The sequence below is a fragment of the Aristolochia californica genome, unplaced genomic scaffold (assembly GCF_029961685.1).
Source record: "Aristolochia californica isolate CCGP_79_NKW_82.1479 unplaced genomic scaffold, dmAriCali1.0.hap1 SCAF_5, whole genome shotgun sequence".
NCBI lineage: Eukaryota > Viridiplantae > Streptophyta > Magnoliopsida > Piperales > Aristolochiaceae > Aristolochia > Aristolochia californica.
Window position 1 is genome coordinate 37,898,412 of NW_027182214.1, and position 72,089 is coordinate 37,970,500.

The following is a 72,089-nucleotide window of genomic DNA, read 5'->3' on the forward strand; positions in this document are numbered from 1 at the left end:
GATCAATAACTCCTCATAAAAAATCATAACTAAAATTGATTCAATATTTCAGAAAATAGACGTACATACCTTTCTCTTTATATATAATTATCCATATAAAGCCTCTTTCTTGATAGCTTAAAATACCTCGGAAGTTGAGGCTTTCTCTTGTCACTCGAACCTCTTTTTCAATCTGATATTTGTTGCTTCAAATATTGATTTCTCTTTATACATAACTCAGATAAACAATTGGTTGAATAAGTAAAAGAATAGACTTACATATATTTCGTTTGATATATAGTTATCCATATAAATTCTAGTTCTTGATAGCAAAAAATACCTCGGAATCTGAAGATTGTTGTTGCTGCTCAAACCTTTTCATAATTTGACCTTTGCTCATTCAAATATCGATATCTCTCTGTAGATAACTCCGATTGGAACAAATCATTCTTCTTTGGAAACTAAACTCAAATATATTTACTTAAATATATAAATTTCAATGTGAAAAACTACGTATAGAGGTAAAAATCACAAAGAAATCTACGGGTGTAGGGACTAAAAAAAATAACTACGAACCTAGACCTTGGGTTTAGGGTTTAGAGAAAAGGATCACATTACCTCCGTGAGTTGACCAAGTGAACTCAAAGAACTTGATCTGATACCATGTTGAATTTATGAAAAAGTAAAATACTTCATTGATATCAATAACTTACTTTAATCAGAGTACATGAACCTCTATTTATAATAGAGGAAGGTAGTAGTATCCAATTACAATAAAACTACCCTTGTCCCATTTACACCGAAACTCTAACACTTAAGTAAGTGCTAACATAATTAGGTAACTCAATATTGATAAAAGACAAATATAACTTAAACTTTAACTCTTCTTGGTCGTGACCCTTAGATAAAGATACTTTTGTGAGTCTTTCTTGATCTTCCAACTAATGTGATAAGTATGCCAGCTCTTGGTAATCATTGTGGGTCCTACTTCTTATGGGCTTGGGCCTATCTTGTGGGCCTTCCTTGGTCATGTGGCCTATCTTATAATAATCTTACGTATGTGGGCCTTCCTTGGTCATTTGGGCTTGATCTTATCTTCCAACAATGCTCTAATACCATGTTGAATTTAAGACCCCATGCTTGAAACCTCGAGCAAGATGAGAGAGGGAGAAGAGTAGATAAAAAGAGCAAAGAGAAATAGAGAGAGAGCTCGGGTAGAGAGGAGAGAAAAGAAAAAAAATAAAAAAGACTTTAGGCTAGAGAGAGATTCTTCCACGAGTTGAGAAGAGGAGAGATTGATTGAATCCTTCAACCAAGACCCATATTTATACTATTTCCATTACATATTTATGGAAACTTCTCTATAAATTAGGATCCCTAATATCACTAATATCTATAATATCTCTAATTACATAAATCATGATTAACCAAATTACATCAATCAAGGGAAGATAAATCAATTACATTAATCAAAGAAGATTGCCAAATCTTCCAATTCATGTGATGAGGATTCCAGCTCATGTGATGACTCATCTTTCCACCTCATGTGGTGACTCATCATGCCAACTCGTGTGGTCATGGTGGGTTTGGTCCCACCTTGTAACAAATATCTCCATCCAGAAAACTCAGAATGAGAATTGATTTGATAGGTAAGAAAATAGAATTACAAATATTTATTTTGACATAGAAATTTCCATATAAATTCTCATTCTTAATGACATAAAATGGCTAAAACATTGAAGTTTTCTACCGTTTCTCGAACTACTCTTGCTACTTGACCTCTACTGCTTTAAATATCGATTTCTCTTTGTAGAAAACTTTGGTCTCAAAAATTCTTTTTGAGTTAGAAAGTAGACTCAAGTATATTTCCTTTAATATATAATTTGAAATATGTAACTTCATTATGAAGGTTCAAATACAAAGGAAACAACAAGTACTAGGAAAGAAAAGGAAAAAAAAAAGAGAATATGAATTTGAACTACTAGAGATGATAAACAAGAAAGAATCACATTATCTCTATGGATTAACCGAGTCAACTCACAAAACCCACTCTGATACCATATTGAATTTATGGAAAAGAGAAATACTTCGCTAACTTGTTATAATTTGAGTACACAAATAAATTACCCTCGTCCCAGTTATGCCCAAAGTTAAACACTAAAAAATATGTCCCAGAACAATTGAGCCAGTGAACATAAATAGAAGACTAACATAAGTAAAACACCTTTAATTAAGACTCTTTTATGAGATCTCCATCCATGATACTTCTCTAAGACTCCACCATAATGATTTTGGTTCTATGAGACTTCTTGCTTCGAGAGTCATGTAAGAGTGTTTCATACCTACTCTTCAACACCTACTTAAGGGTTTCAAGCTATAGGAGATACTTATTTCAAAACAACTCCAAGCAATACTTTAAAGGGGAATTTTTTAAATAAAAAACCAACTTTTGAATCAGCAATTTCAACCTTCAAAAACTTGATTTTGCATGATATGAGGCTTTCACACTATGAATTGAACATCCAACAATTCATACATAGACCTAAGATTTTTTTAAAGTAAAAGAACACTAGGAGGCAAAAAAAAAAAAAAAAAACAAAACTAATGGACCTATTAGATTTAGAGACTTTGCTGAATTGTTTGGAACTTTTCCTTCGATTTTCTTCTTTCCAATGGCTGTCTTGGATGTCCACCTTAATAAGCCACTCTTGTTTTTATTTTTATTTTTTTGAGCAGCTTACATGAAACCCTAGAACCCCTTCTCTCATACCATATTAGATTCTAGTTTTCATACTTGAAAAAGTTTTAGATATGAAAAGAAGGAAAAAAAAAAAAGAGAAAGAAGAGAAGAAAAAAAATTAGGAGTGTGACCTCATGCGGAGAGAAGAAGAAAATTAGGGCACAAAGAGAGGCTTGAATTGATGAGATGAGTCCTCTCTACTCCTTTTATTTATAAAAAAAAAAGATAGAAAAGGAGACTAAATTACCCTTTTATATGACATAAAATAAAGAACTAAAGAAAACTTAGGAGTTATAAGTTATGCCATCACATAAATTTAATTCATCTTCTTCAATAGGACCCAACAAAAATTCACATTCCTTCACAAAAATCTTTTTCCAAATTGCATATTCTACTTTAATTGTTTGGATAATTCTTATGGAAAGATATTTATTTTAAAAGGAGCCACCCATGATTAGGAGTGGCATGGATGGTCAATACGGCACAAGGTCACATGGTTAATGAATAAGGAAAACTTCTATAAATATGAGATAAAGTTGTAATAATACAAGCTAGTGTATGTACTCTTATGTCTTTTTTGCTTTTGATGGATGTAGCTCTAAGAGCATGGTAGTCTCTGTAAACACTCTCTCATAACTATAAATAGAACCTCAAGGCATGGGGAAGAGCAATAAGCTCAATCCTCTTAAGCACAAATTTGTGTTCCCTCTTGTCTCCCCCTTTTCTCTCTTATTTCTCTCCCTTGCTTTCTCCTCCTAGCCTCTCCATGAGCTAGAGCTCTTCTCCTCTCCTCCTCTCTTCTTCATTTTCTCTCGTCTCTTAATCCCTTGTTATTATTATGTGAAGAAGGCCCTAGAAATCAAAATGGTATCAGAATCAATGATCTAGGGCCTTAATTGAAGGTTGCTCAAAATTCTTCCCTAGGTGGAGATTCAACTCGTTGAAGAAGAGAAACCATGGATGATCAAGAATTGGTATCTTCATCCAAAAGATAAGTTTATTATTCTTTTTAAGATTTATTTGATTGAGTTGTTTTTTATTAAGGATGGTCAGCAATTTTTTTCCAAAGGACCTCTTTTTTTCAAGCAACTTCAAGCATGTATTCCTCTTCTTAAAATCTTGTTTTTTTGTTTGCTCCATCCTATGCAAGGAGGATGATTATAGTTGATGGAAAAATCTCCCTTTTTTACCTCTTTTGTCTTCGCCACTTTTCTCAATTAAGATTTTTTTTGCAGCCCTAAAATATCTCTCAAAATTGTTGGCAACTTCCTTTTTTTGTCATTGGAAACTTGTCTTTTCTTTATGGCTGAATTCCTTCTTGAGTTAAGATGTTTCCCTTTGATTTTCTTGTACTTCTTAACAAAAATTTCCTAAATTAAAACCCAATTTTTTTGGGATACTATTTGAAGCATAATCATATTATTTTCGGAAATAACAAAAAAAAGAAAACTTTCCATAACTCAATTTCCTTTTATAGCATGTAAATCTTCCTTTTTTAGAACTTCCCATATTTAGTCTCTTATAATATTTTCTTTCCTTTCTCTATGAGATCATTGTTTGAGTAACCATTAGTCAATTTTCCTTGTTTTATTTTGCTAATATTGCAAGTAAACCTTCCTTTTTAAGAACTTTTCATATTTGGTCTCTTAGAATTTTTCCCCTTAAGAGATCATTGATTGAGTCTTCAATAGCCCAATTATGCTGAAAATAGTCACTTTTCCTCTTTAGATTATGGGAAAATTGACTTTCTTAAAATAATGATAATTCCCCTCAAAGGGGTTTCAAATTACCTTTCTTGGGCTCAATTGATCAAAATATTCCTTATTACAAAAGTTCTTGCTAACCACCTTGTCAAATCTCCTCCACCACTTGATGAAGATGATACAGACTATAAAAGGTGGATCTGGAAGATACATTAGTCATAAATTGACTCATTAATAACATGGAAGAAAGTGTAGCTAATAATGTTGTGCAACTTGACATGGCCAAAATTATTTGGGATCATGTGCTAAGATATATTCTAGCACCGGTAGTCTTCAAAGGCTTTATACCATTTTTTAAGCCATACACACCACCAAACAAGAATGCAATATCAGTGAATTTTTTTGCCAATTTATGAGGTTACTTGAAAGATTGGTACAACCATATTCTTTTGATGTGGATATTCAAGAAAAACAACACGAAGAGTTGGTTGGAGCAATTTTATTTGTAAATATGAAGTCATATTTAGATGTGGCAAAGTCTCAAATCCTCAGTTCAACAACCAAACCTTCCTTTGATGATATTTGTGCCGCCATGTATAGAGTTCCAATAAAAAATGGGATGTCTCGATATCACAATCCCTCAAAGACTTTTGCCATGTTCTCTCAAGGTAGAGAGTCTCCTAATGCTTCAAGAGGATGAGGAATGGATTGAAGAGGTCGTGGTCATTACAGCTAAGGCCGAGGTAAGCTTGATTCCACACAATCCCATTCTTGCACCTATTGTGGTCTTTCTAATCATGATGAGACAAGTATTAGAAACTTCACGATCGATCGATCAATATGAATCAAGTAAGATAATCAAATGAGGTCAACACTCAAAAAAAAAAAAAAAACACTCACAAAAGAGGATTATGAAGTCTTCCAAAAATTGAATTTTTTTCTCATCATGACTCCTAGCACCTCTTTAGCCACCATAACCATCCAAGATTTCTCTATACCTTTATTTTTATATGTCATATTTTTTTTAAGATTAACCATTCTATTCTGGACAAAACTCACTTTTTATAGGTTTAAATCCCTTTGAAGCACCAAGACCATTTGCACCGTTGGACGATCAACTACTTCATCTAGATGTTGAAGGAACTTCTCCTCCCATGGCTCCTCCATCAATTGGGTCGGCTGGCAGTTCTAAGGTAAGACGTTCTAGTCCTTTAATTCCTTCTCCTTCTATTCCATTTGGCCCTCAATATGACACTCAGCCTATTGTACTTAGAAAAGAACCTCATTTAGGTATCCCTACACGGCCTTCTACTGCCCACCCTATACCTAACTTTGTCTCTTATCACCATTTGTCTGCAAGTTGTCAATCCTTCATTGTAGCTCTTTCTTCCATCACTCTTCCTAAATATTTTCAAGAAGCCCTACAACATCCAGGATGAAAAGTAGTCATGGAGGAAGAAATGATAGCCATGCATTGCAACCACACTTGGGATCTCATGACATTACCATTTGGAAAGAAACCCATTGGGTGTAAGTGGGTCTTTTTGAAACTTAATGTGGATAGTAATGTTGCTTGTTTCAAAGCTTGATTAGTTGCCAAGGGATACACTCAATCCTATGGGATTGATTAACAAGAAACCTTCTCTCTCGCTGCTAAAATGAATTAGGTATGCATTCTCATCTCCCTTGCTGCAAATTTTCAATGGGATCTTCACCAACTTGATATAAAAATTTGATTTTCTTAAGGGTGATTCTAAGAAGAAGTTTACATGGTACAACCACTTTGTTTTTGGTTGAGGGGGAGAAAATAAGAAAACTTCGCAATCCATATATAGATTAAAACAATCTCCTCGGGCATGGTTTGACAAGTTTAGTAAGGTAATTCTTGGGCTCAAATTCAAAAGGTGTGAAACTGACTTCTATATTTGTCAAACACACTAGTATCAACACAATACTCATGGTTGTTTATGTAGATAATATTATCTTGACCAATAATGTAACAGTGGAATTGAAAAACAAAGGAGGAACTAAGCAAATAGCAGGATGAAGAGGATGAAGTGGCATAAATCATACCTGAAGCAGTGGTGACAGTAGCAATGGTTGAAGATGCAGGCGAAGATGGAGAGGATATCATCAGAGTGTTCGTCCTTTACAAGAATTCATAATCATCATCGCTGATAGTCTACTTGCCTCTTTGTGACTCAGATTTGTCTGCATTTTTCTCATTATTAACTGAGGCTTGATTGGCAATGACCCAGTCTCGTTTACCATGAAGCTTCCAATAGGTATCCACAAGATGGATTAATCCACCACAGTGAGTGCAAACCCTGTTATTTGATCGTGAAGAACCAAAGCAAATTCTACCACCTCTTGCTTGACCTCCTCTATAATTTCTACCGCATCCTCGGGTGGTAGAAGATATACCCCAATTTCCTAAGTACATAGCAGATGATACTTCAATATGAGAGGTGGAGGAAGGAATTAGTATCCGAAGTAAAATTACACTTATGTCATCGAATGATGGAAGTGCGGAGGAGTCAAGAAGTTGAGTTTTGGCCTCTTTGATGTTTGACAAACAAATAGCAGTTGCTAAGGCTTCTCACTGCTTTTTTTGAACTGAGATGTCAGTGGAGTAAGGCTGAGCAATCTTCCACTCTTGAATCAGTCCTCTAAATTGAGCCAAGTATTCACGTAGATTGTCCACTTGCTTTGTATTGAACATGGGTCATCTTACAACTTCTATAAGTTTTTCATTCTAGAGTACAATTTAACAAGTATCCCAAATTTGTTTTGTAGTTTCAAGGTGAACAATATTGTTGACCACATGCTCCTCCATTCTATTAATAAGCCAATTAATGACTAAGGGGTTTTTCTTGAGTCATTTCACATAAAAACTATCTTCTTCATCAATCAGTGGAGTCGGTTTGGTTAAGTGACCTAAGATGTCTCGAGTAATGAGAAGCCTCCTAATTGATTGTGACCACCTTAGATAATTAGGCAACCCTCTCAAGGGTATGATGGTAATTTTAAGAAGATCACTCTTGCTTCCCATATAGTCTTCAACCATTATAATAAAAAAGTAAACAACTTCTTATGTGAAAAATTAGCAATCCAACAAGTAGCTTGAGAAGCAAATCGGGGCAAATATATAAATCAATTTGAGAAGAGAGGATAAAGTTGAAGTCAAATAATATGCATCATGAATCTTCTATAAAAGAGATGTCCACGTATTGTCTATAGAAGGTAGATCTCATACTTTTATGACACATGAACTCAAAATCAGATTGGAGAGGATCTTCAACCGAGAGAGAATAGGTAAGTTACTATCCCGTTTTAAACAAGCACTTAAACATGAATGGAATAGTAATCATGTGTTGCTCATGCCAATTAGAGAAGATTACAATTATCTGCAATTAGGAGATTATCTCAAATCAAATCAAATCTGGAAGTAAACTTGAATCAAATTAGAAGAGAAATCTCAAATATCACAATCTCTGCTTCTTCTCCACAGCACCCTCTCTAACAGTCCTTTTCCAACCTCATTGGAAAGAAACAAGAGGACCAACAACTAACCGATATAATAACTCAAAAAAAGATAGAACAACAAATTAAAATCATAGTAAACTTGGATGCCAATAACAGATATAGTGAACCTTGATTCAAATGCAAATTTCAGTCACAAACATCAGTATAATATGCAAGAGAGCAATAACATAATCGGTCTTGCATTGGGAATAAAAAACTAAGAATAATCTATATGGGTGCGCCACTTTCAAAGCCAAGAATATAATCACCAACTTCTCATTCAGATTAGACGAGAGAGTCATCCATAAACCATCTTTTGGAGATAAAGAACTATCAACAATAATCTCATAAGAAAACAAACTTATCTTGGCACAACTTCAAGAAAAAAACCGCTTCGTTAATAAGAAGAAGTCCACTTGAAGCTTGATCAATGGAGGCTTTCAAATTTTCATCTTGACATGTGGATCCTAAATCCACTGCTCCTATACCTTGTTAAATTTAGGATCTCATGACAAGGTCATCACTAAGGTAGAGAAAGAGGAGAGGAAAAAGAGGAGGAGAAGAAATGAGAATAGAGAACTTGGCTAGAGAGAGTTTGGGAGAGGAGACAATTGTAAGGACAAATTGAGAGAGAAGAGGGAAAACTTAATGATCTACCCCATGACTTGATCCTTAATTTATAATTGTGGAAGAAAGTTTATAATGACTACAATACCCTTAGAGCTACAAGCTTTGAAAAAGAAAAGACATAAGTAGACACATCATCGTAGATAATTATACCATTGTGCTTTCCTTATGAGAAGACCTTTAAATTACCTCATTAGGCACCTCCTCGACACGGGTAATGTAATTACTTTAATGCCACTTCAAGATGTCTTCTAACAAAAACATTTTACCGGCTTTTATAAAAGTGAGTGTCCAAAAAATTCACATTAACTCTATGAAAAGAAACACAAAATATTTGTTGGTTTTTAGTTTTATGAATTACCGAAAATAATTTACAAAATAGTTGTAGCTAATGCAAATACTCATTTTGTTATGGCCCTCAAGCCTTTTGACATATAGTGAGAAATTTAGATTTTAGACCTCTGTTATTAAACCCGGATTGGAGGGACCGCCCTCCCTCTCTCCAAATTGAGATTTGTAAAAATCCTCCGGAAGGGCCAGCCGCCCTCCCCAATTTCATCCATCAACGGCAGATCCTTGCCCCATTGTTGAAAATATGGAAGGGAAGTAAGTTGAAAGTTGGGAGAAGAAATTGTTGGACCTACGGAACAATACTAAGAATTTAAAATTGTAAATAAAATTCAAAGAAATACTCAAGTGAAATTTGGCAAGGGATCTTCTTCCTGGTGAGATCATCCTCGTGACTGCACGTTTCACCAAACATCTTTGACTACTGGTTTGAGAAAGCAGTACGGTGGAAAGGGTACATTCTACGAACCCAGATGACCTGCATTATACCTTGATGAAACCGAGCATTTGCTCAGGTAAAGATACTAGCTCTGTTAACATGAATAATGAATAAGAATACTTTTGAGAGAGGAGAAAGCCGACGATCATATTTCTTTGTAATCAGTAACAAATCGACGCGCCCAAAAAGTGCTCATTCTATTATGGTTATTGCTTAACAGCACATTTCAATATCAATAACTTTAATCTAGAAAAGAACATACGAAATGATGATCATATCATCAAACAGCGTTCCATCTCCTCCAAAAATCCTTCACTGGCTCTCCGCGCTGTGGAATGTGGCTGCTGAAGTAATTTATACACCGAACTTGTACTAAACTCATCAGACCGTAATGGCACTAGAAAAATCTGAGCTCTCCCATACCTCAATCCCCTCAACGTGTTCTCTACTTACGAACAATCTCTCTCCACCCCCTTCCATTCTACTTACAATCCCTTCAGTTGAAATCTCTTCCCTGTCAACATAATTTCTCCGATAAGAATTTTCACAAATAGTTTGGCTGCTTTCTCCTTTTACTCGAGACCATACCTCCAGTGCCCCTTCCCTGCTGACAAACACCTGTTTTCGGTAACAATGTATCCGGCTAATCCCGCCATCACCAGAATTTTTCAAACATGGATTTTTCTCTTCCAGATAGACCCATGGATCCTCCCCCAACTGACGCATGTCCGCGAAAGCCACATCGCCGGATTTCGAGCATACCTTGAAGATGCTTGACTCGTTCGGGTCGACGTCCACATCTGCGAACGTGTCACCAAACCTGCTGCTTCGGCCAGAACCTGGCTCGCTCGTCTCCCAAACCACGCCGCCAGAGCGGACGTCCCACAGTCGAATGTAACCGGAACATCCAAATGCGCCCGAGGTGATCGCGGAACCAAATAGAAGATTGTTTTCAGGTATATAGGTCAATTTCGTAGGAACCATCGACTTCGCAGAATTACCGGAGTGCCGGCCTATCTCTGAGACGGGTTTTAGCGTCAATTTGTCTATAACGAGAACGCAATTCTCTTTGTGCCGGCACTCGAACGAAGCGAAGAAGCAATTGTTGGAATCGGCCATTGAAGCGACTCGTGCCTTGTAGATGCGAGGGTCAGAAGGATCAGACCAGTGGACGGATCCCACGTGTCTCCCCGCGGCGGAGTCATAGAAGTGTACTCCCGGAGCACCTTCGGATCCAATCGCAGCGACTTCCGGCCAGACACGGCGGAGGGATGTTATCACATCAAGATGCGTGCGAATAGTGCCGATGTGAGCGAGGCTCCAATCGTAGAAGGAAATCTGGCCCCCGTGAGCAATCCAGACAGATCCGTCATCGGTGCCTGCAGAGAACGCGGTAGGGACTCCGTCGGATGCGGGACGAATCGTGGCAATAACAGAGGCGTCGATGCCGGATAGAGGGGCCGGTAACATGGCTGAACGAAGCTGGGATTCGACACCGTAGTAGAGGGCTTCGTCGGCAAGCTCTTGGGATGAGAATCGACGGGCAGCAGAAGGAAGACGGCCGGAACGGAGCAGGGAGAGGAAGACGGAAAAAATTTCTGGATCGCGATCGATGAAAACCGGATCATGATCGTCGTGATGACTTGAACCAGTAGCAAGAGCTGCAAGAAGTGAATCAGATCCTGCAGTTTGGATAGTGGAGATGGTTGTCTCGAAGAGCTTGCCGCCGACGTTGAGCTTCACGCGTTCCCCGGAGCGGTGAAACGAATTTCCGTTTTCCATTTTCTGGTTTTTTTTTTTTTGCCTTCGCGGGCATCGGCGGTAGAGCAGCTAAGTCAATAAGGGTGTGCCTAGGTTTGGGTTTTATATCGTGACGCGCTTTTGACGGCTTTTAACCGTTGAATGATGATTCTGTGGTCGGACCAGCTACGAATACCGTAGTGTCAGAGCCATCGGACCATCAACACTAGCCAAATTCATTGTTGGGCGTAGCAGTTGAGATTCGCTGCAAATGTGCGCAGCAGAGTAACGGAGACTCAGGTTAGGTGCTGCTTTCCTCTTTGAAGTCTTCTCTTTCCACCACCATATTGTTTTGATCAGTCATGGACCTCCGAATGAGCCACAAAAAAATAAAAAATAAAAAATAAAGCAAGCAAAAAACACATTGTTTGACTAGGCAAGAGAGATCAACACAACAAACAATGCCATAAAAAGCAAAGTCGTCTGACTGAATAGGCATTGCCTGATTGGACTAGAGAGAGAAAATGCTTTGTTGCAGACCGTTTGCCCAGACATTTGAACGACCAGCTTGATGAAGGCTTAAAGAGAACGGAGTAAAATAAGGCCAAGACAAGCCGTTCAATTGGAAATTCTCCGTTCGATCAGACATGAGAGAGAAAATATACTAAAAGTACTAGTTCAGCCCCCCAATTGAGTGTACTAAAGAAAAGAGTAGCTATCTATGAAGGTTGATCGACTAGACATAGACCATCTGAATGGAAGCATCTGTTTGGTGAACTACACCTAGAAGAAGACGAAGAGTACCGTTACATCGGTCATTAAAAATGCTTGTTTGATGAAAGTTTCAAAACAAGAGTGAAAGCCTCATTTTAGCCAAGATAGATCTCCACAACTTTTAAATGACATATTTGTGTGATTAATAGCTCATTATAAAATTTTGAGTATTTTCTTGAGATTTGTTGTGATTTGAAAAAAAAAAAAGACAAAGTTTCCCTTTTTTAGCTCCATGACTCTATTATTGAATGCTGAAAACCCATCTAACGTGGGCTTCTAGCCTCGAGTTTTTGGGTTTGAGTTCATCTTCTAACACTCCCCCTCAAACTTGGGGAGAAAATACATCATAAATACCCAGCTTGCCACCTATATAAGATAGAATTTTGGATGTAACTGGTTTGGTGAGGATATTAACTAATTGTTCTTGAGATGAAAGATACTTAAGAGAAATTATTCCTGCTTGAAACTTTTCCCGTATAAAATGACAATCCAATTCAATATAATTAGTTATTTCATGGAAGACTGGATTTGATATAATGTGAATAGTTGCTCGATTATCATAATGTAGGCCCATATAGCCTCCTTCATAAAATCCCAATTCGGTAAGAAGAGTCTTTATCCATAAATGTTCACTTACCGTGTGGGCCATCGCTCGGTATTCAACTTCAGTACTAGATCTTTTAACCACGTTTTGTTTTTTGTTTTTCCATGTCACCAAGTTCTCCCCAACAAGGGTACAATACCCAGATGTAGATTTTCTATCATCGGGTGATTCAGCCAAATCTGCATCTGAGAAGCCTTCTATATTGAAGTGACCATGTTGTTTATATAGCAATCCTCTTCCTGGAACACCTTTTAAGTATCGTAGTATTCTCTCCAATGCTTGTCAGTGAGTAATTTGTGGTTTGTGCATGAATTGACTTACCACACTCACAACATATGATATATCTAGCCTAGTTACCCTGAGATAGATCAATTTTCCCACAAGTCTTTGATATTTGCCAGTGTCAACATCTTCTCCAGTTGTGGCACACAATTTTTCATTCGCATCCATAAGTGTATCAACTAGTCTACATCCCTTCATTCATATTTCTTTATGAAGATCCAAGATGTATTTTCTTTGAGATAATACTATTCCATGGTTTGACTGAAGGACTTCTATACCCAAAAAATATTTGAGCTTACCCAAATCTTTAGTCTTGAACTCTTTACATATCATATTTTTCACTTCTTGTATACTATGAGCATCATTCCGAGTCAAGATTATATCATCAACATACACGGCCAATAATATCTTCCCTTTGATAGTATCTTTAACATATAGTGAGTGATCAACCGAGCATCTACGAAAACCAAATTGTAGAAGTGTTTGACTGAATTTATTAAACCAAGCCTGAGGGAACTGTTTAAGCCCATATAAAGATATCTTTAACCGGCATTCAGACTTCCCCTCAACCACATATCCCGGTGGTTGGACCATATAAATTTCTTCGCATATATCACCATTTAAAAATATATTTTTTACATCGAGCTAATGTACTAGTCCGGATGAGTTAGTAGCAATAGAGAGGATGATACATACCGAGTTCAATTTTGCAACTAGAGAGAGTCTCTTCATAATCTATCCCATAGCACTGAATATAACCTTTTGCAACCAAGCGTGCTTTAAGGCGAGCAACCGGCCCATCTAAGTTGTGTTTCACCAAAAAAAGTTGTATGCAACGAACCGGTCTTTTCCCTTTTGGCATCGATGTCAATGTCCATGTTTGATTTTCATATAATGCATGCATTTCTTCATCCATAGCCGCCTTCCATCCTGGATGCTTCAGGGCCTCCTGATAGGATTGTGGTATGGAAATAGACAAAAGAGAAGCAAGAAACTAAACATAGTCAGAAGATAAACGATGAGAAGAAATAAAATTGGCAATTGGATAAGACATAGTACAAGAACGGGTTTCCTTTCGTAACACAATAGGCCGAGTATCAAATTCAGGCCCAAACATAGGAGGAGAAGAAAGACTTACCTCAGGTGGATTAGACAACTCCATAGATGAAGGGACGATCGGTGCTTTAGGGGTTGACTAATATCTTCATTAAACGACACAAGTGGGTATGGAGTGGTAGGAGGAAATGTAAACCCTGGAGGAGCCTCATGTGAGGAGTAGAAAGAAGTGTTTTCAAAGAAAGTCACATCCCGAGATACCATCAACCTCCGAAGTGTAGGATTATAACAAATATAACCTTTTTGAGTTCGAGAATACCCCAAAAAAATACACCTCAAAGATCGAGGATCAAGTTTACTTTTATGTTGTGAAGTATCATGAACAAAACATATGCAACCAAATACTTTAAGAGGAAGAGAAAATGGATCTTCTCCATGAAAAACAATAGAATACGGAGTTTGATTCTAAGTACTGATGAATAACCTATTGATGAGAAAACATGTTGTAAGAATAACATGAGGCCAATAAAAGTAGGGTACCTTCATGAAGTAGAAGAGGCACCAAGCAACTTCAAGGAGGTGACGATTCTTTCTTTCAGCAACACCATTGTGTTGAGGGGTAGAGGCTTATGATGTTTGAAGAAGAAGCCCATTACCCTCCAAAAAAGATTTAAAAAATAGAAAGATTTTTTTATCGTTCTTTAAACAAAAAAAATCAAGTCACTCAGATAAAATTGTCCACAAAAGTAACAAAATATTGAACCTGAGAAATGTTAGAGACCTTTAAATGAATGTATTAAGGCAAAAGGAGCAGTACTAGTAGTTGTAAAATGAGGAGAATATGTACTCCTAACATGTTTACTTAATTGACATGCCTCACAATTGAAATTAGACAAAGACTTAAGAGATGGAACTAAAGAACGAAGTGACAAGGTAGATGGATGACCAAGCCGGTTGTGCCATAGTTGAGCCTCGAATGTAGTGGATGAAATAGCAGCTACTGGTGGAAGAGTAAAATAGTACAAACCACCTTTTTCATGGTCGCCACCAATCACCTGTTTCGTAGTTAGATCCTAAAATATACACGAAGATGGTGAGAAGGTGACAGAACAATTCAACTGTTTGGTTAATTGACTAACGAAGAACAAATTTAACGGATATTGAAGAACAAATAACACATCTTGGAGAGGAATAGATGCAGTAAGAAAGGAGAAACCCTTGCCAAGCACCTTGGTTTGGGAACCATTAGCAATAGTGACAAATTTATGAGGAAGACATTGAGACATTGAATGAAGCATGCGTTTGTTACCTGACAAGTGTTCGGAAGCCTCGGAGTCAATGATCCAAGAGGAAGGAGTTGAAGCAGAAGAAAGCATACTTGAGGCAATGGTAGTGGCAGTAGTAGGGCCTAGTGGAGTAGAGGACTGATCCAATAAGGATTTCAACTTCTGAATTGCAGCATAGTCTTTCGCATAAATAGTCACATTCTCGGAATGAGAATTAGTCCTATCCTCCTTTTTCTCAACATTTACTTGGGCTAGATTAGTTGTCACGCAATCAGGTTTCCCATGGAGTTTCCAGCATGAATCCACAAGGAGGTTCAGACCACAACAGTAAGTGCACAATCGAGGTTCAGTGCTGGAATGGGTCGAACCGGTTCGACCACCTCTATTGCAGCCTCCTCTTGCATTTCTGTCGTGTCCTCAAAATGGGGTTGATGTAACCTGATTACCAGATAACATAGCAGATGGAGTATCAATTGGAGGAGGAGACGGATCAAGAATCGGTAACAACGTAGCACTGATGTCATTAAAAGAGGGAAGGGCAGAGGAACTAAAAAGCTGAGTCTTAGCCACCTCTAGATACGGCTAATCTTGGTAAGGCAAATAGCTGCTGCCAGGTCCTCACGCTATTTTTCTTGAACAAAAATGTCAGTAGAGTATGGTTGAGCAATTTTCCATTCTTGGAGAAGGACATGAAATCGGGCTAGAAAATCATGAATATTATCTCCTTGTTTGGTAGTCAGCATACTTTGGAAAACATCATATACTCTTTACAAGGAGGTGGTACTGGAATAGAGCTTAGCACATGTCCTTGGAAGTTTCCAAGTGGACCACATTGTTAGCGACATGCCCTTCCATGCTGTTACTAAGCCAACTGATAACCATGTTATCGTTTTTGACCCATTTACAGTAGACTTCATTTTCTTCATCAATCGGAGGACGGATTTTGATAACATGACTGAGAAGGTCATTAGCAATGAGAACCCTCCGTACAGATTGTGACCAACTAAGGTAATTGGAAAGACCTCTTAGTGGAATTGTATTAATTTGGAGTATGTCACTCTTATTACTCATATGTCCACTCCCCATGTTGACGCAAATCAACTAGTGAGGTCAATTGTCAAAGGGGCTCAAAGAACAATTAAACAATGTAATTTGAAGCACAAGTAAACCAAATAGCCACAAAAAATAAGTAGAGAATATTTTCACAAGAATAAGCACCAAATCATGGAAAAATTGGTGTTTTTGTCAAGTGATAACAATATCCAACCACTACTCAACTTCTCTTATATTTATCAAAAAAATAGAGAGAAGAGAATAGATTCAACTCTTATCCTTAATCCAAACTCAACCACAAAACCGAGAGTAACTTTAGACAAAGCCTATCTTGGCAAACCGAGAGCAATTTCTTGGCAAAATAACTTCCAACTCATGGGAATACTTTAAATAAAAAAAAATATTCAATTGTTGAAGTTCAAACTCAAAAATAATATGGATAAGTGAGTGCTAGAATTTCATCAAACATATAACGGTCATCCAACAACGTAACACACTCCCATGAGTAACATTAAATTATAGAATTGATAGCAACATATGCTGGAATCCCATATCAACAAAGTTTGATTCCCATAACATAAAGGTAACTAAATCCAAATAACAAACCAAAAAAAATAACCTTTGATCAATCATGTAATTTTTCTATAAGATGATCAAGACTACAATATCCTTTTAGTCATACAAGATAGATCTTCACAATGTTTATGAAGATTATTGGTGTGTTGTCGCAGGCCACCAAAAATAAAACTTATACTCCTAAAAATATATGTAGTAGTGTAAGTAAGGATCGATCCCATGAAGAGTGATTAGTCTACTTTTATGCTCCGAGAACAAGGATGGGGGGTTTGAGTATAACTAAAAACATTTTTAAGAAAAACAACTTAGAACAATTCAAATTAAAAGAATCAAAATCAATCAAAAGAACAAACATTGGCCTAAGTCAACATCCACCATTGGAATTTCACAACTGATCATCGATGCAAGCATATATAAATTCACACTTGAATATTCACCATTGGAACTATCTTCGTATCTCTCCTTTCGTAGTTAATTAGAAAACAAGAGATCCAATTAACCTTAACTACTAAATTGTAGGATGATAAGATCAAGCCTAAACGACCAAGGAAGGCCCACATATGTAAGATTATTATAAGATGGGCCACATGACCAAGGAACGCCCACAAGATGGGCCCAAGCCCATAAGAAGTAGGACCCACAATGCTTACCAAGAGCTGACATCCTTATCACATCAGTTGAAAGATCAAGAAGGACTCACAAAAGTATCTTTATCTTAGGGTCACGACCAAGAGGAGTTTTAGTTTAAGTTATATTTGTCTTTTATCAATATTGAGTTACCTAATTATGTTAGAACTTACCTTAAGTGTTAGAGTTTGGTGTAATTGGGACAAGGGTAGTTTTATTGTAATTGGACTCTACTACCTTCCACTATTATAAATAGATATTCATGTACTCTGATTACAACAGGTTATTGAAGTCAATGAAGTAATTCTCTTTTCCATAAATTCAACATAAACAACCCAAGACAAGCGCTAAAGGTTTAATCTAGCAGTAGCCTTAAAAATTAGAGAGATCGATGAAACTAAAGAACACAAGCACAAGCAGCTGTATTTAAGTTAGTCTAGCGTTTTTCTCAAGATCTAATAATTCCTGATACAACAAATCATCAAATCTCGATTGCTTCAAAGGTTGGAGAGATCAAACAATTACGGATTTGACATCTAACCTAGCAGTAGATTGTAATGAGTAATAAAATAATAGGCCTCCTAGTGATTAAATGAGACAGTCATGAAAGAAATTTATAGAAGAACATCGGATACTCAAAATATAAATTGAACGATGAAAATAAATCAGATCTCACAAATGTATTGATACCGAGGCTTCAATTTCCTTTGACCAAGTCTGAAAGTTTAGCCACGTAGGGCCATGAAGAAATCTGAAGAAAAAAACTAGAGAAAAGAAAGAGAAAAAGCTGGAAAATAGAAAATGAGGTTAGGGGCGCCGACCTCCTTTTCTCCTTTTTATTCCCCTTCTTTCTCCTAGTTTAGGGTTTTTCTTTTCGTGCCTCCGGTCTGGGTCAAAGTGCACGTGCCGCAACTTCAAGCTCGGTTTCGACCTGGATACAACCCGTATTACTCAAAATTCAAAACATAAACATTGTAGAACGTTTTCTTGGAATTCCATAGCATCTTGAATCATCTCCATCAAAGCTTGGATGAGAGAGTTATGCCCAGATTACGAAGCAATGTTGAAACTATCCAGAATCGCCCAATTAACTTCGCTTTGCACTTAACACTTCCATTTGCATCCTAAATCAAAATATAAGAATAATAAGTATATTTAGGCACCAAATAATTATAAAAGCCTAAGCATTAAGGGATAACAATATGACATTTTGCATTCTCATCAATTATCTTGCCTTGACGTGAATCAAGAATTCAAGAAGAGGGGAAAAATTGAAACCGTAAAGAGAGAATATGAAAAAATAACTTCTTGAATGGATGAGATAACTACTTGAATAGGGATCCAAACCTCCAAGCCCTGATACCATGTAGAAGTTAGGACCCCATGAGAATGACTCTAGGTTAACGTGGAAGAAGAAGGAGAGAAGAAAGAGAAGAGGGAGAAAGGAGAAGGACATTAGAGACGAGAGTTTGGATTAAGGGAAGGAGAAAATGAGTCAAGGGAGAAGAGAGGGTAGCTGGACGTTTTCTCAAAGAGAAGAGAAGGCTTGAATGCCTTACCTTTTAGCCAATGTTCTTATTTCTAGTGTTACAAAGCCCTTAGGGTTACAACTCAATAGATTAAAAGACATTAAGATAATGTATTTACATCTTCATGCCATCCTTATGGAACATACCATAAATAACCACTTTGCCACTCCTTTGACATGTGGGCTTCTAGCCTTGAGCCCATCTTCCAATAAAAGGTAAGTCTAGAATTAGGGTAAACAAAGTTTGGAGTTTTCCTTGATGAGCTTTAGGGTTTGGAGGTCCCTTTGACGATCTCCAGGTCCAGGTTCCCTCTTGAATATGAGTTTTCTTCCTTCTCTCTTTGATTTTTGTTTTACCTTGCTCTTCACCAAAAACAAGGGGAGAATTTCTTTCCCTTTTCCGAGCTCAACCAGAGGCTTCAGACTCTCTTCCGTCCACAGCAGCAAGAGAAGGCATCTCTCTCTCTCTTTTAGAGCAAAGATAAAGGCTTTCCAACCTCGATAACGAGAGCAGCCAAAATCAGAGGTTCTTCAGCCTCAAAGCTAGCAAGCAACAAGGTTAGAGTTGAATTTATGAAAAAGAAAAATAATTCATTAACTTATTATAATCAGAGTACATGAACCTCTATTTATAATAGAGGAAAGTAATAGAGTCCAATTACAATAAAACTACTTTTGTCCCTATTACACCCAAACTCTAACTCTTAAAGAGAAGTCCTAGCATAATTAAATAACCCAATATAGATAAACGACAAACATAACTCAAACTAGAACTCTTCTAGGACATGACCATAAGATAAACATGTCATTGTAAGTCCTTAATCTTCCAACTGTTGTGATCAGGATGCCATCTCATGGTGGGTCCTACTTCTTATGGGCTTGGGCCCATCTTGTGGGCCTTCTTTGGTTGTGTAGCCCATCTTATAATACTCTTAGATATGTGGCTCTTCCTTAGTCATGTGGGCTTGGGCATATCTTCCAACACTCCCCCTCAAGCTGGGAGTAAGAGAACAACATGAACTCCCAGCTTGCTGCAAATGATGTATAAAATCTTTTTGTATAAAATGACATATCTTCCAATATAGACAACACTCCCCCTCGTACTGTTGCATCCTTCTATGAGGCCCTGCTGGCATAATATAAGTGAGAGTAACAATCACTCCTAGCCGGTAAGACATTGTTCCATACTCCAATCCTAATGCTGGATGTAGGGCACACTCCGTCTTCTGTAGGTAGTGTATCGATCGGCATTCCTCTGAAGTGTCCACTACCATGTCCCTCCACAGGACAACGACTCTCAAATGATATGAGTAAGAAAAAGCCATTACGGGAGGGGTAGTGGGTTTATTTATATTGGTGTCCCAATATGGACACAGACTCTCATGGTATCCCAACCGTGATATTTTTTAGAGTTAAATTTTTCATGGTGTCCCAATCCGGGCATCGACTCTCATGGTGTCCCAACTATGATATTTTTTAGAGTAAAATAAATTATGGTATGAGAAAAGGTACTGATGCCACCTCTTCTTCAACAATAATGTCTTATCTGAAAAGACATAATTGCAACAGCCGTAATATAACACAACCATCTTCCAACACATATAACACGAACCAAAATAATAAACCTTGTAGAAGGACCCATAAAATAATTATAATCCGATATAAATATTTTTTTCTTAAATGCATAAGCTTCATATTTCGTGCTCCCCCTTTCCTGAATATTTTGGTTACATAAACTTATCCACAACATATGGAATAAAATACCTATTTCTTTACTTCTTCTACTTCTCCCCCTGAAGCTGGGAGGTGATGGCAGTGATCCCAGCTTGAATCAAATATGATAGATGCAACAATAAGCCGAAATAACATAGATCCAGTAATAAGCCTTTAAACCGGGGATAAGTGAGATATTTTCCTGATATAGTAACTCAAACAATGACACAAAACAAATGGCATAAATTCGGATTTTTCAATACAACAGAATACAACATGACCTTTGATTCTTCCGATGCGAATATATCTTTAAATATAGATCAGACTGACATAAAATTTTCTCCTTATGAAATTATACTTAAAAACCATTCATACAAGTATAACATATCTTCATAAAATATAATTATCAGAAGATAAATAATCGGATAGATTTCGGTCTCTATCATCTAGCCTAATTAAATATTGTTTCTCCTTTTTTTTCCAGAATGACCATTGACTCTTCCAAGATCGATATATCCTTATAAAAAAATCATACCGAGAATTGGTTGAATAGGCAAAAAAATAGACTTACAGATTTTTCTTTTGATATATAATTCTCTATATAAAGTCTCTTTCTTGGTAGCATAAATGCCTTAGAAATTGAAGGTTTCTGTTGCTGCTCGAACCTCATTTGCAATCTGACCTTTGTTGTTGCAAATATTGATTTATAACTCATATAAAATATTGGTTGAATAGGTAAAAGAATAGACTTATAGATATTTCTTTTGATATATATTTCTCCATATAAAGTCTAGTTTTTATAGCATAAAATACCTCAGAATTTGAAGCTTTATGTTGTTACTGCAATATGTCCTTCTTTCATTCAAATATTGATATCTCTCTATAGATAACTTTGATTGGAAAAAATAGTTTTTTCCTTGGAAAGGAGACTCAAATATCTTTCTGTCAATATCTTTCCTCTTGTAATGGCTTTTATTACTCCTACCATTTGAGAGTCGTTGTCCTGTGGAGGGACACGATGGTGGACAATTCAAACCAATGCCGATAGACACACTAACTACAGAAGACGGAGTGTGCCCCACATCCAACATTAGGAGTGGAGTATGGATCAATGTCTTACCGGCTAAGAGTGATTTTTACTCTCACTTATATTATGCCAGCAGGAGCCTCATGGAAGGACGCAACAACGTGAGGGGGAGTAATATTGGGGATGAAGGCATATTGGAAGATGTACCATTTTATACAAAAAGATTATATACATCATTTGTAGCAAGTTGGGAGTTCATGAAGTTCTCTCAACCCCAGCTTGAGGGGGAGTGTTGGAAGATTGTTATGGACTCAATAGCACACCGAGTCACTCAGAGGAGGAGACAATGACTCTCCAAGTCACCTACTTTTACTTTTATTATTTATGTTGCTTTTAATTTCGAATTTGATTGATTATGTAATAAGACTTGAAGGTAGGGGTATAGTTGGGATTATAAACCTAACCCTAACCTATCTTGGCATGAATGACCCTATTTAAAGGGTAAGGAATGAGAAATAAAGTTCAAAATTAGCAAAAACTAGGGTAATTTAGGTTCTTGCTAGGCTACCTATTCTAGGGTTTTTGGCGTGAACTATCTCGGTGGTTTGCTGCATCCATTAAAGAGTCCTTGAGGAGATCGTGGGAGGAAGGGGAAGAGGAATCACCCTTCTCTTCCAAGCTGCAAGAGCAATCTACCTCTGCCACAAACCAGGAGCAAGAGGAAGAGGTTTGCTTGACCCTTATCATCAAAGGAGGAGGCTTTTGAGTCACTGGTTGGAGGAGATCTTCAAGAGGTATTTCTGATTACCTTTTCCGTGTTTGGAAAGGTCTTCTCTGGTCTCTTTTATGTATAAGACAGTAGATGCATGGTTTTAGGGATTTATACCTGTTGATGTGAGTTATAAAATAAGGGTTTCATATCTGAGTGGTTAAACATTTCTTTAACTTGTTGGTTGCATCTATAATTGAGAAAAGGAAACTCTTTTTCAATTCTAATGTAAAAGGAGAAGTAGAAGAGAGTTCTTTTCACAAAAACGTGTTAAGAAACCCTCAAACAGTGTTGGATCCTTATTCAACTTGTCGAGTTACTAGATCCATGGCTAGGGACCATAACAACTTGGTATCAAAGCAGGGTAACCCGGCAAATATCAGCAGCCTTGAATTGCTTGAAGCTATCCTCAAAGGCAATGTAGATAATGAGAAACCATAAGGACAAAAAGATTTTTTATTCACAACGTTGTCTTAGTAGTAGTCACTGCTCAATAACCTTTGCCTTGGAAAATTTTCACTATTATGCTCTAATAGCTAGAAAAATACAAAGAGATTTTGGCTCTCTTCAACCATGTGTAGCTCAATACATGAGAGATTGTTGCTAGAATTTAGCTCTAACTAAACCTTTCTATCTAGATTATCGGGTTCTAAATGAACATTTCCCAAATAACATAAAACAAAAGGGAAAATATACACCCTTACTTGGACATATGCTTCTCCTTGAGAGATTTGAAACTTCCTCCTCTTTTATAGCACATTGTAGAATGATCAAGGAGCTTGTACTATCATGCATGTAAGGATGATTGAAAGAGATGAAATTTTTTCAAAGAGAGATAAAGCTTGCTGGCCTGAATATATGCCAATAAATGCTCATGCCTCTCTTTACTTATGGTTTGGTGGGGTACTTATAGTTTCCCCAACTCAAACTAGCCGTTATCTGCCTGTTGGTAAAAATCAAATCGTTGATTGATTGATCAATCACTGGTAAGTGATTGATCGATTAATCGATCATAACGACTACCTTTTCTTCACAACGGCTACTTATTAATTGATTGATTGATTGATCAATCAACATGTTACAGTTGCTCCAAAAAAGTTAAGTTGATTGATCATTGCCAGTGGCTGACCAATCAATCAAGATTCCCTCTGGCTATGTAATACAAGTATGATTGATCAATGTATTTTTTTTTTTTATCGATCATGCTTGAAGTCCCTTACTGGCAAAGTTCTGTCTAATCGATCAATCTGATGGATGATCGATCATTCCATGTTAATTCAGCAATCTTGGACAATTATAATTGATCAATCTCTATTGGATGATCGATCATGCGTTATAGCATAAAATGGCTATGTCATGGATGATCAATCAATCGATTATGGTTGATCGATCATGCTTTTTATTTCTGGCCTGCACAGTTCTTGATGATCGATCATAGAATGCCAGATAAAATTATGTCTTTATAAAGTATGAAAATTTCTCTCTAAGTGCTTTAAGATGTTTCTAAATAATATGTATGATGATTCTCCACATATATATATGCAATTTAATATCCTAGAGCTCCAATCTTCACAATTGTTAAGGAATTTTTTTTTGAATGTGTGTATAGTAGTACTTAAGGAATAGGAGTTAGAAAACTCTCTTACATAATATGACTGAGTTTAACTATTTTTCTATTAAAGCTTGACCTCAAGTCCTCATGTTGACTTCTTCCTTATGGGTGCTTCTTCAAGAGATGTTCTTCATTTGTGCTTGAGGTCTTCATTTTGGCTTTGATGTTTTAGACCTTGAGATGCTCTTGAAGGTTAAGTATCTGAAATACTACATTTGCAAGTAATTAGCTTAATTAAGTTTTGCTATCATCAAAAGCAATGTGAGAGTCAACATATAGTCAACACATTCTACCTTCCATTTTTTATTTCACCATACCCTTTCTGACCTCACTCTAATACCAAAATATTGGAGACAAAAGTATGAGAGGGAGCTTACTGGTGCTGGTGAGACTAAACAGTGCCAAAGTAAAGAGCTACTGGTGGGCGTTACTCTCCTCTCTAGACTTCGAGGGTCCAGAATCCTCCTTGAGCTGATTTTTCCTCCCTGCTCTCTCTACCAACTCCCTCTTTTTATCCCTTATCTTGCAACTAACTGTCCTTTAAGGAATAGTCTTGCTGCTGCCAGGTGGATGTGATCCGTTGGGTCCTTGCTTGCCCCATTCCCCCTTGTCTCTCTGATTTATTGTCTTTTGATTCACCTTCCCTCTATTGTATACACATAGGATCGCGGGTCCACCAATCTCCTTCCACGATTTTTAATGGCAACTCAAGACAAATTGCTTCTTCCCGAGGGGCAATCTTCCAACCATCCTCCAATGTCCAATCAGACAAATTATAAATATTGGAAGGTAAGAATGAAATTTATTCAATCCATGGATTGGGACATTTGGTATGTCACTATAAATGGATCATTTGAAACATTAAAATGGTAAATGGTCATATCATCTCCAAGGAGTATGGGGAATTGACTAGGGAAGACAAAGATCAACTTTGAACAAACTGAAAGGCCATAAATCTTCTCCTACGTGCCTTGGGTCCTAATGTGTTCAATAGAGACTTAAACTTGCAAAACCGCCAAAGAAATTTGGGACAAGTTGGAGGTGACCCATGAAGGAACTACACAAGGCAAGGCATTTAGGATTAGTTTACTCGTCGTCCAATACGACAAATTCAAGATAAAAATGGGTGAGTTTATTGGTGATATGAACTCCAGGTTTACCCACATAATAACTACATTATATATATTTGAAGAAGAAATTTTTACATATAGGAGAAATGACAAGCTCCTTAAGGCACTTCACAAATCATGGGACATGAGGAAGATAGTTATTTGCAAAAACATGAATTTTAGAATCATGAGCTCAGAAGAGCTATTAGTATTCTCCTCACCTATGAGATGGAACTAGAAGAAAAAGAGAAAAAGCAACTTAGAAAGAAAAATATTGCTCTTAGGCAAAGTCCAGTGAAGGTTCTAGTGAAGAAAGCTCTATTGAAGTAACTTTCATTACTAGACATCTTCAAATGATGTGTAGGAGGAAAAATAACTTTAGAAGAGGTTGATTCAAAGGAAATAATGAAAAATCTTTTGAAAGAACTAAGAATTATTTTGAATGAGGTCAAGCATGGCATAGAAGGAACAAACGCCCAAATCTAGAAGGGAGAACCCCATCCTCAAGCAAGGATTCTAGAACGAGAAAAAGAAGGTAAGAAGGTATTGATATCAACTTGGGATACAATAAGGAAGAATTCAGCCACTCCGAATAAGAAGAGAGTAACGTGATGCTCATGGCATTCAAGGATAATGACTCCACTACTTTAGAAGAGGTAAATAATTTAGACAATGAGAATGAATTTGTGATTTTACTTGAAAAATATGTTCTAAGTCTAAATAGATATAAGGAAAAATGCATTGCCCAAAAATATGAGCTAGCCCAGCTTAAGAATGAATTGATTGCATTAAAGGAAGCAAACGAAAGCCAAATGGCTAATGCTTCAAAGCAGCAAGGTGTGATTGAAAAACAATCTAGTGATAGAATAGATTTTGAAAGAAATTGTGTAGAACTAGAACAACTCAAAATCATATATCTCAAGAGAACAAATAGGAAGAACCTTAGGAAAAACAAAAAAGAAACATGGACAAAAGTTTACTCTCATTCCTCATATCTTATGCCACCATATGCCCACATTTTTTAAGTTACGAATGCAAATGGCATCAAACAAAGATGGGTGCCCAAATCAACCTAAAAGGGTTGTTGTAACCCATAAATCCTTAGGAAGACAAACCTTGATGTTCAAAGCAATTAGTGCATCTATTTTTTTTTCCAAAGGGACCAACTTAAATAGGATCTACAAGGGATGATCTTTTCTTTTTGTAGGTTTGTCTCTAAGTCAAAACACCCAATAATGTATATATCTTGGATAGTAGGTTTTCAAGGGATATTACTGGTGATAATAAGGAATTTGTAAAGCTTACATCGAAAGATGGAGGTCATGTTACCTTTGGAGGCAATAGTCAAGGTATCATCAAAGGAAATAGGTACCTCCAATCCTTTCATATCATATGTTTATTACGCATAAAGGTTGATACATGGTTTACTTAGCATTAGTCAATTTTGTGAGAAGCCCCCTCTTGAGAAGCCACCTAGGCCAATATGTTTATCCTCACACGAACATTTCAAATGGTATCAAAGCAACGTTGCTCTAGAAGCTCAATTTACAAGTTGGGTAAAAAAGATCCATATATAGCTACTAGTAGCACTTCTCAAGCTTTTTCGACAAGAATATATGTCATACAACCACTTCTATTTGATGAGATAAATTGCTCCCATAGGAAGTACAAGACGACACATTTCCTCGTATAATTTGAGTTTGACTTATGAAAAATCACAACCCAATGTCCCTGCACTCTCATGAAATGAAAATTAGATAAAGAAGAAAAGATGTCTTTTTAAATCACAAAACATTGATGTTACTATTATGTTCACTAAGTGCCACTGAATACTCTGGAGTAACAGGTGTAATTAGTGCAAAAAAAGTATGGGATTAACTTGAAGTAACCCAGGAAAGGATTTATCAAGTGAAAGAGGCAAAAATAAACATACTATCAAGTCAATGAGTATGAGAATTTTAAAATCAAGTGAGGAGAAACCATAGAGAACATGTGTGAGAGATTAAATGACATCCTGAGTAAACCAAACACCACCTTCACAAATAAACAAAAGTGGCCAAAGTCCTTATGAGTTCTCCCAAGGGAAGTGTTGATTTTCAAAACTCTATGGATTAGCTCATTGAAATAAGGATAGAAAGCATGTTAGGGAGAAAATAAAAAGAATAATGTGGTTATGGAGTTGTGTCCTAACCCTCCCCTTGAAGTTTTATTTATAGACAATTATAATTATGAAAATCCTTAATAAGGACTCATGAAATAATCTGTTGCAAGTCCATCGAAAAGTTGTGCACCAAATAATACGTTGACCGAGTAATAAGCTATCAATTATCCAATATAATAATCTGAGTAAATAAATGAGTCACGCAAAATCAGGGGACCGGGTTGAGATGGCCGAATTAGGCTAACCTAGACCGATTTGACTCAATCCAAGTTGACTTGGTCCAAGTTGAGCTAAAACAAGACTGAGTTGACCTGACTCACTAGGTTAACCCGAGTGGAACAGAGGAAACAACGCTCGGGTTGACGGTTCGTTGGTTCAGGTTGCTCAGCAGATTAAATCAATAAGATACAACTTGGCGGTTTTTTAATTCGGAAGCAGTGTCTTCATCTTCCCCACAACACCAACTTTCAAATAGAGTAGGACAGTAGGTTGATTCGTCGTCCAGAAACAACAACATAGTGGCGATGGGAAATAACCAGTGAGATGACCAACGAAGGATCACCAATGAACCAACTACTTTCGAAGAAAAAAAAACATTAGTAACGGTAACAACCAATGAACTCAGAAGATACGATTCTTTCTTCAGAAGATACAAGTTCTATACTTTTAGCAACAGGTGGAGATCCTTCCGAACATAGCAAGATTAAATATATTCTCAGCAGAATCCAAAGATCAATACACAATCTTTAGATAATTGTTAGACGAGTCTGAGTCTGTAGTAGTAAGCTAGGATAGAACCTTTCCGAACTTGATTGCAACTGTTGGAAGATGGGCTCAAGCCCACGAGCTCAAGACAAGAAGCCCACACGTCAAAGGAGTGGCATATGTGTAAAATATGGTACTTTCCATAAAGATGGCATAGAAGTGTAAATATGTGTTCCTTTTATGTCTTTTGTTTTATCAAGTTGTAGCCCTAAGGGCATTGTAAAACTATAAATAATGGCATTGGCTAAGAGGTAGGGCATTGAAGCACTCTCCTCTCTTTCCACAAATTCGTCCAGCCCTCATTTTTCTTTTTGACGCAACCCTCTTCTCTCTTAATCCAAACTCTCTCCTTCCACGTTCTTCTTCTTCTCTTCTCCTTCTCTCTTCCTCTTCTTCTTCTTTCTTGTTGATCTAAAGTTCCTTTCATGAGATCCTAAATTCTACATGGTATCAGAGCAAGGAGTTTAGGATCTCTCTTCATGGAGTTATTATGAAATTTATTCAAGAAGTTGTAAAAGGAGTTCAGTCATGAAGAGATAAGTTCATGCTCTTCTTATTTACGTTTTTTTTTGTTTTCTTTTCTTATTTACGTACTCCTTTTTACTGTTTTTCTTTACTTCTTGAATTTTGAGTCACATCAAGTCAAGATAAATCTTTATATGTTGTAGAGATTTATTTCTATGACTAAATTGATGTTATAATCTTGACTCTTTGTAAATCAATTACAAGAGTGATCAAGATCATTTTTTGTTTGCATCTTATTAAGATTGATGGGTGAAATTCAATTACCTTTATGTAATTTAGATCCATCTCATTTGCGGTAGAATTCTAGCACATGTTATTGTATCTTCTCCTACTTAAGGTTGCTCATGGGTTTGTGTTATGTTGTTGGATGCCCTTTATATGTTTGATGAAATTCCAGCAGTCATTTACCCTTCGTAGTTCCTTTTTTTTTAACTTCAACAATTGAATTTTTGTTCACGTTGAAGTCTCCCATGAGCTGAAGATAAATCTCTTCCAAGTGTCTTGGTTTGTCGTTAAATCTTCTCTAAAGTTTTGTTTATTGCTCGTTTGTATTGGAGTTTGGATTAAGGCCTAATCGGTTGCATATACTTTCTTCTCTTTGTTCTTATGAATACAAGAGAAGTTGAGTGATGGCTGGATGTTATTATCACTTTCTAAAGGCAAAAATTTGTTTATAATTTAGTGATGTTATTATCCTTCTCCTATTGATGCTCCATCGACGATGTTCTCTGGCAATCGGGGAACATCTTCCTCATCCCGAGGACAGGGCAGAAATATGAGAGGGGGTCGAACTATAAGAGGGGCTGAAAATAGAGGTGGTAGAACGGGTTAGAATTCTTTCTGTATTGAGCCTCAACTTTGCACTTATTGTGGCCGTCAGAACCACCTTGTGGCATCATGCTGAAAAATTCATGGCAAGCCTGATTGGGCCACAGCTAACCCAGTCTCGGTTAACGTTGAGAAAAATCAAGATAAGGATGAATCATCATCCAGAAATGTGACTCTTACGGCTGAGGACTATGCTGCATTTCAGAAAATAATGTCCTTCATGGAATCATCTATTCCCTCATCATCTACTGTTGCCACTACTATTGCCTCTAGTATGCTTTCTTCCTCTTCTTCCTCTTCCTCTTAGATCATCGACTCCGGGGCCTCTAAACATCTATCAGGTAACAAACACTTGTTGCAGTCTTTATCTCCTTATTATCCTCATAAATTCGTTACTATTGCTTATGGTACCCAAACCAAGGTCCTTGGCAAAGGTTTTTCCTCTCTTACTTCATCTATTCCCCTTCAAGATGTTTTGTTTGTTCTTCAATTTCCTTTAAATTTACTCTCGGTTAGTCAATTGATCAAACAATTAAATTGCTCTATCACCTTCTCACCGTCTTCTTGTGTCTTTTAGGATCTCACTACGAAGCGGGTGATTGGTGGCGGCCATGAAAAGGGGGGTTTGTACTACTTTACTCTTCCACCATTAGCTGCATTATCATCCACCACATCTGAGGCCCAACTTTGGCACAACCAACTTGGTCATCTGTCTACCCCTTCACTTCGTTCTTTGGTTCCATCTTTAAAAGGACTTTCTAATTTCAATTATGAGGTTTGTCAATTAAGTAAACATGTCAGGAGTACATATTCTCCTCGTCTTAAAACTAAAAGTACTACTCCGTTTGAGCTAATACATTCTGATGTATAGGGCCTTTATGTGTCTCAAATATTTCCCAAGTTAAATATTTTGTCATTTTTGTTGATGATTTTACTCGAGTGACTTGGTTATATCTATTTAAAAAGCGTTCCAAAATTCTTCTTTTGTTTAAAAATTTTCATACTATGGTCTTGGGAAGAAAATTCAAACCTTTAGATCTGATAATGCTAAGGAATACATGTCTCATGACTTCAAATCATTTTGTGAGAGTAATGGGTTTATTCATCAAACATCATGTGCCTAAACTCCTCAACAAAATGGTGTTGCTGAAAGAAAGAATCGTCATCTTCTTGAAGTTGCTCAGGGCCTCCTCTACTCCATGAAGGTACCCTATTTCTATTGGCCTCATGCTATACTTACAGCATGCTTTCTAATTAATAGGTTACCTTCATCAATCCTTCATCATAAAACTCCTTACTCTGTGTTATTTAATGGTGAAGATCCTTTTTCTCTTCCTTTGAAAGTGTTTGGATGTACGCGTTTTGTTCATTTTACATTCTCACATAAAAATAAACTTGATCCTCGGTCTATGAGGTGCATTTTTTTTGGGGTACTCTCGCACCCAGAAAGGTTAATGTCTATTACAATCCTACCCTTCGGATGATGTTTATCTCTTGGAATGTGACTTTCTTTGAGGACACCCCCTTCTACTTCTCCCATGATGCTCCTCTAGGATGGACTTGTCCTTCTACTACTCCTTGTCCGCTTGTGCCATTCAATCTTGAAGTGGAACAATCCCCTGATGCACCGGTTGTACCTTCACCCGTGGAGTTGTCGGATCCACCCGAGGTAAGTCCTTCTCCTCCTATGTATGGGCCTGATTTTGATACTCGGCCTATTGCTTTAAGAAAAGAACGTCGCTCCTGTACTACTTCACATCCTATCTCAAATTTTATGTCTCACCATCGCTTGTCTGCCGAGTGTTTTCAGTTTCTTGCGTCCCTTTCTTCTACTTCCGTTCTGTAGTCGTATCAAGAGGCCCTGAGACATCCAGGATGGAAGGCGGCTATGGATGAAGAAATGCACGCCTTATACGAAAACCAAACCTGGTACTTAACATCACTCCCAAAAGGTAAAAGATCAGTTGGTTGTCGATGGGTTTTTTTGGTGAAACATAATCCGGATGGATCGGTTGCTCGTCTTAAAGCTCGACTGGTTGCTAAGGGTTGTACGCAATGCTATGGGATAGATTATGAGGAGACCTTCACTTCTGTTGCAAAATTGAATTCGGTACGCATCATCTTATCTATTGCTGCTAACTCCTCATGGCCCATCTATCAGTTGGATGTTAAAAATACTTTTTTAAATGGTGATATCAGTGAGAAAATTTATATGGTTCAACCACCTGGTTATGTGGTTGAGGGGGGAGTCAGTATGCTGGTTAAAAAAGTCTTTATATGGGCTTAAGCAGTCCCCTCGGGCTTGGTTTGATAAATTTAGTCAAACACTCCTACGGTTTGGTTTTCATCGGTGCTCAGTTGATCATTCCGTATATTATAAAGATACAGTCAAAGGGAAAATATTATTGGCCGTATACGTGAATGATATTATCTTAATCGGTGATGATGTTTTGAGCATACAAGAGGTGAAGCAGATGATATGTCAGGAATTCAAGACTAAAGACCTTGGTATGCTTAAATATTTTTTGGATATAGAAGTTCTTCAATCCAAACATGGGATAATATTGTCTCAAAGGAAATATGTCTTAGATCTCCTTGAAGAAACAGGAATGAAGGGTTGTAGACCAGCTGACACACCTATGGATACAAATGTAAAATTATGTGCCACAAATGAAGAAGATATTGATATTAACAAATATCAAAGACTCATGGGAAAACTGATTTATCTCATGGTAACTAGGCCAGACATATCATATGTTGTAAGTATGGTGAGTCAATTTATGCACAAACCACAAATTACCCACTAGCAGGCTTTAGAGAGAATATTACGTTATCTAAAAGGAGCTTCAGGAAGATGATTGCTGTATAAAAAACATGGGCACTTCAACATAAAAGGCTTCTCATATGCAGATTGGGCTGGATCTCCTGATGATAGAAAATCTACATCAGGATATTGTACTCTGGTTGGGGGAAACTTGGTTACATGGAAAAGTAAGAAGCAAAATGTGGTCGCAAGATCTAGCGCCGAAGCAGAATACAGAGAGCTATGGCCCATACCGTTAGTGAACTTTTATGGGTCAGGAACCTTCTTACCGAACTAGGTTTTTATAAAAAGGGGTCCATGAATCTGCTTTGTGATAATCAAGCAGCCATTCATATCACTTCAAATCCAGTTTTTTTATGAAAGAACTAAATATATTGAGGTGGATAGTCATTTTATATGGAGAAGTTTCAGGCAGGAATAATCTCTCTCAAACATGTGTCATCTCAAGAGCAAGTAGCTGATATTCTCACTAAACCCGTTACATATAAAATCCTATCGTTTATATGTGGCAAGCTGGGTATTTATGATGTCTTTTCTCCTCCAGCTTGAGGGGGAGTGTTGGAAGATGGGCTCAAGCCCACGAGCTCAAGACAATAAGCTCACACGTCAAAGGAGTGGCATATGTGTAAAATATGGTACTTTTCATAAAGATGGCTTATAAGTGTAAATATGTGTTCCTTTTATGTCTTTTGTTTTATCAAGTTGTAGCCCTAAGGGCATTGTAAAACTATAAATAATGGCATTGGCTAAGAGGTAGGGCATTGAAGCACTCTCCTCTCTTTCCACAAATTCGTCCAGCCCTCATTTTTCTTTTTGACGCATCCCTCTTCTCCCTTAATCCAAACTGTCTCCTTCCTTCCACGTTCTTCTTCTTCTCTTCTCCTTCTCTCTTCTTCTTCTTGTTCTTTCTTGTTGATCTAAAGTTCCTTTCATGAGATCCTAAATTCTACAGCAACATTCAAATGGAAACCAAGATATGACTCTCAATGGACATGACTTGTTGAATCTCTGGTGAGTTTTTCAAATATCGAAGCAATTTTTGGAATGAAACACCAGATGTCAGTCGGTGAAGCTCCCGAATAACACTGCTAGACAGCTGGTTATGTTTTGATGAAGGTAAAGAATACAAGCTTTCCAGGAATAGTGCTGGAGATGATGATGTTACCAAGCTGGATCAAACCAGCCACGTTTTGCAAGCCAAGCTCCAATCGAGCAGATGGAACCAATCCTCCAGTGATCAAGGGATGTTGATAGAGGGCAATAACAACCTTCAATCAAATGAGATTGGCAAATATATCAGATATTGATGACAAATTGCATAGCAAATAAACGAACAACTATTGGAAGTGATCAACGACAGAACTATCCGGTAATGGCGAAGCAGAGATTAATCCAGCATTGGCAGAGCATAGATACGAGATCAGATGATCAAGAGAAGGAAAAAAAAAACCACCGATGTTGCTGTGAGAGTGACTTTTTCACCTGAGCTTTTAATCAATGGCTTCTTCACCCAAGCTTTTTATCAGCAGCACTGATACACACAATGGTCCGAGAAGCACTGTCATTCGAGAAGGTTGTGAGTGCATCGGACCAATTCGATCCAGCAAGTCTCAACATCAAAGATTGGGGAGCAGTAGATGTCTTTCAAAAAAATTTGTTTGACGAAGGTGGCCTTTCTCAGGTCCCTTTTCTAGACACAGAAAACTAGCGATGGATTCAACCAAATTCTCTAGTGTAGTTAAGGGGAATGGTTCAGGATATGCTCGGTAGTGACTTCTACCTTGGCGCCTTCAAGGATGGGTCGACTTGGGGGACAAGCAAATTTGTTGATGTCTCGTCCATTGATATGGGTCCAAGGCCAAAAATGCAAATTAGGGAATGAAGCCTTTTGTATTGCATTCCAATTCTAGGCCAGCCATGTTGTCTACGATTTTGTTAGTGAGGGTGAGGGTGAAGAGGGTGAACGCAGTGAGCCACAAAATGCAAGCAGACAATATAAACTGGTAGATAAACGAGAACAAGGTCACTCGACAAAGCGATCCAAAAAACCAAAAATGTCATAACTACAAGTCCCGAAAATCAATGATCTGATACCATGTTGATTTTCAAGACTCCATGGATTAGCTCATGGAAAAAAGGAGAGAAGGCATGTTAGGGAGAAAGCAGGAGGAAGAATGTGGCTATAGACTTGTGTCCTTACCCTCAACCCTATAACTCTATTTATAAATGAATAAAATTAAAATATTATAATTATACCCTTCACCCTATAAAAGTGAATAAGAGACAAGAAACTTAAACTAATTACATTAGTGTCATCTTTATGAGGTGACTTCTTATTTACCATCATACAACTTCTTTTGGACATGTGGCCCTTCCTTGGTCATGTAGATTTGAGCCCATCTTCTAACACACCTCTCTTTGACGTGTGGGACGTCATTGGTCGTGTGGGTTGGACATGTGGCCCTTCCTTGGTCATGTGGATTTGAGCCCATCTTCTAACACACCTCTCTTGGACATGTGGGTCATCATTGGTCATGTGGGCTGGACATGTGGCCCTTCCTTGGTCATGTGGATTTGAGCCCATCTTCTAACACACCTCTCTTGGACATGTGGGTCATCATTGGTCATGTGGGCTTGAGCCCATCTTCCGATAGGATAGACGCCAAAGGTCACAATCATCAATGAAACGAAAATAACAAAGCCAACTACAACTGATGAGCTAATGGGTAATCTCCTCACTTATGAAATGAGCCTCTAAAAGTTTAAAAAAGAAGATACAAAACAAAAAAGGATTTCCAATGCTCTCGTAATTGAAGAAATCTGATTACTTTGAACATGAAACTAACCTAGATGATGATATAGCTTTGTTTGTCAAGAAGTTTAAGAGATTGTAGACATTTAAATTTTATGTTAGTCCGTAAGTCTAATTGTATTGAGGGATCTTTTAAATTTTAGGTCAATCCATAAGTCTAGTGTATTGAGGGATCTGGTTTATGCAATAAATAAATTTTTTATATTATAATAGAAGTCTTTGTCAAGTAAAATTTTTGAATTCCTTCCAAATTTTCTCTCACAAATTTAAAAACTGATTCTCTGGTTCAATGGGTTCCGATATCATAAATAAGTACTGTATGACCATATGGATACACAAAACTTCTCTCTTTCTCCTAGTGGTAACATTATTCCAATGATTATGTGACAAACAACATTAAAACAGATATTCGGATACATGCTAGAGGTACTAACATCAACACCCTAGTAAACTTCATGCCCAGAGAAACAAGCGTACAAGATATCAAACTAGCAAAACAAATCCTATAAAAAAACAAAAAAAAAATCAAGAGACATTATGAAATAAATACCTGCAAACTCCAGCAAGCTTCCTCCACAAACATCACAAGCTACCAAAGCCACTAAAATTTGAGGAAAATAAAAAATTTAGCATGCAAAATAGTAGACAAGAGTGGGGAGAGGCCTGGGCCCTCTGTTAAGCTGTTGAGACTTTGATTCGAGAGAGAATCGTACGATTTGGAAGGGAGTAGTACAATTTGGGAGAAGAAACAGAAGGATTAAGCCGAATAGGAATGAAAAAGGAAGAATGCCAGTAAATAGAGAGAAGAGGAAGAAAAAACAAACCTGAAAGAAGCAACCTTTTGTAACCATCTCGAAGCCTTGGAGCAATTTGTCCACTATTGGGAGACTTGAGACTTCCGATTTCAGCCTTGATACTTCGGTTCTCCAAAATATCTCAAAGAGTTAGAAGACGCAGCCGTTGAGCCTGAAATGCAGTACTCTTCCGATTCTCTAAATGGCCAAAATAAAGGCTCTCAAAGAGTTCAAAAGGTCGAAGATGTTAACGAAGCAACTCAAAGTCAAAAGGGCTCACCCTTGGGTGCTTGATACCTTAATAGAACCGGGTTAACGGATAACCAGATGAGAAAAAAACTATTACTCATGTCCGTTTCAATTAAACAATGGGTAACAAAAAATTGCAAATGGGTAAACAGATAATTGAATAATCGGGCAAAATTACCGATTTAATTTCCCGGCTACCGACGAAATGGATAACGCGCAACAGCTTCTAATGAAAATAAAAGAATTTAAGTAGAAAAGGGGAAATGAGATGGTGGCGCCGGATACTTCCAAGATGCATGAATGCGTGCATTTCTTGTTTGGTTAATCTGTTTACAATGCTAAAATAAGTTACCATCGTTCTCATTTAGGTAGAAGAGATACACAGCAACCAGTTCCCGTGAACTCTCAAAACAGATGAGGTTGCCTTGCCTGCCTGCTGGCGTTACTATTTTAGTTATAACCTTTTCAATTAAATGACCAAAGTGATTGTACATCAGGGGTGGAAAATAGGCCCCTCACATGGGGTCTAACTTGGGAAGAATTTCCGACACTCTCCCGTGGACCATGCACAGCCCAATCCCTCCTGCAAAATGCCAAAACCGCTGTTTTATGAGTACTGCATACCATCTACACAAACTTAAGCAACGCTCCAGAGCTAAAAAAATGCACTAACATTACAAAATAAAAACCAACTACCAATGAAATCACAGTTTTCAGGAAAGTTTAGTCACTCAAGAGCAGGCATTTATAATGAAACGTAGCTTTTAAAGACACAAAAAAATTGATCCCAACTTCTGCATTTCAGGAATCAGACACTTGTTGTGTTTCAGGATTCCAACATGGTCTACAGCTGAGAAGTACAACAGAATCCAAAGGCTCGATTTTACAAATGCAACAAAAAGAAACCATGATAAGACTCATAAACCTTCAAGAAAAATTAGTAACAGTAACAGCAAAGAAAAACTAGCTCACTGCTCCATCACATGAAGTTCCTTAAACATGGATTTACATCTATGCATTTTAGAATTCATTTAGGTTGAATAACAAGCTGAGCTGTGTTTTTTCACTTTCTCACTATCTACCATACGAGTTATACAAGTTTCATAAAATTTCTTGCAAAAAATATAACCAGATAAATGTGTGAGAGAAAATCTGCATTTTTATTATCATTTTCCAGAACGCACAAGATTTTATATCAGTCCTTCCTATCTATAACAATTTCTTCTTCATGGCATCAATCTTCCTATTGATTGTCGTATTCTCCAGATAAAGTTTTTAAGTTGTAAACCTAGGACATCCAAGTAACTTTATTACCAAATTGAAAAGGTCACAGACCCCCACCCCCCAAAAAAAGTATCCATCCACACCATGATTACATTTCTGTATAACAACATTCAAACATATATTTCAATAGGCATAAGATTACAAATTCTTGTCAATAGGCTCCATCACTGTTTTCAGAAACCTATTTCTTGGGTCTCTAATACTTCTCAGAACATATAATATTTTTTTAAATAAGAACTCAACAAACCAATATTTTTAATGCAGTTCCCACCTTTTTTTGGAAAAAAAAAAAAAAAGATAAAAATAATCAACATACTGGACAGCAATCACCAAAGACAAGCAACCCTCAAACAGTGAATCCAGACAGCATAAAACACAAATTGGTGCGCAAAATGACTTTACAAGTATCAATAATTCATATTTTTTATACATTGAAACAAATGTATTCACTGATGGAAGCAAATATTAGACAAATGGATTACCAGCTTTTTTGTCTGTTCATCCAGAAAAAAATTCTTCGGTCTGTGGAGAGGTAAGCGTTTTTTAGTGAATGATTTCAAACAAGGGGAGGTTCTAAACTAAATCACTCTGTGGCACATCACAGATATCCCTTGAAGGCTGGAAGGTAGGGCCCGGCCTACCCCAGGTGCATACTCTTCGGGATAACCCAATGGAAACTGCCCCTATGAAGTGGATAATCTAGAACTATAGGCGGCATGAAGGGTCAGAGGAGCAGTAATGATTACAATACTGCCTAGACCCCTCAACTTTGCCTTCCTCTTTTTTTATTGGAGAGAAACCTTACGATGTGAACCACAATTGAAGTCCCTCATGATGCACAATGTAGACTCCTATAGGTAAAGATACCAGAGCCACTTGCTATACATGCCCCTAGCAAGTCAATGACATGATTACCATTGCCTCTGCTGTATTAATCGATTAACAGCTGATCCAAAATGGTGGAAACTCTGCTTCCTTTAACTGGCTCATCAAACCAATCAATGGCTTCCCCCAGCTGAAATACCTGAATCATCCTACCCTAAATCTCAAATTTGGATTACCTAATCCTGTCCTTGACAATGCTTGTTCATATTTTTCAAATATTCTTACCAATGAACTTAAATCTAACTTCCTAAAAGGAAACTTCGTGGGCTGAACCAACCATTAGGTGTTCGTTTGATCCCCTTCTTATACAACTTCAACCCCTGATGGAAGTTTCATTTAAAATTGACATTTTTGCTAATACTAATGTTTCCATTACATAAGTTTCAACCTTGAACTAAAAATAACCAAGTAGACAAGTAAACCATTTATCATCAAATTCACCTTTTTATTATTCAAAACATTTATTGTTAGGTTGTGGAGCCTAATTAACGCCATACACTGAGTCGGTACGCAGATTGACCTTCGTAGTAAGGTTGTCATGGGGGTTGGAATGGGGGAACCCCCCTCCCGGGGGTGTGGGGGCAGAACCCCCACCAGATCTACAATATATTGATTACTATTTCAGTAATGGTAGTTTGGGGGTTTCACACTTGTAATCCAGTTATGCTAATTTTCTCTCTATATTTTGGGCTTCGCTATTAGGGTTTTATCATCCGAGGAGTATCAGTTGCACCCGAGAGAGGATAGAGAAAAACAACACCTACAAGTGTGTGCGATCTCTCTTGTAAACTATTTCATTTTCATAGTAGATTACTGCAACAGCGAAAAGGGACGTAATCTCACCTTGAGGCGAACCTATATAAATCTTGTTTTTTTTTCGTGCTTGTTTTTTCCTTCTTCTGCGTTTATTATTATTGCTCTCGTTAGTTTGGAATTAGAGCGTCTAATTCCTAACATCTATCAATTCTCCAACACCTCAGAAAAAAGCCTACAAACTGAAGGTAAATTTTAATATTTGATTGGTCAAGTATAAGTGACCATGCTGCCCTAATTTGCAGATGCTGTAACGGCTACATAAATGAGTGTTTAGGATTTCAATGCAGCAATTTTCTCACCTTCCTAAGCTGTTTGACAACTTCAAGATCATTAAGCTCAGTAAGTATTCATAGACAATTATGGACTCCACACATTACACTCTTGTTGTAACAACATAAATGATGCTTATAGCATCGACAATATGGCAATAACATGCAGGAGCCCTAAATACAAGTCTCATTTTCACTAAATTTTAGCTTCTATTTTTCCGCTTTTTATTGGATCATAGACTTTCTTTGTATTAGTGCATATGCTGTGAACTGGTTTTGCAGCATCTTTCATCATATCTGCTTTTGGGAATGTAAGGTTCCTGAGTAACAGCATCTGCTTAGTTCACTGATCATCCAAAACTGGAACTGTGGCTACACCAACGTGGATGAATCGAATGAGTAGAAACAACTTAGATAGGGTGGCTTACATTTAATTTAAAAAGGAGCTCAAGGGTTGACCATGAGCCTAAAATGGCGGAGTCACCACCGGTTGGCTCTGGAGTTAGGTTCCTTATAGTCTTATCTGCCCCTTTGAACATGTGAGGTCTGTAAAATCTGAGCTATGGCCTTCTTACATGGTCTACATCTAATGAAGAATTCTTTTTTACAGTCTACTGATGGTTGAGGGTGAATGGACAGCAGTCATTATCTAGGCTTTACCGTCCCCTTGCCCCCCCAGGGCTCCTTCATGGGTTTTTATATGATATAAAATCCAGCTACCCATCCATTGTTACCTGGCCCCAAATTAAACAAAGGCCAACAAGACTTTCTCACTTGTTGTGGGTTTGGCTGGTAACAATTTCTTACTGGGGCCTCTTTCCCTCAGGTTTCAAGATAGCTGTGATCCTTAATTGGATTTTGCTTGATTTCCTCTTCATTCATGCATTTTAAGTTTTTCTTTTGTCTCTTCTAAATCCTCAGGGAGCCCTCTCATGTGCTTTCCTTTTTCAAAAGATGGTCTATTCTCATTGTTTTAAATTAAAATAAAAAAGATAAAAGGTCAAAAGGTTTTAAAAGTAATAATCAACATTACTCACACATACAATGAAGATCCTAGAGCAACAGAGACATTTCCTTTGTAGAAACAGAGAAACTAAATCTTGCCATCCTCAATTTCTAGTGGATCATTCAGGAAGACAGTTTTAGGCAGTCTTGGTACAGGAAAGAAAACAAATTGGCAAAGACAGACCCTGAGAAATGACTATATTTATATTAGGTGATGACAAAGAAGATTGCCTACATCCACCTCCACTTTCAAGGTTTCTGTTTCAGCTTGGTGCTGTTTAACCTAGATCTTAATGTTAAGCCCTTCATTAAAACTCTAAAGGATCATGATTCTTCAATTTTACAGACTTGAAAATTTTCTTCTTTCTTCATGCAATTAGAGTTGAGGTTTTTATAGCAGCTCTATTGTAGTAATTTATCATTTTGTTAGCTGAAGGGAATAAGATGGTAAAATCTATCCAATCACTTCATCTCTCTTTCTTCCCAATTCCAACCCCACTCATGTCACCTATGCCACCGGGGCAAGGGAGATGTTCCCCTTTTAACCGTCCCTGCCAACCTGAATGGATCAAAGGGAGTAGATAGAATACTGAAAATTTTTCGAATTGGTTTAATAAATCTAAATTTCAAATGCCAGTATTTAGTTCAATTATAGGAGGACAGAATCTACAACCCTAGCTTTAAAGGCTAAGAGAAACATATAAAATACAAAGAATTATAAAGCCCTTGAGACAGGTTGCCTCCTTCCTCTAAGAACCATAACAATGGTACCTACAGTGATGAACTAGTGATATGGAGAAAGAATTTGACTAGGCAATTCCAAGTGTCTCCCTTCCACATGGACTCCTAAACTGAGATACAAGCGTAAAGTACTTGTGATATGGACAAAGAATTTGACTAGGCAATTCCAAGTGTCTCCCTTCCACATGGACTCCTACACTGAGATACAAGCGTAAGGCACCCACAGTGATGAACTCGTGATATGGACAAAGAATTTGACTAGGCAATTCCAAGTGTCTCCTTTCCACATGGACTCCTAAACTGCGATACAAGTGTTCATGCACACTCTCACTGTGTTTCAGGTACCAATAAAGCTGACTGACTCACTGCCTTCTCCATTTTAAAGAAATAGTGCTCATCCATGATTAGCCTGATAAAAGGTGTCTGTGGATTAGAGCAATCAAAACATGTTGAGGTGGAAGCAACCATACATAATTTGATAATTTGTTGCACATTCTACTTTGAATCCTCTGTTAAGTAGTTGTTTCCATTGGTGCTTCCCAGCCTCTTTTGGAAGGACCCTTTACAGACTAACCATAGTGGTGAGAGCTTATTCTCCACATGAGGAAAAAGAAAGAAGAACCTTTGAGAGGAAAAAGACATGAAACAAGTTATTTGAAACTTCATCCAACTTGTGACAGTGGCTCCATCTATCCTTTGGACAACTTCATCTGACAGCTGGATCAACCTAAACTCTACAAATCATGGTAAACCTGAACCTCAGTGAGGCAGCACAAGTTTTTATTTGTATTAGAAAGGGAGATTGGTATGGTTCATGCAGGTCAGTCAGGAGTCAGGAACTTGGAGGCAGTTTAACCTACACAGTAGATTGCAATCCCTAAAAGTTGGCCACAAAACAATGCCAACCTCCCACTGTAGTAAGCATACTTATGAAATTCTGAATACTAGCAACACTCGTTTTATTTCAGAAGTTCACTAGCCAGAATCAGCCAATCAGTTGCTCAACACCCTCGCTAGGACTGGAGTTACTTAAACAGAGTGTTTATCCTCTTATTATGTAGCTTTTTCCTGTGTTTAGACACTTAGTCAGAACATTGATGTGTTCTCTTTTCTACCAACGAGCTTACATTTCTCTCTTACAAAAAAGAAGAGGGAGCTCAGGGGTTCCTAAGAGGGGGGGGGGGGGGGGGGGGGTTTGGATGTTAATCAACATGAATCAGATGAAGTTCATCCTGATTACTTAGATCATTCACTTGAAGTCGTTAGTGGTGCACCAGCCCCGACTTCAAGTGAATGACGCATGTCGGGATGAAGCCGCCCAAGGCTTAAGCTGTGCAATCAGGAAACCGCAGTATTTTCCGAGTCATCCACTTGAAGCAGTCGGGACACGTCTCTTCCTCCCAAATTTTTTTTTCCTTCTCCCGCTCTTCTTCCTCTCGGCTTCTTCGTCTCCTTCTCGACCTCCCTCTCGCTTCTCCCTTCTCATCCCTCTTCTCACTCTCGGCCTCCCCCCGCCACCACGCCACTCTCTCCTCCCCTTGCCGCCACACCGAAACCGCAGTATTTTTCGAGTCATCCACTTGAAGCAATCGAGACACGTCTCTTCCTCCCAAAATTTGTTTTTCTTCTCCCGCTCTCTTCTTCCTCTCGGCTTCTTCGTCTCCTTCTCGGCCTCCCTCTCGCTTCTCCCTTCTCGTCCCTATTCTCCTTCTCGGCCTCCCCCCACCACCACGCCACTCTCTCCTCCCCCTACCGCCACGCCACTCTCTCCGCTTTGCTCTTCCGCTACCCCTCCCTCACCTCCCTCACCCTCATCCCTGACTTCCCATCCGCCGACCTCGATCTAGATGCCCTTTTATCATCTATCACCGCCACAACTGTTGTTAGTAGGATTCGGTTCCTCATCGGGCCTGTCTCCCCTGTTTCGCTTTCCTTGTTGAGTAGTTCTTGTAGGAATCTCTGCTCTCTCTCTGTTTCATCTCTTCGATGGTTATTGTTTCGGTTTCTTGTGAGGTTCCCTTTTTTGAAGGAGTTATCAGTTCTGGACTTTAAGGTGCATGTGTCCATGGGAGAGGATTGGGAGGACTTCGGAGTTTCTGGCAACGGTGTTGCTGATTGAGACGCTGTCATTGTCCGAAATTGGGTCAGCGAAGTTGCCAGTTGAGACGCTCTCACTGCTCTCTTGAAATGACTGAAGCCGCAAAAATGAAGAATTTCCGGAAGGGATCGAAGTCGACTCCGAACACAGGCGAAGATATTCACGCAGCTGCAAGGACTGGCGATCTTCTGACCATTCAAGCCATCAGCTTGTCCAATCCGTTATCCGTCAATTTGAGAGATAAACACTCGTGAACCCTGTATCCTCTCTTCCGTTTAATTTGCTTTCGCTGCATCTGTTTTTTTTTTTCAGTGATTAATTGATTTTTTTTAAAGAAGAAGAAGACGAAGATGAATGAATTATTATTATAAGTTCACTTGCTTTTAGACCTAACTTAAAAGTTCATCTATTTATTGTCTGCAGTATTTCTGGTCTTCTACTCAAATAACCCAGTTAGCATCTGCAACATTGATTTTTCTGTGAATTTTTTATGAGGCAGAGGGGAAGGAAGGTGAAACATGTTTAACTAAAACCTAAATTGTTAAAGTTAGCATTCGATGAATTATTTTTGTTTAATTATTCGTTTTTTTTTTTTTTTTTTTTTTTTGAAAAAAATGTATTAATAAAACAAAAGAAAATTACAAAGTTTGAGGGAGCATTTCCCTTACAACCAGTGATTGTAGGGTAGCTCCCTGCCTAGCAAGTACATCTGCCGCCGAATTTGCGGATCTCGGAATGTGGGTCCATCAACAAGAAACAATTGAGGTAATATCTAAAATTTCCTTAAAAGTATCCCAATGTCTCCACGGAGGAGAAGACGCTCTCTCACACCATCCAATCACCACTTTTGAATCCCCTTCAACTTGGAGGGGCCCACTGCATCTTTCTTTGAAAACACGAAGACCGGAGAGGAAAGCCTGTAACTCAGCATTCGTAGAGTCAGAAATACCAAGGGGGCCAGCATACGTGAAGAGCTGATTGCCGGAGTAATCTGAAATTACTCTGCCATAACCAGAAATACCAGGGTTGCCAAGAGATGAACCATCAAAATTTAGCTTGAGATAACCAGGAGCCGGAGGAGTCCATTCTTGCATGACCGGAGGCTTTTTTCTAATGTGTATCAAAGCCAAGTTTCTCCAATTTTCACGAATGGAGGAACCCAGATAGGGAGAAAATACTTTCTTTGTTAAAAGCCAAGTAGATATATGACCCACCACTCTGTCCGCAACCCAGTCTACAGATTCACTTTTTGCATCAAATCGTCTTCTATTCCGCTCATTCCAAAACCCCCACAGGATGAAACTAAAACAGGCAGAGAGCATCATCTTTCCAATACGCGGCATATTCGTTTTTTTATGTTAAAATATATCTTATGCTATTAATAAATTAATTACTATATTAATTATATTCGTTTTTGTTATTTTTTTATTTTTTATAATTAATCAGTGCACAATTAATTGTCACACGTAATTATTATATTAATTTACAATAAACTTCAATCATTAATTAATATAATATCATATTTAATTAATTAGTATATTAATATTTTTTAATTCTACATTAAATTACTTATTAGTGTAGTAATCATGTTTGTTTTGGTTAATTTGGTGTTTAAGTATATATTTTTTATTTAAGTATATTATTACAAGTTACTCATTCTCTTGTCTTGGTTATATTTCTCATTTTGGGGCACTAACACTGGAAACTGTTTTCTAGTGCAGTTGAACTCGTCCATACTAACACCCAACTTGAACTTGAAGTAGATCATTTAATTGAATTTGAAGTTGAAGTTGCACGAAAGGTGCACTAACCCCTCCCCCCCCCCCCCCCAGTAACATCACCTCAACTTGAGAAGTTGAATTCCTACTAGGTATAACCTCAAAGCACAAGAAAAGCTTTCCAGCCAAAGAGCTTACTTGTGACCATTGGACTGTTTCACTCAACCAAGTATTTCAAAAAAAATTGGTTAAATAGTCGTATTTATTTACTCAGGATTTAAGCACCTTACATAACTCGGTTCAATGAACATACAAGATCAAAACAGGTTTTGGAGGTGGGGGATGGGATTTGCTTCAAATACAATAGGTTATAATAGTACTCGAATTGAAAGCATACTCCTTTTTCACTCATCCAAAATGTATATACATTATTTCAATTTGGGAAATTTTTTTCAGAAGGCCAATAACGCCTTATAAAAAAGACTTCAGAAGGCCTCTTTGCAAGTAACAAGAACAGGACATTTCAAATGTTGGATCCATATGACTATTCTGCACACTTCTTAATAGTATCAATCAACCAAAAAGAAACAAACAAAAATACCTATATATTAGAAACTAATCACCATAACTAAAAGCAATAGAGACGCAGAAAGAAGGAAAGCATCGGAATATTTACCAGTTAAATTTTAACAGCAAAGACATAAAAAAGAAATGAATCAAAACATACAAAGACATACAAACCAAAAAAGGGACTCACTTGGACCAACAATTGTCTGAAGATAGGTCACAGCTGGAACCAGGCTGACTGGAACCCTCATACATCACTTCTTCATGAGAAATTTCAACCCCTGGATTAAGATGCAGAAAATGGGTATCCTTCTCACCTGGCAATCGCTGAAAGACTGTCTTTTGACGCCAAATATCGTTATCATTTGAACCAGATCCAAGAGGGCTGAATGTCCCACAGTTATTGCCACTACCAACGAAAACCTTTTGAGGAGAGCCAGTTCTGGGAATAACTTGGTTCACAATGTCTTCATGGTTAGCCTTGCTCTGTCCGAGGGGGAATAGCCAACTTGCAGGCCCACCTACTAGGCCAAGTCCTTCCTGACCAAGTGGAGGTGAGCTCCACATCTGCCACATCCCTTGCTCATGAGTTTTACTAGATTCATCAGTAGATGACATATGTGGATCCTGAGACTTTGGGGTGGATGAAAGTTGACCAGAGCAAATGTGCTTCTCTTCAGCAACTCTCAACCTTGACATGGGAGACTCAATGGGAGGAGGCCTGCTGACCTCTGTCACAGACAAAACATTCTTGAGAATGTGGACCCCTCCACTCGGCACAAATCCTGATCCCAAATCCAAAGAGAAGTTGTCAAGTGACTCAGAGACAGGCCCAAGTAAAGCAACTGGATCAGGAATATAACATGGATCCTCAAAAAGTTCAGCCTCTTCAGGCATAAAATCACACAATGGTTCCCCAAGTAAAGGAAATTGTGGTTCAATATTGACTGGGTTAATAGAGCTTGAAGTCATTGATAAGGGAGATGTAGAGAAAGGAACAGGTAACCCAAAATTAGTTTGGCTATCCAAAAGGCAGTAAGGTGACGCTTGACCAGGCAACTTTGGGCTTTTAACTTCTACTGGTTGATTCTGATTTGATGGTGCTGAATTTGTATCAGAGGACGAAGTATGAGTAAATAATTGCTGCCACGATTTCTTCTGGACTGGTTGTGGTGGCATATCAGGGGCCACCTGGAAAATAGTAGATAGTTCATTGAATAATATTGCTAGAGATTCAAAGCATATAAACAGGAAATCATTTCAAAGGAACTTACAAGATGGTGTAAAGTTGTCTCAGCATTCTTCTCATCTCCATATGCAGAAAATTTTGCTCTCACTAGTTCAGCTGAATGCGCATCTCTCCGGCTGGTAATAGTTTGCATATGATCTCCGAAACCGCTGGATTTGTTAACTTTATTGATTGGAGTTGAAGTATGAATGCTCCTTCCAAAAAAGCTAGCCCCATTAAAAGCCTTAGAGGAAGATAAAAAGGACCCCTTGACTCGATCAAAGTACCTACTACCACCACCTCCTGTCCGAATGACATTATTTGAAGTGCTCTTTACACCATGATTGGTATCTGAACCATGGATGCGGACATTTTCTGATGCAGATTTATGGATATCCCGTCTTTCACTCTCACTTCTCTTGTCAGAATCACACTTTCTATCAAATTCCTTCCCAGCCTTCTTTTCAAGCTCCTCACAATCAGAATTACTCTTGCTAGATCCTTTATCCTTGTCTTTCTTTTTGTCCTGCCTTCTCTTTTCTGTTTCACTTCTGTTGTCTTTTTCCTTGTCTGGAGATGCTAATCCCTTGTTTCGCTCTTTCTCTAACTCCAGTTTTTCATCCCTGATTCTTCTTCGCTCCTCTACCAATCTTGCAACTTCTTCTCTCTGCTTCCTCTCTTCTTCCTCCAATAACTCCCTCTCCAACCTAGCCTGTCTTTTCTCTTCAGCTTTTCTTCGTGCTTTCTCCCATTTACTCTCAGGTAGATGTGCCCCATTTTCAACTTTTTTCTTCAAATGGCGGTTATGCTCATTATCTAAAGAAACATCTTCCCTTGTGGAACCTACCCAGAAAACCTTTCTCCAAAGCCATCTCATACTCATAAAAAAGGATGTCAACATCTTATTCAAAGAAACAAACACAACTGAGTGTTTGTCCGTCAAACACCGGTCATCCTCACTAAAAAATGCAGATGTACTCTTTCCCCAGTAACCAGAAGAACGTTGATTCCAGTTCCCATTCTCTGACCAATCCTGGCTGCAAACCCAACCATTTTCTGACCACACTTTCCCATTCCATAACTTTCCTCCTTTACCAGCCAAATCTCCAAGAAAACCATTATTAGCTAGCAAGGGATGGCCAGGCATGTCCAGCACCGGTCTCTTTGATATATGACCACAGTAGGAGCACATGAAGCGGCCCCCACCAGGATTCTGGTCCCGGTAAGGGGTCAAACAATTTCGGCACCGACGGGTGGCAGTTTTCCTAAGCTTTTGCATCTCAATAGCTTCAAAACGTCGGCGTTCCCTAAGAAGGGCACTGCGGCGTGCCCGCCAAGCCGATAGCCATGGCATCAAAATCTCGTACCAAAAGAGGGTTACTAAGAGGACAGACACACACGCCAACCGTGGGGACGTGACCTCAAAACGGAACCCTGGCGGTAGGAGTTGAGATAAGGCCCATAGTATAATAAGTGGAATCACTAACCACGGAAGCATGGTCGCAACGCGCCGAGACCACTTCTGAACGACGCAGAGTATACACATTATCCTATGCCCAATCTCTTATTTCCAGCAACCCTAGTCTTCAAAGAGAAGAAAAATAAACAAGCCAGGCACGGTAATCTTCAATTCGGACGTGTACGAACCGGAACCCTAACTTCAAACTCCAAAAAATACGGAATTGAAAAGCTCAACCTACGTGTTGCTCCGGATTGTAATCCAACACCATCGTTCACAAGGCTCACGAGAATCTCAAATTGGAGCCACAAAACAATGCTATTAGCCTTCAATCGATGCCCTTTGAAACCCTCTACGAACTCTTCCACAAGCTAGATACCTGTCCTTATAACTACCGGAACCCAAGGACTTACGCCCAAATAAAAGAAAACGAAAATGAGAGAGGAAGGTAAAAGGTATTGACTCGCAGATAACCGCCGTCACCGACGAGAGAGGAGGCCAATAGGTAAACAACCCTACCTCAATTTCCGCGTACAGTGTTCTCCATTCTTCCTAGCGGAGTGAAAAAAAGAGGAACCTCGTTTTGTCGACGAGAAGAAAGACGGACAGAAATCAGGAGTCGAGAACTCGAATAAGATAAGCAAACACAAAATATAAATGCTAGATTCGCAATCTAGAGAGAGAGGGTCTGGGGGGATGCAAGACAACGGTAGAAGACCAAAAACAGCAAAGGAATAACCCAAAATAAAAGCAAGGTCAGGTTTCATGAACTAAACAATGTGGACCCACTCGATTTGTGGACCCACTCGATTTATCATAAATTAATAAACGTAAATGATAGATTTAGATTAAAAAAACCATTAGCACTGGGTTAGTTTACCATTTACTGAACTAAAGTCGGAGTAGAATTTAGTTTTTATTCATGGGAACCCAAGCCGATTTAACGACCTTGTTATTTTGGCAAATCGGAAAATTTTATCTCAGCCGTTCATTAGGTTGGCAAGATTAAGGATTGAGATGAAGAAATTCCCGATGGTGTTCAGGAAAGTCGAAGGTGAAGTTTAGAACATAATCAGAATGGGACACGCTTGCATTCTTTTATCTCCCTCTGTTTTTTTACAATAAGAGAAGCTATGTGATGTCCTTAGGTATTATACCTAAAGTGGAGGTTTGAATAAGCTTATGCACACAATTTCAGTGTTTAAATATTTTTGCCTTAGTTAAGTCATGAAGATTTTTTTCTACCAAGAAAAACATACTCTTAACTTCAATGAGTAAACAAACAAGCAAACATAAATAAGTCACCTTGACAAAACACAAGGGAGTTCTTATAGTGGTTCTTAATCCAATCTCAGGTTATTAATCGACTTCCAAGGCATTTCTACACCTCGGAGTTCAATTCATTATGTAAAAACAAAATGATGATCTGTTTTCACTACCTTTGAAAGTCTTCAGATGTCAATCTTTTGTTCATAATTCATTTCTTAGACACAACAAACTTGATCATAAATCTATCAAGTATACCTTCTTGGGATACTCTCGCACTCAAAAGGGTTATATTTGTTATAGTCCCACTCTTCAACGTTTATTTGTGTCCAGGGATGTAACATTTTTTGAAGACTCCTCATTTTATTCTGACAATACTCCTCATGGCCTATCCTCGATACCAAGTTCCCCTCGATCGGTTGTGCCCCGTGATACAAAGATTATTCACCCCCCAGAGCAAGTGGTCGACACCACACCTGCCTAGTTAACAAATCCCACAAAGGTAAGTCATTCATCCCCAGTTATTTTTGGCCCTCAATATGATACCCATTTTATTGTTGTAAAGAAATAACCTAGATCATGCACTAGACCTTCTACTCTTCATCCCATTTCAAATTTTGTGTCTCATCGTTGCCTCTCACCTTTATGTTGTCAGTTTCTTTCTTCTATTTCCTCCATATTTGTTCCACAGTCCTATCAGGAGGCTCTACAACATCTACGGTGGAAGACAACAATGGATGAAGAAATGAAGGCACTTAATGACAATCAGACATGGTCACTGGTTCCTCTTCCATCAGATAAAAAACTTGTTGGTTGCAAGTGGGTTTATACTGTCAAACATAATCTGGATGGGTCAATAGCACGATTGAAGGCTCGACTAGTTGCCAAAGGTTATACTCAATGTTATGAAATTGATTATGAAGAAACTTTCTCTCCAGTGGCAAAAATGAACTCGGTACGTATATTATTATCTCTAGCGCCCAATTCCTCATGGCTGATATATCAACTTGATGTGGAAAATGCATTTCTGAATGGGGATATTAAAGAATAAATTTATATGCAACAACCACATGGGTAAGTGGTTGAGGGGGAGTCAGTATGTCGACTAAAAAAATCTTTGTATGGTCTCGAGCAGTTCCCTCGGGCATGGTTAGAGAAATTTAGTCAGGCTTTTACAGATGCTCTGGAGATCACTCAGTATTTATTGAAAACATGACGAGAGGTAAGGTAATTCTGGCTGTATATGTTGATGATATCATTTTTAACTGATAGTGATTCCGAGGGCATTCAGAAAACAAAGGAAAAAATATGTGCTGAATTCAATACAAAGGATCTTGGACTACTCAAATATTTTTTGGGTATTGAAGTATTACAATCCAGACACGGGATTGTGCTATCCCAAAGGAAGTATGCTCTTGATCTACTAGAAGAAACAGGAATGATGGGATACAAACCAATAGACACTCCTATGGGCTCAAATACAAAATTATTTGGAGGCACTGGAGAAGATGTAGATATTGGAAAATATCAAAGACTAGTGGGAAGACTTATTTACCTGTGTAACAAGGCCAGATATATCATATGCAGTAAGTGTGGTAAGTCAATACATGCACAAGCCACAACTTAGTCATTGGCAAACACTTGAAAGGATACTACGATATTTGAAAGGAGCTCCAGGAAGAGGGTTTCTCTATAAAAACCATGGTCACTTCAACATCGAAGGATTCTCAGATGCAGACTGAGTCGGATCCCCGGATGACAGAAAATCTACTTCAGGATTTTGTATAATGGTTGGAGGAAATTTGGTTACATGGAAAAGCAAGAAGCAAAATTTAGTAACACGGTCTAGTGCAGAAGCATAATACAAAGTCATGGCACACACTGTTAGTGAACTCCTATGGATAAAATCTCTTCTCACTGAATTAGAATTCTACAAAGAAGCTCTTATGGATCTATATTGTGATAATCAAGCAGCAATACATATTACATCAAATCCAGTCTTCCATGAAAGAACAAAGCATATTAAAGTGGATTGCCATTTTATACGAGAAAATTTCCAAGCAAGTTTTTTTTATCTCTAAGGCATATATCATCACAAAGTCGAGTTGTAGATATTCTCACCAAGCCGGTTACTCACAAGATTATGTCAACCATCTACAACAAGTCGGGCATTTATGATGTTTTCTCTCCCCCAGCTTGAGGGGGAGTGTTACAATGTGGGACCACCATGTTGTACGAGCTGGTGGGACCCACCATGAAGATCAAGTGGGACCCACAAAGATACCATGAGTTGATAATCTTATCAATATGAGTTGGAAGATCATGTGGGACCCACAAGGATAGGGCCACGAGCTGGCCTCCTCCCTTATATTCACGTTATTGAAGAAGAGTTCTAGTTCAATTCATATTAAACTTCTAGTAGATTGTGTTATCTTATCATAGATAGTCTTATCTTAGAGAGTTAAAGTTGGAATGTAATTAGGAGATTGAAAGGTTAATTTTATAAGGACTCTATCACTTCCTCTACTATAAATAGAGGTGTTGTAATTATGAATTAATTAAGTTACACATCTCTTTCTTGAGTAAATCTCTCTCTCTCTTTGCTTGGCGCACATCTCTCTTTTCTTTTTCTTCGAGAGCTCTTCTTCCCTTTTCTTCTTTTTCTTTCTCATTTCTCTTGCTTAGAATATTGGAAAAGGGATCCTAAATTCAACATTTAGCAAAGCGCAAACAAGAAGAGTTGTAATTCCAATTGAGATCCATTCAAACTAAAATTCCAATTTAGATGGCACCAATTGCTATAATCCACTATTTAAGAGCTGATTGAGACTGAAGTAAGGTCACTCTATAAATCTTGAGAATGCAATGATATGCTGTCCAAAAAAATAGGTAACCCGAGTAAGGGAATTTTCCTCCCACTCCAAATTTTAACCGAATAGAGACTTTAAGGGTTCAAAACAATTCAAACTTGTAGTCAAACGGAGACCTCAATCTTGGGAAACTCATGTTTGCTGGAAAAAAAATCCATAGTTCAAATTTGAAAATATTCCTCTTAATCAAATTTGAACAATCTTCTTTCAAATACCAGCCACTTTCAAATAAAAATAAGTTTATATCCACTATATTACCACAAAATCAGGCTCCAAAGACACCAAATATCGTGTCTTAGAGTATATCAATTACTCATTCAATATCAATTCAAATCCTTTTTGTCCTTTAAAAACTCAAGCACTCATGGCTGGTTCTTCTCCCAAGTGTGTCAAACGTGGCGTATGATAGTTGTCATATTTATCTCTTAAAAAGACACCTTTCTCTTGCTCATTTCTGAAAAATCCTTTAGGCAATGAAATTTCTCATAAGTCTTAAAAGGTTGGAGAATGAATTAGAAATTTGAAATCACCAAAACTAACTGCTCTTTGAGCTCGAAAAAGTTCCACAAATAATTTCTTTATGTTTGGAAAATCCGAGTACCATAAATCATAAAACAACTTCATTTAATCCAAAAAAAATTAAGTAAACTACTAGTCTTGAATAATGAGAGATCAAGCTAAGTTTCATACAAGTCTCATATCATTCTTCCATAATATAACCCAACTTCATAATCTGTAGGTCTTCATAACCTTGTAGGCAACTGATCTTGATCAAACTTGCAATATTTGAGTGCAAGATGATCAAGGTCATAATATCCTTTAAACTCCAAGTATTAGCATTCACAACTTCTCATATGAAAGCCATTTGTTTCTTGATGTAATATAGAGATTAAGGGCTCGGTACATAATATGAATGTATGGAAAAAAATAACCAAAAATCACTTATCTTTCCATGGTTGAATCTCTTCCATCAAGAGCACATTGTTTGAAACCTTCCAAGGTACTTAAGCATCACTTCAACGTGGGAGTCCTAAATCTTTAGCTCTGATACCATGTAGAATTTAAGACTCCTTCATATGGATCTCGAGCCAAAGAGGGAGAGGAGAAGGAGAAGAAGGAGAGGAAGAAGAGAAGAAGAGAGAAAGGAGAGAGAATTTAGAGATCGGATTCCAAGAGAAGGAAGACGAGAGTTTAGACGAGATTGAGAAGTGAGAAGAGAACTTAATGTTTTACCTCTTAGCCAAGAGCCTCTATTTATAATTTTTACAATGCCCTTAGGGCTAAAACATTACAAGAGAAGAGACGTAAATAGACAAGTAATTACATCTTCATACCATCTTTACGAGAAATCTTTTTATTTACCAATATGCCACCTCTTGGACGTGTGGGCTTTCTTCCTTGGACCTATGGGATTTCTTCCTTGGACATGTGGGCTTGAGGCCATCTTCTAACAAGAGTCATGATCAAAATTTGATCATTATGCAAATTTATGTGGATGATATAATATTTGGCTCTACTAACACGTCATTATGCGAAGAATTTTCTAAAATAACAAAGAGCATAATTGAAATGAGTTTAATGGGTGAATTCACTTTCTTTCTTGGACTAAAAGTGATTCAAATTGAAAATGGAACATGTATAAATCAGTCCAAGTTTACAAAAGGATTGATAAAGAGATTTAAGATTGAAAAATCTAGTCAATTAGCACACCCATGAGTTTCTCTCTTAAATTGGATGTGGACAACTAGAGTAGACCCATACACCCGAATTTAAATAGATGTACGATAGGGTCTCTTCTCTACCTTTTAGCTAGTTGACGGAACATTATGTTTGCGATATGGCTATGTACTAGATTTCAATCTGGCCCTAGAGAATCACACTTAGTGGCTATGAAAAGAACTTTCTATTATCTACTTTTAACATCAAACTTAGGACTTTGGTACTCAAATGCCTCTACTATACGCTTAATTGGGTACTCCGATGCCAATTTTGCTGGTTAAAAAAAAAAATTAAAACAGTACTAGTGGTAACTTTCAATTATTTGGAAATATGTTTGTTTCTTGGTTTTTTAAGAAACAACATTTCGTAGTCTTGTCTACCATCAAAGCAAAATATATAACAGTCAGAAGTTGTTGTGCACTACTTCTATGGATGAAATAACAATTAAAAGACTATGGTTTAGAGCAAAATGAAATGCCTATCAATTGCAACAACATGAGGGCAATATGCCTAGGTAAGAACCTAGTTCATCACTCTTGATCCAAATACATTGAGATCAGACATCATTCATATGAGATTTTATGAAAATTGAATTTGTTTCTACAAAAAAAAAATCAATTAGTGCACCCCATTAGGATTCGATTTGATTCTCGAAGTTAAGAGGCGAAGTAGACATGAGCCTCCATCAAATTAGCTGTGTTTTCATAGATAGAAAGCATATCCCGAACAATTTATACATGAAATGTGATATGAGGAGAAAAACCTTAATTTGGGCATGTATTATATGGCATGATTGGTCAACTTAAGGCATTAATCAATCAATGTAAATTGATTGCTCGATCAATCATGGAAAAACCCTAGTAAAATCAATGTTTGGACTTCATTTTAAACATTTTCCCTCCTCAAACTCTCAAAACTTTTTAAAACCATCTCCCAACCTTCCTTTTCTTCTTTCAACTTTCATCTTTCATTTAACACATTTTTGGTGGATTTGGGAATTCATCCACCGAAATAATACCATTTTTTCCTTGTGCACCCCATTCTTTTCCTCCTCCACATTGAAAAGAAAGGTTTTCTATATTTTATCTCTCATATTGGCATCTCAACCATGGTTCGTACCAAGAGGACATCAAGAGTTCACCAAAATGCCAGATTGGCATGGTTGTTTATCACACGAAAGCACAACAAAGCTGGTATGCTAAGTCCTTCCTCAATAGAAGATAGTTGAACCCACAAAATAAGACCTTGGGTTAGGCAGGTTTTAGGTAGCCTCATCCGATGAGATTTTTGGACCCTATGCCACCCTCCTAGGAGGGATTCTGCCTATCTTACCCAACCTAGTGAAAGTGTTCTATATGAACCTTGAGGTAGAAGAGCTTAATAATGGAGTCTTAAAACTCAAATCCTATGTCCAGAAGAGTTCCATCTTCTTGACCACCAGTGAGTTCAATGAGCTCTTGGGCACACCCAAGGATGGTCGAAGAGCTACATCAATGAAAGTTGGCCCAATGATTTGGAAGAAGCATAACCACAATCTATCATTGGTGCCATCAGCTTAGTCATTGTGCAAACCATAGGTGGCTCCTATGAATTCAAGATCATGGGTCTTAGGATGGAGCTCTGACACTTTATGGAGATAGTGACACACATCCTCAATCTAAGGAAATACATTTTCTTCATATTGACTAGTTGTGACACATTCTGACTTTGGGTATTGACCCAATGGATTCCTCTTGATTTTTCACACTTTATTCTACAGATAATAGATGTAGAGAACAATGTCACGACAGATGGCTTCCCTTATGAACAAGTTATTATTATGATTTTAGAGCACCACAACATTTCCTTCGAGAAAGAGAAGATCTTCATACTTGCCAAGAAAATGCCCATTGATGAGCTGCAGGTAAGCAAGTTTGAATTTGCGGAAGCAAAAGGTCAATGGGTGTCCAAGCACTCAAAGGGAAAAACAATTGAAGAGGTTGAATTCTCGTGAGATGAGGCCAATCCCGATAGGGCACAAGATGATTAATATGAATTTGTAAAGAGAGAGAAATTCCAAGTCCTCTAGTTCTGACCATCTTACAAGGATTGAGGATGACATATTAGATTTGAAGGAAACTATTGTTCACATTCAATCTACCCTAATCGAATGCAAAGAACGCCACAAGGAGCTTTAAAACTAAATTCACTCCATCATCGATTTGCTCTCTCTATCACGTCAGCCTCTGCCTACGTTCGTCTAGATTAGTAATCACAATGACAAGCTTCTTTTTTCACCCAGGATTGACTATTTTGTACTTCTTGTATATGTTTTCCTTATGGACATAGTTTGTTTATGCTTCAATTGTACACGCTTTTGAAATATGAATGCAAGCCCTTTGTAGAATTTAAGACTCCATCATATTCATCTCGACCCAAGGAGGGAGAGAAGAAGAAGGAGAAGAAGAAGAGAAGAAGAGAGAAAGGAGAGAGAGTTTAGAGCTTGGCTACCAAGAGAAGAGTTTGGATGAGTTTGAGAAGAGAGGAGAGAACTTAATATTCTACCTCTTGGCCAAGGGCCTCTATTTAGAGTTTTTTTAGTGTATGTTACAATAACTACTATACCCTTAGGGCTACAATCTTTACAAGATAAGAGACATAAATAGATATATAATTACATCTCCATGCCATCTTAATGAGAAGTCTTATTATTTACCAAGATGCCACCTCTTGGACTTGTTGGCTTTCTTCCTTGGATGTGTGGGCTTTATAGCCCATCTTCTAACACTCCCCCTCAAGCTGGAGGAGAGGAAACATAATAAATACCCAGATTGCCACATATAAAAGATAGAATCTTAGACGTAACTGGTTTTGTAATAATATATGCTACTTGCTCTTGTGATGAAACATGTTTGAGGGAGATTATACCAACTTGAAATTTCTCCTGTATATAATGGCAATCCACCTCAATGTGTTTTTAGTCCTTTCATGGAAGACCGGATTTGAAGTGATATAAATAGTTGTTTGGTTATCACAATATAGACCCATAGACCCATAGAACCTCCTTTATATAATCCCAATTCGACAAGAAGGGACTTGATCCATAGGAGTTCACTGACTGTGTGAGCCATAGCCCACTAGATCTTGCAACTACATTATGCCTCTTGCTTCTCCATCTAACCAGGTTCCCTCCAACAAAAGTGCAATATCCAGAGGTAGACTTCCTGTCATCAAGTGATCCATCCCAATTTGCATCCCATAAACCTTTTATATTGAAGTGACCATTTTTCTCATAAAGTAATCCTCTTCCTGGATCTCCTTTTTAATATCATAATATCCTCTCCAATGCTTGCCAAAGGGTATGTTGTGGTTTATGCATATACTGACACACCACACTAACTATATATGATATGTTTGGTCTAGTTACTGTGAGGTACATAAGCTTGCCCACAAGTCTTTGATATTTTCCAATATTAATATCAATATCTTCTCCAGAACTTGCACATATTTTATATTAGCTTCCATAGGTGTGTCACCTGGGTGACACCCAATCATTCACGTTTCTTTAAGAAGGTCCAAGACATACTTCCTCTGAGATAATATTATCCCATACTTGCACTAAAGAAATTCAATGCCCATAAAATAATTAAGAAGTCCAAGATCTTTGGTTTAAATTCATGACATATCATGTTTTTTACTTCTTGTATGCTATTAGCATCATTTCTAGTTGTTGAATTTATGGAAAAGAGCAAAACTTCACTAAGAGATCAAGTCCCCAGGTTGTTGGGGAGTGCCAAACTTCATGTCATGTACATGATCATCCATGACTCAAGAGATCATGTCCCAAAAGTAAACGGCAAAAAGTGTTTTCTGCCAGATTTTGAGAATCATGTACACGAAACGAGCGTGGGGCTCTCTCTCTGCCGCATACCCTCTTGCTCATTTCTACCATTTTGTTCCCGCACCCCTCTCTCGTTCCCGCAGTCCCTCTGTCATCTCCCTAAACCCCGAGCTCTCTGCTCCCTCTCTCGTCTCCACCGTCCCTCTCCGGTCTCCCTCTCTATGGCTCCATCTCTTGCTGCGAACATCCTTTCGGCATCCTTCTCTCTATCTCGGACTCCCTCTCCCTCTTCTTCTCCCTCTCTCTTATCCCTCTCGACCTCCCTCTCTTCTCTCTATCTCTTCTCCCTCTTTTCTCCCTTTCTGCATCTCACTCCCTTCTCCCTCTCGCTATTATCATTTCCCCCAAAATACCTTTCGATTTCCTGCGATTTCCCCTATTTCGATTTCGGTTTTCTTCGATTTTGACATTTGGGCTTCAATTTCTTAATTTCTACTTCAATTTGGCATCGATTTCCCCATTCAGCTTTGAATTCAGCCGTTGGCTTCGATTTTTCCCAAATTTCAGAAGGTATGACTAAACCCTAATTTTTTTCTGATTAAAAGAGTGTTGTAATTGATTTAATTTTAGTTTCAGTGCCTAATTTGGGGTTATTTGTGCATAATTGTGGGATTTAGTGTTACGGTTTAGGGTCTAAATTTTTTATTAGGGTTAGGGTTTAGTGTTTAGTTTTTTTTCATATTTTTTTTCAGTTAAGGTTTATTGGGTGGTAGGTTTAGGGTTTAGGGTTTGGGGCTTTTAGGGTTTTTAAGATCTAGGGTTTTTTATTTAACTTCTGGAATTAGGGTTTAGGGTATATGGTTTAGGAGGTTTTGGGGGTATGGGGTCTAGGGTTAGGGTTTAGGGTTTTAGGGTTTAAGGTCTAGGGTTTTTTTAAGGTTCTCAATTACAGTTTATGATGTTTAGTCCAGTTCAAACAAGGTTGAGTCGCCTACACAGGCATCCATTAGCCAACGAAACCCGACCTCCATCATTGACGAGGTACAATTCGTAGTGACTGTGAAGTCATATAGGGCTCTACCAGCGGTGTTCGGTGAATTTGGACTTGATGTGTGTGTGTATTTGCATTGTTTAATTCATCTCCAATGGAAATAGTTGATTAATTTTTGAATGTTTTAAAATGTTGTTTAAAAATTTTGAAGTGCTAAGGAATATTTTTGCCATGTGGTGAGGAGATTCGGGTGTTATAAATATCCACCATATGGTATTTTCTTATTTGTGGTTTTTGTTTTCATGATGGGTAATGGTTGTCTGGTAAAGTTTTTTCCATGAAGACAATCTCGGATTTAGATTGAAAATGGCTGCAAGAAAACAACCAAGTGGTCGATCATATGACTTGTGGAGCTTTGAAGAAGCAACAAAATGCTCGATCTTTTAGTCGAGTAGGTATATATAGGGAACAAGTTGCCCAATGGGGTTTGGAAGACGAGTTCGGTAGAAGAGGTGATGGGGTCCAATTACGTGCAATGGACAATATAGATAACGATGATAGCGATCGTCTTGTGGAAGAGGATACCCAAGTAAAAAGCTTTCGGAGGCAGCGTTCATTAGAATCCACAAGAGTCGCACAATTTCGAGATGACATAGCGACTTGCATGTGGAATGATAACTGATGATTGTATCTTTTGTTGTTTTTGAATATGTGTTGTTCTTATGTACTAAACTTGTAATTTGATGATTTTAATACTAATCACGAATTGGTTATTACAATAAAAATTTATTACATTAGTAATAAAGTTGTATATTTATTTATATATTATTTTTATTTAATTTTATTACTATATTAAACTAGATATTTAAGTCTGGTAAATAAAATATAGTTACAATATGCATTTGATCAATTGATTAATTTCAATTTTGTGGAAATATATTATTAATTAATACTACGCCATATTACGTTTTTAATAAAATAATTCTTTATTTACTCATTATATTTATTTTTTATTTATTGTATTATATTAGTGCTTTAATAGTGGTAATATTACGTACAAATATATAGTGTATTAAAGTTATGATTAGATCAATTTTTCCACTTAAATCATTCATTTTTAGGTTATAGTATATCATATGTTATTAATAAATTAATAGCTAAACATATTACATTCGTTTTTGTTATTTATAATGTTATTTATTTATTACTTGTAATTAATCATGTGCGTATTTCATTGGCTCACGTAATTACAATATTAATGCACAATAAAATATCTAATTCAATTAATAAATATATTAATTAAATAACTTATTCGTGTAGTAATACTGATTGTTTTACCTAATTTGGGGTTCAAGGATTATGTTGTAATTATAAGTGTACTGTAAAGGTTTAAGGATTCTCTTATTTTTTATGTTTTTCTAATTGGAGGGCACTGTAACACTGGAAACTGTTTTCCTGTACATGAAGGCGTCAACACTAACACCAAGTGCGAAGATGAAGTTCATGTACATGACTGACATGATCTTCATATTGGACATGAACTTGAACTTCAAAAATCCATTTTGTTGACTAACCCCCCCTAACTTGATGTAATCAGAGTACATGAACCTCTATTTATAATAAAAGAAAGTAGTAGAGTCAAATTATAATTAAACTACCCTTGTCCCAATTATTCCCACACTCTAACACTTAAAGATATGTCCTAGCATAATTAAATAACTCAACATAAATAGAAGACTAGCATAAATAAAACACCTTTAAACTGAAACTCTTCTATAAGACCTCCTTCCATAATAATTGTGGCTCTGTAAGACTTCTTATTGTGAGAGTCATGTAAGACTCTTCCATATTTGCTTTTCAATACTCCCCCACAAGGTGGAGTTTATAACTTCAGCTTGCAATGAAAAGGATTCTTGGTCTTCAATTTTCTTTTGCTGAAATTTTTTTTTTTGATAAATACAATTCTTCATAGATGCAAAAACTTCATCTTTTGTGCTCCCTCTTTCTTGAATATTTTCGTCACATAAAACTTACCGCAACATATGGAATAAAATACATTTTTCTTGTACTTTTTCTTCTACTTCTCCCCCTCAAGCTGGGACTCCCAGCTTGAACCAAATAACATAGATGTAGTAATAAGTTCCTCCATCATGGTGTCCCAACCCAGGCATCGACTCTCAAAGGTAGAAATGGGTGATAAGTGAGTAATACCTATCATTCATAAGACGACGATAAAAGACCCAAAAATATATATAAAAAGTTTCAATGGACTTAAAACACCTATATATATGTGTGTGTGTGTGTGTGTGTGTGTGTGTATGTATATAAAGGTGAACCAACCGAAGTAACGCACATGAGATTGGCCCAAAGGGGTATGAGAGTCAAATAAAGGATGGTAGGAGAAAGATAGCCAAAAAAAAGGGGTAAATATATATAAAAAGTCTCAATGGACTTAAAATACCTATATATATATATATATATATATATATATGTATGTGTGTGTGTGTGTGTGTGTGTGTGTGTGTGTGTGTGTGTGTGTATGTATGTATGTATGTATGTATATAATGGTAAACCAACCGCAGCAACACACATGAGGTTGGCCCAAAGGGGTATGAGAGTCAAATAAAGGATGGTAGGAGAAAGGTAGCCAACAAAAAGGGGTAAGTGAGATATTTTCCTGATATTGTTGATCAATAACAGCAAGTCAACAAGTGACTCAAAAAATTGGGCTTAAATTCGGATTTTTCAATGCTACAGGATACCATCATGACCTTTGATTCTTCCAATATGAATATATCCTTAAATATAGATCAAATTGACATGAAATTTTCTCCTTATGAAACTATACTTAAATACCTTTCATCCAAGTATAACTTATCTTTATAAAATATACTTCTTTTGTGATAAATAATCATAGATTTTGGTCTCTGTAATATGGCCGAACTAAGTACTTTTTCTCCTTTTGCTAGCATGACCATTGACGATCAATATCTCCACATAAAAAACTTAGATCAAGATTTGTTTGAATAGGTAATAAAATAGACTTACATATATTTCTTTTCATATATAATTCTCCATATAAAGTCTCATTCTTGATAGCATAAAATAGCTTGGAAGTTGAAGCTTTCTGTTACTGTTCGATCTCTTGCTATCTGACTTTTTCTACTTCATATATCAATTTCTCTTTGTAGATAACTCCGATTTCAAAAAATCATTTTTCCTTGGAAAGTAGACTCAAATATCTTTCCTTCAATAGGGACTGAAAAGAAAAAAAAAATAGATATGAACGTAAACTTCTAGAGATCATAGATCAGTAAAGGATCACATTATCGTTGTGGGTTGACCGAGTTAACTCTCAAAACCTGCTTTGATACCATCCTGTATTTATGGAAAAGAGAAAAACTTCATTGACTTGATGTAATAAGAGTACATGATTCTCTATTTTTAATAGAGGAAAAAAGTAGAGTACAATTACAATTAAACAACCTTTGTCCAAATTACACCCAAACTCTAACACTTAAAGATAAGTCCTAGCATAATTAAACAACTCAACATAAATAGAAGATTACCATAACCAAAACACCTTTAAACTAAAACTCTTTTGTGAGACCTCCTTCCATAATAATTATGGCTCTGTAAGACTTCTTATTGTGAAAATCACGTAAAACTCTTTCTTCAACACCAGTTAAGACAATATCATCAACATACATAAACCAATAATACCTTTCCTTTTGAGGTGTCTTTAATAAATACCGACTGATCTACAGAGCACCAAATAAATCCAAATCGTAGTAGTGCTTGGTTGAATTTATCAAACCAGGCCCGAGGAGACTATCTAATTCCATATAAAAACCTTTTAAGCGACAGACAGACTCCCCCTCAACCACATAACCAGGTGTTGAATTATATAAATTTCCTCACATATATCACCATTTAAGAAAATAATTTTTACATCTAGTTGATAGTTGTGTTGTGAATAGTTAGCGAAAAGTGATAACAAGATATGTATCAAATTTAACTTGGCAATAGGAGAGAAGGTCTCCTCATAATCCATCCCATAACATTGAGTGTACCCTTTAGCAACGAAGAGGATCTTAAGGCAAGCAACAGACCCAACCAAATTATGTTTGATGGTAAAAATCCATTTACAACCTACAATTTTCTTACCTTTCGAAAGTGGTGCTAAGGTCCATGTCTGATTTTCATATAAGGCTTGCATTTCCTCATCCATGACTGTCTTCCATCCTAGATGTTTCAGGGCCTCCTAATAAGACTGTGGAATAGATATTAAAGAAAGAGATGGAAGAAATAGATAACATGCGGAAGACAACTGATAGTGAGACATAAATTTGGAGATATGATAAGAAGTAGTGCAAGTGAGAGGTTCTTTTCTTAGAGCATTGGATCAAACATTAACATGTGGACCAAATGAAATAGGGGAAGCGGGACTTACCTCAGTAGGATCCAAAAACTCTACAATTGCGGTATCGGCCGATGCTTCGAACGTCTGAGTGACATCGACATTAAAAGTCACAATTGGGTGATGAGTGGGAATGAATGACCCGGAGGAGCATCATTCGAGGAATAGGATGATGTGTCCTAAAAAAGGTCACTTCCCTAGACACAAGTAACAACCAAAGAGTAGGATTGTAAAAGATATAACCTTTCTGGGTCTGAGAGTTACCCAAGAAAATGCATTTCATAGGGGGGAGCAAGTTTACTTTTCTGAGTAGATGTGAGATGGACAAAACAAGTACACCCAAAGACCTTCATGGGAAGAGAAAGTGGGTCTTCACTAGGATATGATACAAAATATGAAGTCTTATGACCAAGTACAGATGATGGTATTCTACTAATAAGAAAACATGCCGTAAGAATGGCATGAGGCCAATAAAAGTAGGGTACCTTCATCGAGTAGAGGAGGCCAGTGCAACCTCAAGGAGATGGCGGTTTTTTCTTTCAGCAACACCATTCTTTTGAGTTGTGTAGTCACATGATGTTTGATAATAAGGCCATTATCTTGACAAAAGGACTGAAATTCACTAGACCAAGTACTCTTTAGCATTATCAGACCTAAGTGCTTGAATTTTCTTACCAAACTAGGTTAATACCATAGCATGAAAGGCCTTAAATATAGAAAAAAAAATCCAAATAATTCTTTAAACAAATATAAGCAAGTAACCTGGGTAAAATCATCCACAAAGGTAACAAAATATTTAATATGAGAAATATTTGAGACACTCAATAGTCCCCACACATCAGAGTGTACTAAAGAAAAAGGAGCAATACTTTTATTTGTAGGGTGTGGAGAATATGCACTCCTTTGGTGTTTGCTTAACGGATAAACTTCACAATTTAAAGTTGACAAAGACTTTAAAGCAGGAAATAAATACCGAAGAGAAGATGGAGAAGGATGGCCAAGTTGGTTGTGCCATAATTGTGCCTTAGATGGAGAGGATGGAATTGCAGCTAACAGAGGTAGGTCCATGTAATACAAACCCCCTTGTTAACGGCCTCCACCAATCACCCACTTTGTTTTTAGATCCAGAAATATACAAGAGGGTGAGAAGGTGACAAAGTAATTGAGATGTTTTATGAGCTGACTTACCGAGAGTAAGTTTAAAGGGAATTGATGAACAAGTAGGACTTCTCGAAGTGGGATAGAGGGTTTAATAGAAGATGATCCATTGCCAAGTACTTTGGTTTAGGAACCATTAGCTATAGTAAAAAACTTATAGGGAATACATGGAGATAAAGAATGTAACATATGTTTATTACTTGAGAGATATTCAGAGGCTCTTGAGTCTATTATCCAAGATGAAGAGGATGAAGTAGAAGAAAGCAATATTGAAGCAATAGTGTAGCAGCCATAGGTGAAGATGTAAGGGAAGACCCCATTAATGACTTCATTTTCTGAAACATTTCATAATCTTCATGAGTGAGAGTCGTCATCCGGTTTGTGGTTCAACCTTTTCTTCTCAGTTATCATTTGTAACAGAGGCTGGAGTAGCTATGGCCCATTCTGATTTTCCATGAAGCTTCCAACAGGTTTCCACAAGGTGGTTTTGACCACCAAAATAAGTGCATACTCGAGGCTCTGTGCGAGAGGAACTAGAATCAATTCTACCACTTTTTGTTCGGCCTCCTCTATAATTTCTGGTGCGGCCTAGGTTGGAGGGTGATGTCCCTCTATTACCTGAATACATAGCAGATGAAACATCATTATTTGAGTTAAGAGAAGGATTTGGAATTCGCACCAATGTGACACTTATATCAACCAAGATGGAAGTGCGGAGGAGCTAAGAAGGTGAGTCTTAGTAACTTCAAGGTATGGCTTGACATTTTTCAAACAAATCACTACCGCTAAGGCTCCCTTTTTCCTTTCTTGAACCGAAATATCAGTGGAGTATGGTTGAGTGATCTTCCATTCTTCAATTAAGGCTCGAAACCGAGCAAAAAATTCATGAATTTGTCTCCTTGCTTAGTATTGAGAATTTTTTGCAATACATCTAATAACTTTTGTAAAGTCGTTGTACTAGAATATAACTTAATACAAGTGTCCCAAATGAAACCCATACTTGAGCATGAAAAATGGACTATCAAAAGTAATAGATGATAAAGAAACATAAATATGACAAACTAACAATTGTATTAGCTAATTTACTTCATCTAAAAAAAAAACAATGAAACTCCTAGCAAAAAGAAAATAGAAAAAGGGAAGAGAAACAAAAAAGAAAGATATCACATTTCATTCAATAAGCATATATTTGCCATGGAAATGGGTTCAATGCATTAAAAAGCTTTATAGAAGCCACATGCTACAACAATAACTTTTATGAAGAAGTTATGTAGAGCCTTGCATTTGCAAACTCCAAATAGAACTAAACATAAAAACCAGCTCTATGTAAAAAAAAAAAAAAAAAGCTTTGTAAGAACAAAATAATAATTAAAAAAACTAGTGATTTTGAGAAAAAACAAACTTGTGATGTTTTGAAAAAGAATTGTTTTCATTGGTTTTCAAGTAAAAGAGGCTCATGGTAGTTATAACATGTAAAGGAAGCTCAGATACATCATATGCTTTTTTATAAAATTTTCATATGTTAAAAAGTAGTGTCAACAATTTCCTAATTATTAGCATAGTGAAATAGAAGATTAACTATAAATGGAAGCATATTATTATGTCTTGTAAGGAACAAAGATAGAGGGAGGGAGGGTGAATAGGTTTATTTAATATTTCTTCTAGATTTGACTCATTTATTTATTTATTTTATTTAGTCCATAATTATGTTCATGATCTGATTAACCCACTGTGTCATAATGACTTCAAAGTAAAGGCTCATGTACACACAAATAAACGTACAATGAACACATGATTTATAGAGGTTCACAATCCTCTCTACAATCCTAACAATACTTACAACAAATTGCCTCCAAGACCACTTACCATGTTACCCATAGAGGGACTTATGTCATTCAATTAACCATAAAACTAACTTACAAAAGCTCACCTTCACACATGATTACAATAACAACTAGATTATCTAAACTAGATCAACAAAGCTTTATTTACTAGGCAACATTGCCTAAACACACAAAGGGATTTTGCAACAAGACGTCACTATGCACACTAGACCTAGACCGACAAAAGGATTTTCAACATTGCTTGCCTTCAAAATGACTTGTGGATCACAATAGCAGCACCTAGGCTTACAGTCTTTTCTTCCTCTTTGGCCAAACTGGCCTCTCTTAATAAGATTGAGGTGAAGAATGTTTTGCCTTACCAAGGCTTCACAAAAAAAATGTAATTACTTAAAATTCTTCGTAAATGCAAAAGCTTCTTCAATAGCAAAGTTTACAATACAATCATAGTATGGATAGGTACACCAATCCTAAGTACCTACCAACAACTCAATTAGACCCTTAAATGATCATATTTAAAAGTTCGAAGATTAGAATAAAATTGGATTGATTTTAAATTTTGGGGGATACTTAGAAGCAAACCAATCAAATGATATTATCATAATCTAGTTGGCAAGTAATAATTTGAACAAAATTGGTGATTTCAAGATATGTGATCTTTTAATTTAGACTTACTTTATCAAGTGTATTCTTATGAATTTAAATAAAAGGTACCTAAGCAGTTAAATTTTGAAAAAATCCCCAACACACAGAAATCGGAACGAAATCTTAATCTCAATGTATAAGCACTTTTGTTTAGATTTTCTTCACCAAGATAATCAATTGATTGCAAAATACATGCACATAAATCCTTGGATTTTATAAATTCAACCTCAAATTTATAACGAACCAACCCCATTTAAATAAGATATTAGAATAAATGAAATGATTTAAAACTAGATTTTATCATAAGAGATGCTAAGCTATTACAAATTTTAAAGTAAAAGCTTGAAATTAGCTTTTTTTTACGTGACTTTGTAAATGCCCGAACCCAATCCCCAAATTCGGTTTTGAAGTATGAGAGCACTTGAGAGAGGTTGTTTGTGCCTTACCGTCAAGAGAGACAAATCTTAAGACAAATTTTGCTAAAGTAGATGAGTTCAACATTCAATAATAGAGTCATTGAGCTAAAAAAATGGAAACTATGTCTTTCTTCAAATCACAACAAATATCATATAAAAAATCTCAAGAAAATACTCAAAATTTTATAATGAGCTACTAATCACACAAATATGTCATTTAAAATTTTTTGAGATCTATCTTGCCTAAATTGAGGCCTTCACTCTTGCTTAGAGACTATCATCGAACATGTCTTTTGAATGACTGATAGAATGGTCATCCATAGATGACTCTTTGTCTTCTTCTTGGTGTTTAGGTTAATTTTCCCAGGCATTCAAATAGTTGATCAAATAGATGCTTCCATTCAGATGGTCTTTGTCTAGTCGATCAACCTTCATAGATCACTCCTCTTTTCTTTAGTATCTTCAATTGTGTAGCTGAAGTAGTACTTTAAGTACATTTTCTCTCTTGTCTGATCGAATGGAGAATATCCAATTGAAGGACTTATCTTGGCCTTATTTTACTCCATTCTTTCTACCTTCAACAAGCTGGTCATTCGAAAGTGTGGGCAAATGGATTTCAACAAAGCCTTTCTGTAGTCGTTTCGTATTGATTTCTAGGGACAAGACATAAACATGAGATATCTCAAGGGAAGGAGAGAAAAGAGGGATTCTAGGTCTTGGGAGAGAGGAGAAATGGAAGAGGAGAGAGATGGAAGAGGAATATAGAGAGAAGTATATGGACGAATTTCAGCCAAAAGAAAGAGGCTTGAGTGCTCTACCCCGTGCCTTGAAGCCATATTTATAGTTGTGCAAAGGTGTTTTCAATGACTAAAGTGCCCTTAGGGCCACGTGATTAAAAAAAGACATAAGAGGACATACACAATCTTGCATAATTACAATTTTATGTCATCTCTATGAAACTTCTTCTTATTTTACTAGCCATGCCACCCTTCCTCATGTGTGTGTCTCTTAACACCCCCCCTCAAGTTGGTGTCTATAACTTCACTTGCAAATAATTTTGGTCAATAAAATTTTATGCTTGAGAAAGAAATTTTGATTGCCTTGCTTGGACTCATCTTGTTCTTGTTCACTCTTGCTTGTAATCTTCATCTTGTTCGCATCTTGTCTCCCCTTACTTGGATATTCTAGCCTCTTAAAAGTTGATTACCACGACACATGGAATTCTTCATTGTTGATTACCTCTATCTTATACTTTTTTTCTTCTGCCATTAAGCTGGGGATCACTTTGTTCTTTACCAAGAGACCCAACTTACACAACATAATGGTGAGAAAAGAAAAATCACTCCTAGTCATACGACAAAGCTCCATACACCAGTTAAAATAGTCATGGTCTAAAACACACTCCACTCAATTTTAAAAGGCGAAAAAATAGCCCAATATTAGGGCACAACAAAGAGACTACTCACTTTTTAAGGGTAGCTCAAACACAAATCACCTCTTGGGTGAGACTAAAAGACTTGAGTCAAGCTGGATTTTGGGCACACTCTTATACAATAAAAGTTTAGAGTCAAGTTGGATTCTGGGCACACTCTTAGACTTTTAGGTAGTAGGTTTATAGGTATTGCTATGAAGCGATTTTATCAAACATAAATTGAAAAAAAAGTACTTTGAGGAATTAAGGTGTGAATAAAAAGATTAGCTCTCATACTTCAAACACAAGGAGGTGCACAATGTAGCTCTTCATACTTCCAATTAAGAAGGATGCACTTTTAGACCAATAGATGGATAAAAAAGTGACCAGGTTAACTCAAGAGGGAGATAAATAAATATTCCTCTATTAACATGATGATAAAGGAAACTTCAACCCCCCACCCCCCCCCCCCCCCCCCCCCCCCCCCCCCCCCCCCCCCCCCTCAAATAAGAGTGTTTTGAGATGGAACATAATAATGAAAACTTTCTTAAAATAAACTTTTCAAATAAGGCAATTACTTTTTAACACAACTTGACCAATTTACAACGAAAATGTTCAACAAATAATTTTGGAATAAGGAGATATAGGACACTTATTTAATCTAGAATTAGGAAACAAAACTCTCTAAATAAAAAAATTTCAGACTTTGTCATAAATGATACTAAAGTCATAATGGGAAAGACTTCTCTTAATGTAACTAATGTAATGTGAGATCAACCAAAAGAAACTTTTATGGAAGGAAAGATACTCAAGTTGGTAAAATCTTAACTAGATTATGAAAACAAATAGTGTTGAAGAGTAGATAAGGAAGAGTCTTACATGATATACAATAAGAAGTCTTACAGAGTGTAGAAGTTAGGACCCATGAGAAGGACTCGAGGTAAATGTGGAAGAAGAAGGAGAGAAGAGAGAAGAGAGAGAAGAGAGAGAAAGGAGAAGGACGTGAGAGAGGAGAGTTTGGATTAAGGGAAGAAGAGAATGCGTCAAGGGAGAAGAGAGGGTGGTTGGACAATTTCTTAAAGAGAGGATTAGGCTTGAATGCCTTACCTCTTAGCCAATGCTCTTATTTATAGTGTTACAAAATCCTTAGGGTTACAATTCAATAGATTAAAATACATAATAAGACAACGTATTTACACCTTCAAGCCATCCTTATGGAATATACCATAAATAACCACTTTGCCACTCCTTTGACGTGTGGGATTCTAGCCTTGAGTGTGTGCTTGAGCCCATCTTTCAACACTTCCCCTCAAGCTAGAGGAGAAAATATATCATAAATACCCACCTTGCCACCTATATAAGATAGAATTTTAGTTGTAACTGGTTTGGTGAGGATATCAACTACTTTCTCTTGAGATGAAACATATTTAAGAGAAATTATTCCTGCTTGAAACTTTTTCCGAATAAAATGACAATCCACTTCAATATGTTTAGTTCATTCATGGAAGACTTGATTTGACATAATGTGAATAACTGCTTGATTATCACAATGTAGGGCCATGAAGCCTCCTTTATAAAATCCCAATTCAGTAAAAAAGAGTTTTTATCCATAAAAGTTCATGTCTAGTGTGGGCCATAGCTCGGTATTCTGCTTTAGCACTAGATCTTGCAACCACGTTTTACTTTTTGCTTTTCCATGTGACCAAGTTCTCCCCAACAAGGGTATAATACCCAAATGTAGATTTTCTATCATCGGGTGATCCAACCCAATCTGCATTTGAGAAGCCTTCTATATTGAAGTGCCCATGTTTTTTATATAGCAATCCTCTTCCTGGAGCACCTTTTAAGTATCATAGTATTCTCTCCAAAGCTTGCCAGTGAGTAATTTGTGGTTTGTATAATAATTGACTTACCAAGCTCACAACATTTGATATATCTGGCCTAGTTACCGTGAGATATATCAATTTTCCCATGAGTCTTTGATATTTGCTAGTATCAACATTTTCTCCAGTTGTAGCACACAATTTTTCATTCGCATCCATAGGTGTATCAACTGGTCTACAACCATTCATTCCTGTTTCTTCAAGAAGATCCAAGACATATTTTCTTTGAGACAATACTATCCCTTGTTTTGACTGAAGGACTTCTATACCTAGAAAATATTTGAGCTTACCCAAATCTTTAGTCTTGAACTCTTGACATTTCATATTCTTCATTTCTTGTATACTATGAGCATAATTTCTAGTAGAGATAATATCACCAACATACACGACCAATAATATCTTCCCTTTGATAATATTTTTAACATATACTGAGTGATCAACCGAGTACCTATGAAAGCCAAATCGTAGAAGCGCTTGACTAAATTTATCAAACCAGACCCGTGGGGACTGTTTAAGCCCATATAAATATTTTTTTAATCGGCATACAGACACCCCCTCAACCACATATCTTGGTGGTTGGACCATATAAATTTCTTCACATATACAACCATTTAAAAATGCATTTTTTACATCGAGCTTATATACTGGCCATTATGAGTTAGTAGCAATCGAGAGGATGATACGTATCGAGTTCAATTTTGCAACTGAAGAGAAATTCTCTTCATAATCTATCCCATAGCACAAAGTATAACCTTTTGCAACTAGTCGTGCTTTAAGTCAAGCAACCGACCCATTGGGGTTGTGTTTTATTGAAAAAACCCATGTACAACCAACCGGTCTTTTCCCTTTTGGGAGTGGTGCCAATGTCCAAGTTTGATTTTCATATAATACATGCATTTTTTTATCCATAGCCGCCTTCCATCCTGGATGCTTTAGGGCCTCCTGATAGGATTGTGGTATGGAAACATATGAAAGAGTAGCAAGAAACTGAACACACTCAGAAGATAAATGATGAGAAGACATAAAATTGGCAAATGGATGAGACTTAGTACATGAATGGGTTGCTTTTTGTAACACAATAGGCCAATAATCAAATTGAGGCCCAAACATAGGAGGAGAAAGACTTACCTCAAGTGGATCTGACAACTCCACAGGTGAGGGGACGGCCAGTGCTACAGGGGGATGATCAAGATCTTCATTAACCGGCACAAGCGGAAATGGAGTGTTAAGAGGAAATGTAAATCTTGGAGGAGCCTCATGTGAGAAGTAGAAGGAAGTGTCTTCAAATAAAGTCCCATCCCAAGATACCATCAACCTCCGAAGTGTAGGATTATAACAAATATATCCTTTCTAAGTTCGAGACTACCCCACAAAAATACACTTCAAAGACCGACGATCAAGTTTAATTTTATGTGGTGAAGTATCATGAACAAAACATGTGCAACCAAATACTTTAAGAGGAAGCGAAAAATAGATCTTCACCATGAAACAAAACAGAGTACGG

General features: G+C 37.2%; 2 protein-coding genes and 1 long non-coding RNA gene across 4 annotated transcripts; all 3 read right to left on the reverse strand.

The window, feature by feature from the left end:
* Window positions 1-9,508: 9,508 nt before the first annotated feature.
* Window positions 9,509-11,182, reverse strand: LOC137966127 (protein ENDOPLASMIC RETICULUM-ARRESTED PEN3). The gene has a single exon (XM_068812643.1). It carries the CDS (start codon window positions 11,141-11,143, stop codon window positions 9,743-9,745), a length of 1,401 nt encoding a protein of 466 aa, XP_068668744.1. The 5' UTR covers window positions 11,144-11,182; the 3' UTR covers window positions 9,509-9,742.
* Window positions 11,183-18,470: 7,288 nt separating this feature from the next.
* Window positions 18,471-35,937, reverse strand: LOC137965566 (uncharacterized). Its single transcript, XR_011116099.1, has 3 exons — window positions 35,857-35,937; window positions 35,583-35,633; window positions 18,471-18,483 (listed from the first exon to the last, which is right to left on the reverse strand). It is a non-coding gene; the product is annotated as an uncharacterized lncRNA (long non-coding RNA).
* Window positions 35,938-36,274: 337 nt separating this feature from the next.
* Window positions 36,275-48,777, reverse strand: LOC137966106 (uncharacterized). 2 transcript variants are annotated; one of them, XM_068812594.1, is made up of 3 exons: window positions 46,733-48,777; window positions 45,776-46,649; window positions 36,275-36,658 (listed from the first exon to the last, which is right to left on the reverse strand). In XM_068812594.1, the coding sequence occupies exons 1-3, from the start codon at window positions 48,230-48,232 to the stop codon at window positions 36,591-36,593; spliced, it is 2,442 nt and encodes an 813-aa protein (XP_068668695.1). In that variant the 5' UTR covers window positions 48,233-48,777; the 3' UTR covers window positions 36,275-36,590. The 2 variants fall into 2 exon arrangements, with proteins under 2 accessions (XP_068668695.1, XP_068668694.1); XM_068812593.1 differs by having other exon boundaries at window positions 36,277-36,658; window positions 45,649-46,649; window positions 46,733-48,775.
* Between the last annotated feature and the right edge of the window lie 23,312 nt (window positions 48,778-72,089).

Excerpts from the sequence above, each read along its gene's own strand:
- LOC137966106 (XM_068812593.1), bottom strand. The coding sequence starts at position 48,232 with ATGTGTATACTCTGCGTCGTTCAGAAGTGGTCTCGGCGCGTTGCGACC. Across the intron at positions 46,650-46,732 it reads AGACAACTTTACACCATCTT|GTGGCCCCTGATATGCCACC; the intron begins GTAAGTTCCTTT and ends ACTATTTTCCAG. Across the intron at positions 36,659-45,648 it reads TCAGACAATTGTTGGTCCAA|GAGGGATTGGGCTGTGCATG; the intron begins GTGAGTCCCTTT and ends GGCATTTTGCAG.
- LOC137966127 (XM_068812643.1), bottom strand. The coding sequence starts at position 11,143 with ATGGAAAACGGAAATTCGTTTCACCGCTCCGGGGAACGCGTGAAGCTC.